Source organism: Centroberyx gerrardi, chromosome 24, assembly GCF_048128805.1.
Source record: "Centroberyx gerrardi isolate f3 chromosome 24, fCenGer3.hap1.cur.20231027, whole genome shotgun sequence".
NCBI lineage: Eukaryota > Metazoa > Chordata > Actinopteri > Beryciformes > Berycidae > Centroberyx > Centroberyx gerrardi.
In genome coordinates, this window is record NC_136020.1 from 23,446,088 (window position 1) to 23,514,168 (window position 68,081).

At 40.8% G+C, this 68,081-nt stretch overlaps 3 protein-coding genes across 5 annotated transcripts; 1 reads left to right on the plus strand and 2 right to left on the minus strand.

Moving 5' to 3' along the window:
• Positions 1–13,384: 13,384 nt before the first annotated feature.
• Positions 13,385–19,841, minus strand: atp23 (ATP23 metallopeptidase and ATP synthase assembly factor homolog). The gene is made up of 6 exons (XM_071926947.2): positions 19,615–19,841; positions 18,513–18,558; positions 18,019–18,100; positions 17,322–17,459; positions 14,192–14,275; positions 13,385–14,090 (listed from the first exon to the last, which is right to left on the minus strand). Exons 1-6 carry the CDS (start codon positions 19,760–19,762, stop codon positions 13,887–13,889), a joined length of 702 nt encoding a protein of 233 aa, XP_071783048.2. The 5' UTR covers positions 19,763–19,841; the 3' UTR covers positions 13,385–13,886.
• Positions 19,842–20,627: 786 nt separating this feature from the next.
• rpap3 (RNA polymerase II associated protein 3) lies at positions 20,628–34,667 on the plus strand. Of its 3 annotated transcripts, none has more exons than XM_078282154.1 (17): positions 20,628–20,728; positions 20,937–21,110; positions 21,206–21,346; positions 21,506–21,616; positions 22,151–22,278; positions 23,062–23,183; positions 23,860–23,930; positions 24,022–24,186; positions 24,281–24,408; positions 25,257–25,378; positions 26,193–26,263; positions 28,059–28,154; positions 29,378–29,553; positions 30,312–30,540; positions 31,532–31,629; positions 33,336–33,436; positions 33,540–34,667. In XM_078282154.1, the coding sequence occupies exons 2-17, from the start codon at positions 20,943–20,945 to the stop codon at positions 33,623–33,625; spliced, it is 2,013 nt and encodes a 670-aa protein (XP_078138280.1). In that variant the 5' UTR covers positions 20,628–20,728; positions 20,937–20,942; the 3' UTR covers positions 33,626–34,667. The 3 variants fall into 3 exon arrangements, with proteins under 3 accessions (XP_078138280.1, XP_078138281.1, XP_078138279.1); XM_078282155.1 differs by having other exon boundaries at positions 20,708–21,110; positions 30,312–30,372; positions 30,409–30,540; XM_078282153.1 differs by having other exon boundaries at positions 20,708–21,110.
• Positions 34,668–56,886: 22,219 nt separating this feature from the next.
• Positions 56,887–65,638, minus strand: mapk12b (mitogen-activated protein kinase 12b). Its single transcript, XM_071926896.2, has 12 exons — positions 65,399–65,638; positions 63,726–63,855; positions 62,398–62,456; positions 61,899–62,010; positions 61,036–61,065; positions 60,046–60,093; positions 59,837–59,951; positions 59,082–59,153; positions 58,877–58,956; positions 58,456–58,534; positions 58,191–58,364; positions 56,887–57,074 (listed from the first exon to the last, which is right to left on the minus strand). The coding sequence occupies exons 1-12, from the start codon at positions 65,515–65,517 to the stop codon at positions 57,010–57,012; spliced, it is 1,083 nt and encodes a 360-aa protein (XP_071782997.1). The 5' UTR covers positions 65,518–65,638; the 3' UTR covers positions 56,887–57,009.
• Positions 65,639–68,081: the final 2,443 nt, after the last annotated feature.

Below are 68,081 nucleotides of genomic sequence, written 5' to 3' on the forward strand. Positions count from 1 at the left end.
ATGAACGGTTTAAACTTTAAGGCCTAGTCCACACTAAGCTTTATTTCTCCGTTTTGTCCTTCCATCCACACTAAGTTGGCGTTTTCAACCACCGAAAACTGAGCTTTCCGAAAACGCTCTGCCAAGTGGATAAATTTGAACACGACGGGGTAAACGCTGACGTGTGATGGGTCATGTGATCTCAGACGTGTCGCTGTCATGTGATCCATCAGGCTGAATCAGCTGGTTGTGGGTGGAGAGACGCCCCAAACTTAGAGAAGAATGACTCTACTGTGACACTTTTTCACTTTTTGATTTAGGCATTTTTTCAGAAACTTAACTTGCTAACAGACTTCGTTCTTCACGATCGCTCTGCAAACAACAACCTTTTAAAAATGGCGCTAGTGTGGACGGAAAACTTTTGACATGAAAACGCGGTTTTCAGATTTACCCGGATTAGTGTGGACTAGGTCTTAGTCCCGCCCACAAGGAGTCTGGAACAGACTGCAGAGGCTCGACGGCGAGCGAGGAAACAGCCCGTACAAACCTTTATCAGCAAGGAAAGCCTGACATCATGCTGCTATAGTGGATATTCAGCCTGATGATCATCATGTGATCTGTGAGGAAAAACTGATCAGTGCGTTTATCTAACTGGTGGATTGTGATATCGGTCACTTAAACTCACATTAAAAGAATACATTTTTCTTTATGAAAGGTTGTATCATGTTTAAGTTTGTCTCAAAACAGGTTGATTAAGAAAGAGAAAAGAAAGAGGGATTTCAAGGTGTAACTTTTGTTTTCCGTGAATAAAAAACCCTCAAAAACAACACTAAATAACACTTTGCACACCCAGTAAGAAAAACTATTTTGGTGGCGTTTGACTTTAAAAAAAAAAAAAAAAAAAAAAAAAAAATGCACTAAAAAAAATAACAATGTTCAGACTCATTTTATTTCCACGTAAATGAATAAACACATAAACAAACAAATACATAAATAAATAACTAAATAAATAGCCTTTTAATCCCTGTATTGATAACAAATATATTTATTTATCTATTTATTTATTCCTTTTTTTAATCCATGCAGGGATAAAAAAAACAAAAAAGCATGCACCATAATAATAACCATAATAACCACAAGCACTGTAATAAACTATTCACCCATCAGGTTGAACTGGACTCAGGTTGCTGTTCCTCCACATTTCCCCTCCAGTCTGTCTGTGCATTCATTTTAATAAATAATGCATGTAGGAGCGTGTTAAGCCACAGTTCAGTTTGTATTTACATTGTGTTGTGAGTTCCAGAGGTGAACACACACGTTAACACACTGGATTAAAGCCGGTGTGAAGGGAAGTGGAGTGTGAGGTGGCAGAGAGGCAGCAGAGCGCCCTCTAGTGGTCAAACACAACATCCAGGTCCACTGACTCTCAACTGTTTTCATATCAAGGAGCCTTAATTTAGTCCACATTTGATGAGATTTTGTCTCTCGGACCCAAATCTGAGAATATTTTTATTGTCAGATATGATTTTGTCCAGAATCACATCACTATCTGTATTGTAGGTAGAGAGATAACAGAGAAACTATGATCAGAACAGTCATTCTTCTACATTCTCTCATTGTGTTAACTTCTTGTAAATGAAATAATGATGAAGTTCAATTCATCAGTTTGCTGGGGACCCCCTGGAACCCCCTCAAGGACCCCCGGTGGTCCCCGGACCCCACGTTGAGAACCACTGTGTTAAAGGAACTAGATGTTGCCTCCACAGACAGGCTGGATTCAACAGTAATAGGAGAAAATCTTCATTTACCACATGAGAAAATTTAAATTATTTTCAACGATAGAGTCCAGATTCAATCAATAACCGATTCTATATTTGTAAATATATGATTTACACATATGATTCCATATTATATTGTATTGTAATATTACAAACAGCTTCCTGATTTGCAGCCTTTTGCACAATCCTCATCTCAACTGTTTCAAATCTCCCAGATAATTTGTTTCCCTAAATAAAAAATTATTGTTTCAGCTCATTATCACAAGCTGGTTGTGTTTCAGATCATGTGACAGATAAACTGCCAGTTTTCATTTTACATCATGTCATTGTTTTTTGATTTGACTTTTAGTGTCTTGTTCAGTGAAAAAAAAAAAGCAACACATCAGATAAAATCACATCTCAGTTGATTTAATTCCACAGCTGTGATTAAATGAATAATTGATTTGATGCCTAGAGGTTTAAGAAGCAGCTTTGTGACGGGAAGATTTTCCATTTGAAAATCCAAAATCCCAGAAATCCTCTTCCCTTCCTCAGCAGCTGAGTTTCCCTTGAGCAAGGCAGTGAATCCCAGCTGCTCCGGCTGAGTCGGGTTCGACTGATACTGGTTTTTGAAGGCCGATACTTTTAGACTGAAGTCACCGATAGCTTGATATGTTGTCCCGATAAACAATATCTTTACATTTTTCCATTTTCACGCCAAAAACTTACAAGTACTCAGTGTTTGCTCCAGAGTTTTCTTCTCATCAGGGTGGAAACATTTAGACCATCACGGGACACTAAAACTCTCCACTGAAACCAGACTTTCCACCACTGGTTTTAAGTTTTAGCTTGAAAACAGAAACCCAGCTTGCCTCTCTAATTTGACTCATTATGTTTTCCACTGGAGTGCCTGCGCAGTTTATTCACAGCTAATTATTTGCTTGTTTCACTTTGATTCTCCTCTCTATTGGAGCCACCAAAGGTCTTTGTCTTGTTTACCGAGCGATCTCGCACAAAGATCAGTGTTAATCTCTTCTTCTGCAGTATATGAAATAACCAGGGTGCGTTCAGGTCACGTTAAGTGTGTGTGCGTTCTCTCTGCGCTTAGTTTTTAATTGCTCTCTGGCTCGGGCTGCGAAAACGTTCGGTACAACAGCTGATCAATAGTCTTGAAGCTGGTTGGTGTCCTTTCTCGCGCGGCGGGGACTAATGAGAGCGAGGAGCAGAGAAGAAGAAGAGGGGGAGGTCAGATTCGTCCTCACCCTCCCGGATAATGAACCCCACGCTGAGTGGGGGCCAGCGCAGGTTAACTCGTATGCAAATGGTAATTAGACGAGAGCGTTTGAATGGAGCGGCTGGCTGGAGGCTGGAAGATGTGCGCTGATATGGATCAGAAGTCGGTGCTTTGATGATCAATCGCGGCGCCGTGGGGTTAGATCAGCGGTGTAACTGCAATGAAAGTTTCTACTCTCCTCAGCACCTGAACACTTAGTTGGTCCAGTGCGGTAAAAATACACATTGATATTCACAAAACGTCTTCGCATGACCCAAAACATCAAACACACATGACTTAGGTTTAGCTGACGCTCTTCTAACCAGCAGTTTACCATGTGCGTTTCACAACCAGCGCGTTCTGATCGGTTTCTCTGAACTCTGCAGTGTTTCCTCCTTCAGTTGGTTAGTTTGTCCAGGTGAGAACGATGACCTTTGACCTCTGGTGGCACCAAATAACGGCAGCGAGAGTCTCAGTCCTCTAACAAGAGAACTGCAGTGCGGTTCGTTAATCCAACCGACTACAGGAAACCACCCCGAAATGCAAGGGATTATGGGTAGAAGGAGACAGATGCGGAAAGCCTAGCAGCAGAACAAAATGAATTCTGGACTGATGCTCATATTCAGCTGTTTCTTCATGTGTTCTGAACTGGTATGAACACCACAGAAGAAGAGACAGACAAGTCCGTCATGTTCGATATAGTTACAGGACAACAGGTCCAAACTCTGTCCAATAAACAAGCTGCTTGTGAGTCACGTGACCTTTGTTTACAAGCCCTGGCTGCCTTGTGATTGGTCAGTTTGAATCGAAACGAATCAAATATAAGAATGCAACAAAGTGAACTTTTCCACTCTGGTTCAGCCCAAAGAAAACAAACTGTAGGTGTGACCTCAGCCTCGGTGTCTTGCTGAAAGACACTTCAACAGACACTAGAGGGTCAAACCCTTGACCTTCCAGTTACGGGACAGTCTCTCTAACTGCCCTCCCGAATCTCATCCGCTGGGTGAGAAGCAGGTAAAAGTCAGCAGAAATCATCTCGGCGAAGTCACGGTAATCCCTGCGGTTGCGGATGTTCAGGTCCAGTTGCTTCGCGGCCGCCGGAGCTCGACCACACAGCCGTGACAAAGCCGCAGATTGGAGGACGGTTATCTGGAGGAGGTCGGGCTAAACTGGCTCAGCGGAGAGAAGTCCGCCCTGCAGGCAATCTGCCGCTCCTCCCGCCCGTGAACCGCGGCTCCCATGGCTGCTGCGCGGCGCGGAGAAGGCCGGCCGGCGTCTCGCAAATGGGACAAACCGGAGAACGAGGTGATCCTCCGACGTCCTTGGAGTTTTGAATGACAAAGAACTCAAAGGCAGCGGAGATTAAACTGCATTACGGCGAGAGTCTTCACTTGGCTCACAGGCTTGTAGAGTCCAGTCTTGGTCCCAAAGTCCGGTCCCCAAACCACTTTTCTGACGTATTGGATGTCAAATATTTTAGTTTGATATTTCTGCTACTTTTTGGGTCTTTATTTTGATATTTCTGATGGTTGTTGGGTCTTTAGTTTTATATTTCTGTTGGTTTTAGCTGGTTTTAGGCTCTTTCATTTGATATTTCTACTAGTTTTTGGGTCTTTAGTTTGATGTTTCTGTTGGTTTTAGGGTCTTTCATATTTCTGTTGGTTTTTTTGGGGTCTTTAGTTTTACTTTCCTGCTGGTTTTAGGGTCTTGTTGGTTTTAGGGTCTTGCTGGTTTTAGGGCTCCTATTTTGACTTGGACTTGTCTTGTTCTTGGCCACTTTTGGATGTTGACTTTTTCCTGCCTATCTAAAAATATAAAAAATGGGTAATTTTATTGATTCTTCATTGTTTGGTTCATTTTCTCGCCACCATTGCAAGCAATGTAAGAGATGTGCCCTGTAGAACCCTGTGTATGTATTGGTCCTCAAACGTCTATGCATTGATTAGTCAAAATCCAATGCATTGATTAGTTGTGTGTTGAAGGGCAAAGTACAGTGTGGATTTGCAGATAGATCTTCATCTCTGTTCATCCTTAAGAAACTCCTTAATCATTATTTATACTTTTGGAAAGTAATGTTCACTGTCTATTGCTTATTTCGGCCTTGAATAGACCTCGATTTGCTTGACTTGGTGTCGACCCCCTTTGGACCCGGTCTGGACTCGAACTCGACTGGAACTCGACCGGAACTCGACCGTTTCTTGGACTCGACTGAGGTGGTCTTGACTGCAGTCTTGCGGATTCAAGTGACGAAGGCCACAGTTTTCTGTTCAACCTGTTCCTCAATCCTTTTCTCAGGCTCATTCCAACTCTTTGAACATTTCACTAAACATCGGACACCAGGGGAAGGTTTTCTTCTGTTCTGTTTTCTTCTGAGTGTGTAATGTGTGTGTGTGTGTGTGTGTGTGTGTGTGTGTGTGTGTGTGTGTGTGTGTGTGTGCAGTTGCTCTGAAAACAGTTTTGAGCCCATTGCCTCCTGCATGAGGGGAAGTTCTCTCTCCTGAAGCTGAGGACGGCAGTTTGTTCATCAGTCGAACCTCCGGAGAGTTCTGCTGCGGGCGGCTGGGAGGAAAATGAACACTCATAACACAGTGTAGGAGGTTATTGAATTAATAAAGTCCAAACCCCTCCTATTCTATTCTATTCTGTTCTATTCTGACCTCTGAACAGAACAGGAAAGACCAGAACGGAAGAGAAGAGATTCTCTTCTCTTCCGTTCTGGTCTATTCTGTTCTCTTCTGTTTGGTTCCATTCTGTTCTGTTCTCTTCTGTTTGGTTCCATTCTGTTCCATTTTCTTTTGTTTGGTTCCATTCTGTTCCATTTTCTTTTGTTTGGTTCCTTTCTGTTCTCTTCTCTTCTGTTTGGTTCCTTTCTGTTCTCTTCTCTTCTGTTTGGTTCCATTCTGTTCTGTTCACTTCTGTTTGGTTCCTTTCTGTTCTCTTCTCTTCTGTTTGGTTCCTTTCAGTTGTGTTCTCTTCTGTTTGGTTCCATTCTGTTCTGTTCTGTTTGGTTCCATTCTGTTCTGTTCTCTTCTGTTTGGTTCCATTCTGTTCTGTTCTGTTCTGTTTGGTTCCATTCTGTTCTGTTCTCTTCTGTTTGGTTCCATTCTGTTCTGTTCTGTTCTGTTCTGTTTGGTTCCATTCTGTTCTGTTCTCTTCTGTTTGGTTCCATTCTGTTCTGTTCTGTTCTCTTCTATTTGGTTCCATTCTGTTCTGTTCTCTTCTGTTTGGTTCCATTCTGTTCTGTTCTGTTCTGTTTGGTTCCATTCTGTTCTCTTCTCTTCTGTTTGGTTCCATTCTGTTCTGTTCTCTTCTGTTTGGTTCCATTCTGTTCTGTTCTATTCTGTTTGGTTCCATTCTGTTCTGTTCACTTCTGTTTGGTTCCTTTCTGTTCTCTTCTCTTCTGTTTGGTTCCTTTCTGTTCTCTTCTCTTCTGTTTGGTTCCATTCTGTTCTGTTCACTTCTGTTTGGTTCCTTTCTGTTCTCTTCTCTTCTGTTTGGTTCCTTTCAGTTGTGTTCTCTTCTGTTTGGTTCCATTCTGTTCTGTTCTGTTCTGTTCTCTTCTATTTGGTTCCATTCTGTTCTGTTCTGTTTGGTTCCATTCTGTTCTGTTCTATTCTGTTTGGTTCCTTTCTGTTCTCTTCTCTTCTGTTTGGTTCCTTTCAGTTGTGTTCTCTTCTGTTTGGTTCTGTTTGTTTTGTTCTCAGCTGTTCTCTTCTGTTCTGTTATATTCTCTTTCTGCTCTCTTTTGTTCTACTCTGTTCTGTTCTTTCTTCTTCTATAAGCTTCTTTCTTTTTTCTCTTCTGTGCTTTTTTGTTCCGTTCTCTTCTGTTTGGTTCCATTCTGTTCTTATTTACTTATTCCTGTTTTCAATGTAGACTTTTTGAATTTTACTCAATCAGTTTCAGTAAATACATGATTCAAGATACTTTCTGAGGATCTTATGGCAATACCAACAGTATTTTAAAGATCAGACTAGTTTGAAACTATATATATGTATTTTTTGAGTAGCCAACATAGAGTAATATTGTTTTTAATCTTTTTTAATCTTTCACCAGACTCAGTATTTGCTAAGAAGGAACGGAGATACTTCGATATAACAGCGATGACTCTCTGTGGAGGAGTGTGTGTGTGTGTGTGTGTGTGTGTGTGTGTGTGTGTGTGTGTCAAGGTTAGCAGAGTTCGCTGTAAGGATTTATTAATGAGCGCATGGCTTGAGGGAGAGTTTAAAAAAAACAACAGAAGAAACAGCCCTGCTCTTACCCCAGGATATTGTCCGGTGGTTGTTATGTTAATCGCTTAATTAATACCACGCATATCATTAGCAAAATGAAGATTCAAATGCCAGCAAACGTTAATTACTGTTCAAGAACTCATCTGCATTTCGGCGGTGAATGTTAACAGTCTGCCAGCGCTAATTTGCTCCGGCTCTTCTCATCTGAGCCAGAAACTGAGAGAAGGACGTTGTGAGTTTAACTTTAGAAACAACAGGGAGAAAACATTAGAAGGATAATATTATTTACTGAATAATCTCTGGATTAGTAACAGTATCAGTATCATCTTTTAAGTCACTCCTTAAAACTTACTTACTTACTTATGTAAAGTCATTTTCTTACTGTGGCTGTTTTCCTTCTCTTCTATTATTTTATATCATGATTTTATTGTACTTTCTCTTTTTTCCTTGTTTTATTCTCTTGCTTTATTATTTTTGTTTACTATCTTTTATTCCTACGTTTAACTCTTATGTTTTATGATGATTTTTGAACTCTGTTGTTGATTTGATCTTGTTTTGTAAAGCACTTTGTAACCTTGTTTTGAAGAAAAGAGCTATATAAATAAAGTTTATTATATTATTATTATAAATGTGTTAACTGCTGTAACAGATAATATGTGAAGCAATATGTGTTTAAGTGGTTTTGTTTACATGTGTGAATGTTGTTCAACTGTCCTGCCAGAACCTGCACTTACTGTTTTACAGGATGTTTAGCAGTATCAAGATGTTCTGTGTGTGTGTGTGTGTGTGTGTGTGTGTGTGTGTGTGTTAGGGGGATTTCCCCATATAATCTCCAGTCTTTTTTCTCTTATTAAAACCTCACTCAGTACGCAGCTAATCCCAGACTTACTGGTCTTATTGAGACGACGTGGGAAAAGGAAAAAGCCACTAAACTAACTTCCCACCTCCTTCCTCTGCTGTTTGACTTGAAGTGAAAACATGAAAACATGAAAACATGACGGCCACACATGACGAGTATCTGGAGGGCTTCATTCCAAATGGACATATAATATCCAATTAAATTCACCTGTGAATATTTCAAAACTCAAGAAAAGGTGATGACACATGGGCAAAATATGTTATATATAAATCTAGCCAAGCTCGATCAGAGAGGAAGCTTTGCTGGAAAGGTTTCAACATCAACCAATCAGAGACAAGAAAATCGGTCAGGTGACCTCTCCTCAGCCTAAAGTATTTTCAAAATGGTCCAACAACTAGGAAATAATGGCTGTGATTGCTTTTATATAACATTACATAACATTATATAACATTTTATATAACATTACAGCTAGCTAGCATAACCGCTAGTTAGCTGTTTGTTTGCTAGCCTACATGTTATGAAATTGCAGTGGATAACTTTGATAAAATGATTAAATTATTACATTTTCAGTAGAAAGGAGGAGGCCAAGATGACAGTGATGGAGTTTGTTTATGCAGTTTGTTATTTCATCCATTTTCACTTATCATTGCCCAGTTGCTTATATTCATTGCCCATTACCGGAAAATGTTGCCCCAAATTTGCCCTAAAAATTTGCCTACAGGTGTATCATCATCTTAAGAGCCATGTTCGAGTCTGTGTATCTTCTGATTATTATGTTGACATTCTCCATCCATGGTGGCTATCGCTGCTCATGCTAACTACCCAGTTCTTCTTCTTCTGTTGATTCCAAACAAACCGGAAACGTAACCTTCACTTCCTGTGCGGCAGAGGATTTTTAGAACAGACAGAGGAAAAGCTTTCATCAACTGGATATACTGCAGGTTGAATCACTGTTGAGTTAGAGAGAGAGAGAGAGAGGAGCAGAACAGACATTTATTTATATGAAGATGTTGCCGATTACTTTAAAAGAAATGTAGTTTGTTCATTTGTCAGTTCCTTACGCACTTGCTAACTTACTTTATTTATTTAGTTTGTTTTTCTCGAGGCCGTGTCTCTGTCTGTCCATGGTTTTGTTTAATGAGACATTCACTGACATTATCACATTTTCATATAATTGTAAATTTAAAGGTAAACTCAGCTCATGTCAGAGTAGTGAGTGGATTGCTATGAATAACGATAATATTTCTATATTAAAAACATTATGTTCAAGTGATGGATGATGCTAATTTGAGACTAGTATAAGAGTTGGGTTCAAATTACATAAAAATAAGCGATACAGAGGTGATTCAATCTCTGCCAACCTTAAACACCTCGTTAATTAATCCCCCACCCGCACTCACACTCACATAATTAATTGATTTCCAGCCGGTCTCAAACAGAGCCTCCCTGCTGGGACACTTAATTGTCAGGTTAGATGGTCGGCCTCCAGAGGATTTGTGATGTGAATTATAATGATTTCAACTTTTTCCGCCTCCATCAGACTCTTCTGTTAACAGGCTAATGAGCTCCAGCCGTCCACAGTAGATATGGTGATGTTGACTGGTGGATCCTCACTGTGTCACCTGAGGATTTACATCAAGTAGAAACAGAAACCTTTCATTTTTTGTTATAGGGAAATCTGTGAAGTCATTTCAGATTTCAGCAATTCAGCAAAGCAAGAGTTTAATACATTTACTAATTTGTTATTTTAAGTTAATTTTAGGTTAAAATAAGTTATACTGATAGTAATACTACTAATTATAATACTAAATACTACTGCTACTACAACTACTGCTGCTACTACTACTAGTATTACTACTACTGCTAATACTACTACCACCACTGCTACTACTACCTCTGCTAATACTACTGCTACTACTAATTCTACTCGTATTACTACTGCTGCTACTTCTATTAGTAGTTCTATTACTACTACTACTACTACTACTATACGACTATTACTATTGCTACTTCTGCTCCTACTGTTATTATTTAGTTGTATTTTGCTGGTGTCTGTATGTTTGTATCAGATATCAGCTCTCCTGTCAGCTGATAAAACAGGTTCAGGTCGGCCATCTTTAGATCTGCTCTCCTGTCCTCCATCAGCTGAATGTGATTGTTCTCCTCAGGCTAAAGAACAGGCAGCTGGACTCAATATATTTTCTTTGTTCAGGCGTTTCCCCGGAGAGCTGCAGACGGGACGGAGAGGAGCTGCAGACGGGACAGAGGAGCGGGACAGAGGAGCGACGCTGCTCCTCTCTGCTTCCTCTGTTCCTTCATTAGAAACTCGTCCGAGACCTTGAGAAGGAACCGTGTGCGTCAAAGATCTTTTTCCCCCCCCAAAGTTCATCACACATTTTTGTGAAAAGATATGTTTAAGTGTGCGAAAGCATACTTCCTCGTCTTCATATCAGCCCATTAATACCAATATCTTATTCCTTTTCAAACCCACAGCTAAATAATTCAGCGGGCGGCGGCGGCGGCTCCGCCCTCCGCAGCGCAGGAACCTTAAAACTTCACAAAGACGAGCGGGTGTCCTCGCTACAACTAAATCTGGCATTATTCTAATTAATGAGACGAGTTCATTAGTGCTCTCAGGGTTAATGTGTTGTCCTACAGCAGATTAGTGGAGGGATTTCGGTGTTGCCGGAGCATCCTAATTAGATCACAGCGGGCGCCGCCTGCTTAAATAGATGGAATAATGAAAGTCGGCGCTCCGCTCAGCGGCGACTCGATTACGGCGCCGTATCTCAGCCCATAAAACACCCGACATTCACCTGGAACACGACGCAGGGAAATGAGTTCAATTACATGTATCAATAAAAGTGTGACAGCACTTTGTTGTGAAGTCTGGTTGGGACTCCAGACCCCAGTCTAGTGGGACAAAACTGCCATCTAAAGGCCTGAGGTGGTACTGCAGCCACACTGTGATTTAAAGGTGAAAGAAGAAAGATTTTTACTGTCCCATAGAACAAAATGACCATAATATATCTGCAGGGGGTTGAGAGAGTCGATCAATACCAGTGACTCAGTGATTAGTTTGCCTGCTGCTGAGATTTCTGGTTTTAAAACTGACTTCCTGCCCGTACATGTGTTGAGGAACAGAAACTGAAGACTGATTTCTGCTCTGAAGCCTCAACAGCCTCGCTCTCAAGCTCAAACAGAAAATACCAAAGCAGTTTTATTTTTATTTATATTAATTAAACTTATCTTTTCAGCTCAGCCATCATTTTAACTGTTTATTATCATTCTGTTCTTTTAATGCAATTCACTATTTTCTATTCTATTTTCTTTTGTTTGTATATCTTTCTGTTTTTACTTTATTTCATTATTTTAATGCAAAGCTCTTTTATAGCTTTTTTTTGAGCTGCATGCTGTGTATGAAAGGTGTTGCACAAATAAACTAAAACTCTTGATAGATACAGTTTCTACTACAGCTACATTATCCAAGGTTGAGCTCATGTTTAATATTTTTGTTAATTTTTAGTTTGGCGTTAATTAAGCAGGAAAACACACTGATTTGTTAATGAATCTCTAAAATCAGAACAGTATACTGTACCAAGCTTATGAAAAAGCAGAATACTTATACTAGTAAAATAAAAGCGTATACTTGCTAATTTTTTGTTGTTGAAAATAAAGTATACTAAGAATGCACTGAAGTAAACTTATTCTTTCTATGGACAACAGAAGTAAAATGAAAGTATTCTTGCTCATTTTTTAGGTTAAAATAAGTATACTGAAAGTGCACTGAAGTAAACTTTCTTTCTCCCATAAATATCTCATAAATTTAATTCAGTATATGAGAGCATGCAACAGAAATCTTTATTAAAGTACCGTACTAAACCATCTACACTGTTTTCTTTTTCTGTCTTAATACTCATGTTATTTATTTTTATTATGGTCATTTACTTATCATCATTACTTTTGTACCATTTGCTTTATATATATTTTTTAATATTTTATTCTCTTTATCCCTTCGCTGTAAAGTGTCTTTGAGTACCATGTAAAACGCTCTAGAAATAAAATGTAATATTATTTACCGCAGCTTTAAGAATAATTCACAATTCACAAACTTGTTTTTTGTGTGTACAATTTTGTCACTTGATTCGTACACAATAACACAAGTAATTCTATTGTTTCACATGATTTCTTATTTACTTGGGTGTGTGACATTGCACAAATCCAAACATCTTTTGTTTTCTTGTGTGTTTAATTCTCATTAATCCCAGATCCACCGCCTAGAAGCGTTTTTTTTTTTTCTTCCAGCCAATTTTTCTATAAGCTTCTCAAATTAACTTAATCTTCTTAGCTCGTCTTATTCCGCCCACTCGCCTTGTTGTCTGATCCCACATGAGTCTGCCTTTCTGTAGTGTTTCCTAGACTTGGGGTGTAAAGAGATAAGTGGCATATTACACTCCAACACACACACACACACACACACACACACTTCATGATTACGATGCAGAGGGCGGCGTCTGCAGGCTGTGTGATAGCCAGAAGAAGAAGAAGAAGAAGGAGAAGTGTTGGAGGATTATGAGGCTAATTCCCCACATAACTTTTCCCTTATTAATCTCTGGGGACGGAGACGAGATTCTCTAAATGCTAAATGTCCAATAAAGATGTCAGCAATGACATTTCACCGCAGAGGGAGTGCAGATCTGAGTCTGTTGACCGTGTTGTTGTGGAGGAACTTTCCTCAGTTCGCTCGTCTCACATGTTAATTTGACTTTAAATTCCTTTAAAGTCGATATAGTGTAATCCGCGTTGTGTACTTACTTGCTTTTCTTTGGCTTGGTACTCAAGTGTGTATTTAAGTATTTTGTGTCAATGTTGAACATGCGAGACATCCTTCTCGTCTTGAACAACTTTGTCGAAAGTAGATTCTTATTTTATTTTTTATTTAGCCTTTAATTCACCGGGAAGTCCCACTGAGATTCAAAACCTCTTTTCAAAAGGGAGAACTACTAGATATTAGAAGTTAAAAACAAATCAAGAACGTGAGAAATTTTGAGATTAAAAATACACCAAAAAATCACAGGTTTTTTTATAAGAATCAACTTTCAATTCAAACACAAGTTGATTCCATTTGTCTTCAACAACTTTGTCGAAAGTAGATTTTTATTTAGCCTTTATTTTACCAAGAAGTCCCATTGAGATTCAAAATCTCTCTTCCAACGGAGACCTGGTACTAGATACCAGGAGTTCAAAACAAAAGCAAGGAGGAGAGAAATATTGGGATTAAAAAACACACCAAAAAATCACAGCTCTCTTCATACGAATCAACCTTTAATTCATACACAAGTTGATTCTATTTAAGTTAAGCACAATCCGCTCTATTTACAAGAACTTTTTGTTTTCACTGGCGGTCCATGGAGCATCACTCAGCAGAGACATTTATGGTCAAACAAGAAACACTGTGTGGTGTATTTCCTTAAAAGCACCCACTGATCACTTAAAAAAAAAAAACAAGACAAAGACAAACCCACTGGGGCTTAATTTAATAATTTTCAGAGCGAAATCACTCTCTACAATCCCTTTATACAGAATTACTGTCCAAAAGGTAGAAAATAAAACGCAGCTTCCGTCGGCTCCTTCCTTCACCGGACGAAGCGTTCGGTGAAACTTCCCATCTGAAGGCGTTTCACCGTCGTTTCGGACACACAGTCATTCTGCGAAGACGCCGAACTCTTCGCCAAAAGCACCTTGAGGGGGGGGGGGGGAATTGAATCGATCGGAGCGCGCCGACACTAAAGGTTGGCGTAATACCGATCTCTGTTCTCGTAATCTCTGTAGGCGAACTTGGCGTCCTTCTTGCCGTGCGGGATCCGTCCGAACGGCGCGTGGTCGTTGAAGCACGAGTCGAAGACCTCGTCCACGATCTTCTCCGCCTCTTCGCGGCTGATCTTCCTCACGGCCAGGATGGAGCGCAGCGCCCGGCCGCGGACGCACGCCTGTCCCGCCGGGAGAGAGCGGGTTAGCGGTGCGGTTTGAACCGCGGAGAAAGAGAGAGAAACTGCTACAACAACGTTTTTGTCCTGGATAAAACATTTACCTGATGATGCTCCTTCAGGCCGAAGTTGAATCTGGCGACTTCGTTGCTGAAGGCGCAGTCTCCGCTGAGGTTAGCTGCTCGAATCTGAAAATATGAAGGTAAACAATAAACACTGTGGATAATCAGTGATAAAAGTTTCGTAGAACTGTTAGCGTTGCATGATCAAGACATTCAACGTTTTTTGTGATTCCGATATGAAAGTGTAGGCACGACTTTTTCTGCATTATTTAGCTACAAAACGTTCCAAAAATGCAATTTAGTGAGAAAATGAGGAGTTAACATCCTTGATAAAATGAAACAATGTTAAGGAAACAAATATCCATAGTATTAGGATTAGGGCTGCAGCTATCGATTATTTTAGTAATCAAGTATTCTACCGATTATTCCATCGATTAATCGAGTAATCGGATAAGAAATACTTTGCTTTATTAAAGAGCAATAGTAAATATACAAAAGAGAAAAGCTGTCCGCACGAAGCTGTCCATACGACACTGTGATTTACTGAAAACGAGGTGAAATAATTATTATTGATATTTATTACTAGGCCTAAATATCATACAAGTTCATAAGACTGGCTAATGTACATTTATTTGCTATGTTGAAGGGTTGCCCTACACCTGCTGACCCTACTCACTGCAATCAAACTAAACTGAATATACCTGCTGTATTGGACTGGTGCATTTTAGGCTCCAATTGCTACTTACACCACCTGATATTTTGCTTTCTGGGGTATTTTATGCATCACTGTGAGGGGAGTAGGTGTGTGTGTGTGTGTGTGTGTGTGTGTGACTATCATAATAATAACATGAATGAAGCTCAGGCTTTCACAAATTGACTGCAGCATTTTATTTTCTGTGGTTATTTTCTTGAGCAAAACTTAGCTAACTTAGGGACATCATAACTAGCCACCATATTGATTTACGTTCTTAACTATCCATTACATATAGCCATAATTAACGTGCATTCTTTACTAGCCTTCATCTCATCCCGTTTTAATATTAAGTGCTGACTCCGCCCACCCGGGCCAGTTTCGGCGTACGCCGGTAGCAATTACAAGTGGACCCTATCCTACAGTCCCTGCTCTCAGCGGAGGGAGGGAGCTACGCTGTGTGTGGGAAGCGCTGTGACCGTCAGACCTCTCTGGATTAGACAAGCAAGTAGAGAAAACCGGCATCAGCCGAACCAATTTATTGCCAAATGCTTTGGGATTCAACACATTAACATTGCTTCCCATGGTCAGAAAAAGTCGGCAGATTTGTCGCTTTTGAGAAATAAAGTCGCCAGGGGGGTCTGAAAAGTCGCTAAGTCTAGCGACAAAGTCGCCAAGTTGGCAACACTGGATCCGAAACTTTGGACACTTTCTGTCGTTTTCTCTGGCCTGTCTCTTCTCTTCGCCCCTCGCTATTTTCTCTCTCTTTCTCCAGCGCGTTGTGCAACAGTAATAATCATCCGTGCGAAACACTGAGTGTGTATATAGTTATATGGATTAAACGAAGCTTCGATGCAAAGGATTTGCATCGATGATTTTTAGTAATCGAGTTACTCGAGTTTCTCGAGGAATCGTTTCAGCCCTAATTAGGATAAATTGTAAATCCTAGAGGGGAGGTTTTTACTATAAGCCCTTTGGGGTTTCTTACCTCTCCTGCACAATCCCTGCTATGTTTGTTTTTATATACTTTTGTTTAATCACTTCCATTGTGCTAATAAATAAACTAAAACTAAACTAAAATGTTGTACCAAGCAACTCAATTCGTAGGCCGGGGATTGTAACACAACCAGGGAAGAGCTTGTTCAGGAAGGATTCTCAAAACGCTTTTCGGTGTGGAGGAAAAAACTGCAGTCTTTTGTGAAAAGTAGGATACTGAACTGTCCATCTGTAATTGGCTGATCTTTGGTGCCAGGTGATGTCACCTTCTATAGGAGGCATCACAAACTGGCGGCCGGATCCGGACCCAGTGACGGTTCTGTGTGGACCGCGACCAATTTCTGATCAATTAATGAGAATTAATAAGATTGACGGAGCGTTTTTTTCCACGGAGCGCAGCTACAGACCTTAGGCGCGGCTATTTCAGCTCATACGGTAATCGCTCAGTGGAGCTAGGAGGTCACAGACCAATCACATGCGTCTACTTCACTGAACTCAGCCAATCAAAGCGATTGTTTACAGTGCATGGAGAGATCGCCATGGAAACGCACAGAGAGCGAGAGAGACGAAAGCTACAGAGAGAGAGAGATGACATCATGTCTTGCTCCAAAATAAGCGCCTGATTTAAAAAAAAAAAAAAAAAGTGTCAATCTGAAGCGCCACTATGAAACAAAATGTACATTGTTTATTTTATTTGATAGAAAGTCTTACAACAACTGCATATAGGCCTCCGAATTATGATACTTCGGACCTTTGATGGGAAGACATTTTAGTGACCGGACCTCCTTGAATTTTAGTTGAATACCCCTGTTCTATAGGGTACAACGGGTGGTGACATCACCCGGCACCAAGGATCAGCCAATAGCAGATGGACAGTTCAGTTCCCTACTTTTCACCGTTAGCGGTCAGGCTTCACCACAGATTTGGGTTTGGGGTTTAGTTCCTCTTTAAACCTCTGACAGAATGAGGTGTGGGAGGAATATTATTTGAAGATGTCAGTTTTGTCTGACATCACACCTAACATTACCATTCAGTTCAATGGGATGAACGTTGATGTGATTTTGCATATGTGACCCATGCTGTGATATATACATTATATATATATCGATATAAAAAAATGTGAAATTGTGATATTGGCTTGGGCGATATCCAAAATTGTATATCACAATGATGTCTCGCCAAAATATCGTGATATATGATATTATCGTGAGGGGGTGGGGTGGGGGGTTTGGACGTTTCTTTTTTTTTCTTAGGTTTTAAATAATTAAAATAACAATAGCCAGAAATTTGATCTTACTATTCAAGCAAAAACAACGGCCATTTAGTGTAATTCCCAGGAAAACGGGCCGATTGTGGAAAAGGAAACCCATTTGAAATAAAATTAGCAATTTTTCACTACAACTGATTATTTTTGTTTTTTACTGTCCTACCACTAGTACAATATTATTATCATTAGCAGTAGAAGCCTGTCATGCCCGGCCTCACCTCGGAGCAGGCCAGGTGCCTGAAGTTGTTGAACCAGTCGACGTGCGCGCGGCAGTGGTCGAAGGCGTGGATGAGCTCGTGCGTCACGACTCGGTTCATGTGGGCCTGCTGGTGGATGTTGTTCTGACACAGAACGATCTGGAACCGACACACACACATCATCAGCGTCTCATTATACACCAATAACCAGGGTTCAGGGGTCAAATTACAAACTCATCAATTCCAATTCAACCGAGGAATTGGAATTTCAAAAAAATCGACAGGAAACAGAATTGGAATTGAATTTCAGGAAGTTTAATTCAATGAAATTCTGTGAAATTCAATGTTTTTTTGTTTTTTCTTCCCACATACCTGAGATTCCACATAGCTTTATATATTATCAATACTGAATATCATAAAGTGTTAAAGGAGCCTTTCAGCTGGTGTTTGATGCAGAACATGTGATGGTAATCCACATTATGACTGAATGTGTTTGATTTGTTGAACTGTCTTTTATCTGATTCATAATGTTTTGATTCATAATGTTTAGAGTTGAGACAAACTCTCTTAGAAGTGGAATTTAATGGAATTAAATGGAATTCAGTTCTGATTATGTCGTTCCAGTTCACTTCACATTGTGTTTCCTTACAGCTGGGAGACTTTCACACTCACACTGCAGGAGCTGAGCTGCAGTTTAACAGTACAATCTCTTCCTCACCTGAGACGAAGTGGCGTCGAAGCCTCCGCTCACCGTCCCGTCACAGTCTTCACAGGAGAAATGTCGGTCTTTGAACACTGCGCTGTGTGAAGAGGAGAACACACGGCCGGTCGTAAACACGGTGCCATCCAATCTGTGTTTAACTTTGCTTTAACAATAGTTTAAAATAGTTTTGAGCATCCAACACATCCGCATGCTGCCTCTCTTTCTCTTTTCTTTTTCCCTCTCTGCCTCAGCCCGCCCAAGGTTTCTTCCGAGTTTTTCGTACTAAGGTTTTTCTTGGGAGTTTTTCCTTGTGTGCATTTAGGGTCTAAGACTGGGGGTGCCGGGGAGGTTAGGCTACGTAGAACAGGTAGAGTGTTTGTCTTGCTAAAATCTGCTCGTCTGTCTTGTGCTTTTCACTATACTTGTCCTATATCATTTTGTTCACCACTGTAACAATAACATCAAGGTTGTAATCCTCCCCTCCTTCAAAAAAATCCCTCATTACCTACCATCCTGAACTCTTCATGGCTCCCAGCAGCAGTTTTGCATACGGACCTGAGAGAAGACAGTCATATGATATACAGATCAGCTGGTGACACAGTGTACAGCAGAGGAGGGACCAAGTCCACTTCGCTCGAGTCCCAAGTCAGTCTCAAGTCTTGAGGCACAAGTCAGTCCAAGTCAAGTCCAAGTCATTAATGTCAAGTCTCAAGTCTAAATGTAGAACAGCAAGTCAAGTCAGAACAAATCAAGAGTCCAGTACCAATTTAATATCTTAAAGAAAACTAAATATCTAGGACTTTTCAATGCAATATGGTTTTAATAGGATAAAAACTTGGTAAGAGCATCATGAGTTTGATTTCTATAATCAGTTTCAACTTCAATAAATTCAATCATTCCATACAAATTCAGAAAACAGAATTTAAATTCAGTCGTCCGCTGGAACAAATCTCATCACTTTCAATCTAAGTCATTTACACAAACACAAGATCTCAAGTCAAGACTTTAGAAACCTTTTCAAGTCATCAAAGTACAAGTCAGAGTCAAGTCCCAAGTCACCAGAACCCAAGTCAAGTCAAGTCTCAAGTCTTCTCTTCATGCATCAAGTCAAGTCTCAAGCTATTAAAACTGTGACTCGAGTCCTAATGTCTGGGGTACAGTAACAGTTACATTTACTTGTTTTTGTTTTGTTTATTGTTGTTTCCATTGTATACATCAGATAATTTTATTTTCTCGCTGAGGTAACGTTTTTATATATTTTTTATAATCCAACTTGGGTTTCAAACCTCTCCAGTACATGCCTATTTTGTATTGTCTTTATTGTTCTTTTTAATGATGCGAATAAATAAAACCCAAAAGCTACAGTAACAGTCACAGCTGATGCTAGTTAGCCTTCCCTCTCACAGCTAGCTAAACTAGCTGATTCTACATCAAAGTCAGAGTTAAAACGTTAACGTCAACTGGACAGTTCATGACTGTGGTTGACATCAGGAAGCGGACTGACATCATGCAGAGAAACCTGTTTATCAGACGAGATATCTTCTGTTTTCTGGGAGAATGACATTTCAATATGAAGGCAGTTCACCAGCTAGCTTAGCTTAGCTTACTCACTAGTTTCCATTGCGAACTGTAGCATGACCCGACACTTGTTGTTGAAAGTGAACAGACTTTCTGCGATGGATCCTTTCTTATACTTCCCCTTGTTCCTCTCCGGGAATAAGTCGTATCCATAATCCTCCTCTTGTTTAGTCTGATCCATGTTGTCAAATGTTTTCTGTATGCTGGCGATGTTTGCATGAGTTCTCCTGCGTTAGCTAACGTTAGCTACACAGAGAGGTCATCATCACTGTTTTGCAAATCACGTGGTAAGTCAGAGGTCAAAGGTCAAGTGTTTATTTATTTTTATTTTTTTGTATTATTCTGCACCGCTGTCATACATTAGAATAAAAGTCAAGAAATTTAGCTATTTTTCAATAAAAATAAATAAATAAAAAAACTAAATGTAAAAATGCTTTTTCCCCCATTACAACGTATTTAACAGACGGACACTCTTGCAGCTTCCGTCAAAGATCGTCTATTGAGAATGTGCACCAAGAATCATGGAAAGATTCCCCTCGTCTTCTCCTGCCTTCAACTCATGTAGGAAATATCAGATTACAGCAGAGCGACATGAACGAGCAACAGAGTGGGAAATATGACTCAGAAAGTCAGAATCTAATGCTGTAGCTCTGTCTTTATTAAAAACCTTAAAGACAGATTTAGTGACTGGTAATGTGGCTTCAGTCAACAATATTTATCGGCCCAATAAAGTAAGCCTAATAATTATTTTAGGGGGTAACGCAAAAGTATTGTAAATAATTACTTTTACCAGAAAGTAATAATGAAAGTTGTAATAAGAGGAACCAGTAAAGTGTGATTCATTACTTTTTTCCAGTAACTACCTCAACATTGCTTATGACTACACTTCTGCTGGTTCACAATGCGGCTACACTACAAGGTGAGCGCATGCGTGGGAGGGGGTTGAAAGGTGTTTTTTTTTTATTGAGTGAGTCATCTTCTGAGACATAGACGATCTTTGATTACGTCCAACGCAGCAGCAGCGCGCCGCTCCTCTGCTGTCATGGCGCCGAACATAAACAGAAAGTCAGGAATGGCGACACGTTACAACAATATTTAACTAACAGCTGAACTGTGATTACCAACCGAGAGAGGAATCAACTGTCAGGTACTTCACTGTGTTTCTGTATTACATTATATATATATTTCTATTCACTTCATCGGCTTCTTGTGTGTGATGCTACTGCTGCTAGCTAGCTGCTAGCCGCAAGCATGACAGCATGATTCTCCATTCTCCGGTGCTTTCCTCCCGGCTCTAACACCGAGCGACCGAACAACTTTCCAGAATATTCCTAAAGCAGACGTGTGTTTCTTAGGACGGTATGTCCGTGGGGAACAAGGCGGTGGAGCTGCAGCTGCAGATGCGGCAGAACGCGGAGGATCTGCAGAGCTTCATGAAGGAGCTGGACGGCTGGGAGAGAGACATGAAGCGGAGAGACGAGCAGCTGAGAGCCGGAGGAGGCCCGCAGGACGGACCGCAGGACGGACAGGTGGGTCCCGAAGCCTCCAGCACCTTCTGCCCCATCCAGTCAGGTGTCAGGAACTCTCTCTCTCTCTCTCTCTCTCCTCTCTCTCTCTGTTGTAGAAAACGCTCCCACCCGTGCGCAACAGAGACTACAAAATGAAGAAGAGAGAGAAGAAGAAGCCCGCAAAGACAGAAGAAGAAGCCAAGCAGACATCGAGGATAAAAGCATACGACTATCGATCATGGGACAAGTTTGATGTGGTAAGTCAGCTGTTCTGGATGCTGCCAGACTGTACCGACAGCATCTATTAAATTCAAGGGAAGGTTCAGTGATTTCTATCCGGTATGAGACAGTTCTGTTAACCCTAACCTGTGTGTGTGTGTGTGTGTGTGTGTGTGTGTGTGTGTGTGTGGTGGCAGGACAAGGCTCTGTCAGTGATGGATAAGGAGGAAAGTCCAGCGGAGTCGAACGAGTCGGACTCAGAAGAAGCTGCAGTGGATCAGGAGAGAGCGCAGGCTGAGAAGGAGCAGGTCAGTGAGAGACGAGTCGCAAAAAAAACTATAACTGACGAGGAGAAATGAAAAGTTTCTTGTCCCACGAACTAGTGATGAGACGATCTGCTTCTCTCCTGATCCGATACGTGATCTGAGGTTCAGGATTCAATACAACCAGGATACGATGTGATCAATAAAAGTTCAGTGACAACAAAGTCTGACTGAGCAGAATTCTGTTTATTTCTGAGACTCAAATCTTTCCAGCGATGCCATTGGCTGCTAGAATGTAAACAACAATTTAAAAATGTCATTACAAAGTGACAATAATATAATTTGGATGGAGAGCTTGTGAAACTGTGATGGTCAAGAGTCTCATTAGTGATTACTACAGCAGAATAACATGGAGCTGATATCACCATTCATGTTCCTGACAGCAGAATAACATGGAGCTGATATCACCATTCATGTTCCTGACAGCAGAATAACATGGAGCTGATATCACCATTCATGTTCCTGACACACCAGACGTTTTGTATTGAATTTCGATGTATTGTCCCATGTTTTTTTCAGGGTAACAAGCTTTTCAAAGAAGGGAAATATGACGACGCCATTGAGTGTTACACCAGAGCGATGAGCGCCGACCCGTACAATCCTGTTCTCCCTACAAACAGAGCCGCCTGCTTCTTCAGACTCAAAAAGTAAGAAGACTTCATATCAGAGTCGATCCAGTCACAGTTTTAATAGCTTGAGACTTGACTTGCTGCATGAAGAGAAGACTTGAGACTTGACTTGACTTGGGTTCTGGTGACTTGGGACTTGACTCTGACTTTGATGACTTGAAAAGGTTTCTAAAGTCTTGACTTGAGATCTTGTGTTTGTGTAAATGACTTAGATTGAAAGTGATGAGATTTGTTCCAGCGGACGACTGAATTTAAATTCTGTTTTCTGAATTTGTATGGAATGATTGAATTTATTGAAGTTGAAACTGATTCTAGAAATCAAACTCATGATGCTCTTACCAAGTTTTTATCCTATTAAAACCATATTGCATTGAAAAGTCCTAGATATTTAGTTTTCTTTAAGATATTAAATTGATACTGGACTCTTGATTTGTTCTGACTTGACATCTGATTTCTGAAAAAACAAAAAAAACATGGAATTTCACAGAATTTCATTGAATTAAATTCAACTTCCTGAAATTCGAATTCAATTCCAGTTCAGTGTCCTGTTTTTCAAATTCCAATTCCTCAGTTGAATTGACAGCAGAATTTTTTTTATCACGATATCAAAACCTCTTCATATCGTCATCATATGATTCCACTGAAAGACGATAAACGATAATATTGAATTATCGCCCGTCTCTAATGGAAAGTTTGAAAATGCAGAAAGATCAGGCGCTCCGGTTTGTTTCTCCTCTGTTAATGTGTGTGTGTCTGTGTGTGTGTGTGTGTGTGTGTGTGTGTGTGTGCGCGCCCCTGCAGGTTTGCGGTGGCGGAGTCGGACTGCAGCCTGGCCCTGGCTCTGGACCGGAGCTACCTGAAGGCGTTCGCCCGGAGAGGAGCGTCCCGCCTCGCGCTGCAGAGGCAGCAGGCGGCGCTGGAAGGTGACGAGCGTTTCCTCTGAGAGAACCGCTGCTGTGGACAGATGATGATGTGAATTACAGCTGAAACGATCAGTCGATCAACAGAATTAATCCATTATAGTTTTCATAATCGATTCATTGTTTCAGTCATTTATCAGTAAAAACACCAAACATTTTCTGGTCCAGCTTCACAGATTTGCTGCTTTTCTCTGTTTCATCTCTTTATTAAATGAATCCTTTGTGTTTCTGTCTGCTGGTCAGACTGAGGAAGAAATCTGAAGAATCACTTTGGACTCTGAGAACTGTGATGGACAATTGTTATTATTTGGAACATTTTATAGACAAAATTAGATAAAGATTAGATTTAAATAAAATAAGATAGATAAACTTCATTATCCTACATGGAGAAATTGAATGCGATGCGACAATAGAGAAACATAGAAAGACAAAATGAGATAAGACAAGATGGTCAAAATAGTCATAAGAACAATAATAATATAATAGTAATATAGTAATAATCAAATAGTAATAATAATATAATAGTAATAAGAACAATCACCATTGTCCAGTCCCTGATAATCAACTAACTGAGCATTAAACAAAGAAATAGCAGTAACAGTAAATGATTAATCGATTAATCTAAAAAATAATCTAGAGAGTAATCGATAATGAAAATGATTTTGTTGTTTCTCTCCAGACTACGAGGCGGTTCTGCAGCTGGACCCGGAGAACCAGGAGGCTCGGAGCGAGGTGCAGAAAATAAAAGAGGTGAAACATTGTTCCTGCTCAGTTTCATCTGTCCAGTCTGTTGTCTTCTTCTGTCTTGTCTCACATCCCTCGTCTTCCTCTGTGGTTTCAGGCGTTGGAGCGTCAGGGCGGAGCCGGCGTCCGGCCGGTGGAGGAGGAAGCGGCGGCGGCGGCGGCGGCGGCGGAGGCGGAGGAGGCGGCGGCGGTGGACCCTCAGCAGCAGAGACTGATGGAGGAACAGCAGAGGAGACAGGAGGCGGTCGTCCAGAAAGACAGAGTGAGCCAGGCAGAGATTCACCAGCTATGGAAGCCCTTTGAGGACATACAGTATATTCATACGTTTCATGCTTCTGTGTGTTTCTGGGTTTCAGGGGAACGCGTACTTCAAAGAGGGGCGGTACGAGGCGGCGGCCGAGTGTTACAGCCGAGGGATGGAGGCAGACGGGCTGAACGTCCTGCTGCCCGCCAACAGAGCCATGGCCTTCCTCAAGCTGGAGAGGTGAGCGCCGCGACGCCAACATGGCCGACCGTTACATCACTCTAATTCTAGACACAAACGTGGCTGTTACAGTTGGAGCTTGATTTTGAAGGCAGATATGATATTTTTGTGTCATTTTGTTTTGCAATATTTTGTGTTTTTCCATTTTCATGCCAAAAAAAATTCCAAGTATTCAGAGTTTCCCCTCTTTCTTCTCATCAGGGTGAAAAGCCTCTGAAACACTCAGAGCATCATGGGACACTAAAACTCTCCACTGAAACCAGACTGATGAGATTATTGTAGTGCAGTCAGCACTTTTAGTTTTAACATGATCGGATGCAGCTGGACGAGTTTCTAGCATTTGGACTTTTACTTCCCATTAATTTGAATAAAAACTGACATTTAACACATTGAACGAGGAGTTTATATTCTGGTTTTCACGGAGGTCAAGTGCCAAATAACCACCATGTTAAAACTAAGTGGAATATTGCTTTAAGGCAGAGTGACACCACACCTATTGATTGGTAGAGACATTACTGCCTTTACATGGAGAATTCATTTACAAAAACGTTGAAAATGTCCAAAGAAAATAAAATGTTTTCCAGACTGTTTTTCTGTATCTGTGGCCAATATCTGATATTTAATGAAAGGTCGATATCAGCCTGATATATCGGTCTAACCTTAGTTACAATAATGAACCGAGAAGAAAATGATTCTGTTGCTCGGTTGCAGTGGTCTGAATCTGGTTCTGCAGTGGTCTGAATCTGGTTCTGCAGTGGTCTGAATCTGGTTCTGCAGTCGTCTGAATCTGGTTCTGCAGTGGATGAATCTGGTTCTGCAGTGCATGAAACTGGTTTTGCTTGCTGCAGGTTTAAAGAGGCGGAGGCGGACTGCAGTGAAGCCATTTCTCTGGACAGAAGCTACACCAAGGCGTTCGCCCGCCGCGCCACGGCCAGAGTGGCTTTAGGGAAGCTGACCGAGGCAAAACAAGGTGTGTGTGTTGGGTCGTGTCTCTTCCTCCAGGATAAAACCCCCAAATCAGTGATTCTGTGATCTGTTGCTCCGGTAGAGCAGACTGGAGAATTGTGTTTTTTTCTCTCTCCATTCACTGCCGTTGAGGAGGAACAGTCTGAAAATCACTTCTAGCACATAAAGGAACGCCGACAAAGCAGATTCTGACAATATAATAAAAACTAGTCCTGCTGCTGAAATATGTTGAAGTGAATCTCTTTCTTTATGTTTATTAAACCTTTCAGTCTGAACAAACAGTTTGAAACTTATGCAGATGGAACCAAGAAAATAAAACGTTTACCAATAATTGTAAATAGGTGAAAAAAGTGGGAGACAAGAGTTTGACAAAGCAGATTCTGACAATATATAAATAACCAGTCTCTCCCTTTTTTCTATTACTATTATCATTATTATTATTATTTATATGTATTATTATATAATGATGATGTTGAGCAGTTGTACAGATGTTGGACAGTTGCTGCTTACAGACGAGGCTCAATTTGTGTCTCTAAGGTCTGATTTAGTTTTGATTTAACTAAGAGAACATGAAAGCGTCGGCTGTGAGACAATTTCATTATCACAAAAAAACCAATTTCTTCCATCTCTGCTTTCCCAAATCTGCACATTATGGTCGATCATTTGATTTTGAGTCAGATTATCTGTTCCCAACCCACCTGAAGTAGTTAATGTTGTATTGAATTATCAGCTGTTTAGATGTGTAAGAATATTAAATTGAAGTGTGTGTGTGTGTGTGTGTGTGTGTGTGTGTGTGTCTGTGTGTGTGTGTGTGTCAGATTTTCAGGAGGTGCTGAAGCTGGAGCCGGGGAACAAGCAGGCGCTGAACGAGCTCCAGAAACTCCAGATGGTTTGTTTTTAATATCGATTTATATCCAGTTATCAGCTCAAACCTGTTCAGTTCAGTTCAGTTACAGTTTAGACTGAAAGCAAAACATGTTGAAAATTGAAAGCGCATGGTAAGTAAGTAAGTAAGTAAGTAAAGTTTATTTATACAGAACCTTTCACAGAGCAAAGTCGCAAAGTGCTTCACAGGAGTAAAATAGTTAAAATAATACCATCATAGCTGATCTAAATCCTGCTTAGTTTTTGTTTTTCCATCTTCATTTGAGGATGACACGAGTATTTTGTTCACCTGCTGCTAGATAGATAGATAGAGATAGATAGATAGATAGATAGATAGATAGATAGATGGATAGATAGATGGATAGATAGATAGAATTGTATTTATGTGTCACTCCTCAACATACAGATCAAACAGAGCAACAAACACATTACCCCAGTAAAAAAGAGGTTGAGGACCGCTCACTTAGATTAATGAGACACAGACTAAAAATAAATACACATAAAATAAAATACTACAGAGTAAACATGTATGCTGTCGTCTGGATAAGAATGAAAATCTAAAATATGACAACGTCCTGACATGATTATTCATATCTCAGTAGAGCTTTCTCCTCTCAGACTCAGGAGCTGTAAGTCAGAAATGTAAAAATACTCAGTTACAAATCAAAAGTATTTTGATGTAAATATTCTTAAAAATGGTAAAATGCACGTCCATATTCCAGACGTACAGTCGCTCTGCATTCATCAACACACAGGATATGATGTCACTTTCCCTTGTGCCGACGTAGAAGCCTAGACTCTACTAGTGGTAGGGTAGTAAAAAAATAAAAAAAATAATCAGTTGTAGTGAAAAATTTGTCATTTTATTTTAAGTGAGTTCCCTTTTCCATAATCAGCCCGTTGTCCTGGAAACAGCAGGAATGAGAAAATTACACCAAAATGGCCGTTGTACGATCACATTTCTATTTGATGTAATTTAGAAGAAATAATAATAAAATACAAAAAAGAAAATAACGGCGGTAAACCAGGAAACTGGCGATAATATCGTATATCGCGATATTTTTGTCGGGTCAGCATCGCAATATTACGTTTTTTGGAATATTGCCCCAAGTGCAGTTGTATTTACAGTCTATGTACAATTCCAGTTCTTCTATGCTTGTTGCTTGTTTCTAATTGTTTTCTCTTATTGTTTTGGTACCACTGGTTATTGGTTTTGTGTATTTGCATTATGTTGTTTTAATGTTTTAACTTCATTTTATCTGTATTTTATTTTATTTTTACTTGTACAAGCACCTTGTAACCTTGTTAAGAAAGGTGCTATACAAATAAAGATTATTATAATTATTATTATAAGACGATTATCAGACCAGCTGAACCTTGTTTTAAGCTGCTGACTTTACAGATTTGATCCTCTGAAGACTCTCTCCTCTGTTCCCCTGCAGAACCCGGGTCCCGCTGATCCTCTGAAGACTCTCTCCTCTGTTCCCCTGCAGAACCCGGGTCCCGCTGATCCTCTGAAGACTCTCTCCTCTGTTCTCCTGCAGAACCCGGGTCCCGCTGATCCTCTAAAGACTCTCTCCTCTGTTCCCCTGCAGAACCCGGGTCCCGCTGATCCTCTGAAGACTCTCTCCTCTGTTCCCCTGCAGAACCCGGGTCCCGCTGCTCCTCTGAAGACTCTCTCCTCTGTTCCCCTGCAGAACCCGGGTCCCGCTGCTCCTCTGAAGACTCTCTCCTCTGTTCCCCTGCAGAACCCGGGTCCCGCTGATCCTCTGAAGACTCTCTCCTCTGTTCCCCTGCAGAACCCGGGTCCCGCTGCCGCTCTGGAGACGGAACCGGACGACGCTCCGAGGAGAACCGTCCGGCCGGTCGACAAACCGCCGCACCTGCAGTCCGCCGTGAGTCCAGACGAGGGTTTCTGTTCTGCTCAGTAACGGGATAGGAATCTCAAAATTGATTTCTTTTTTTTCAAGACTAGTAACTGAGATTCTGATCATTCAGGTTGGGATTTGGATTCCAACACCATGATGGAAAAATACTTCATTAAAAGTAAAAGTCCTGCATTCAAAAGTTTACTTCAGTAAAAGTATAGAAGTATCAGCAGTAAAATGAACTGAAGTATGAAAAGTAAAAGTCGTCATTCTGTCAGAGAGTTAAATTATTGAAGCATGAACCTGTCAGAAGTATTTTAATGTTGTCGGTCTAACTGCTGCAGATACTGTTGGAGTTTAAACTCTAACAATGCAACATGTTTTATGAGCTTATCGTATGTTTTACGTGTAAAACCTTATTCTGCAAAGTAACTAGTAACTCCAGCCGGCAGATAAATGTAGAGGAGGAAAAAGAACAAGATTTCCCTCTGAGATGTAGAGGAGGAAAAGTAGAAAGTCGAGTGACAGAACCTCAGTACTTCTGTACTGAAGTACAGAACTGGAGGATTTGGTAATAAGTTTCTTTTTCAAAAGTCAAAAGCAGAGGAGATTAGGAGTTTTGATTCCAAAAGTCATCTTGATCCCACTGGAATCAAGGAGGAAATGGAGACATTAATGTTTTTATATAAAAGCGTGAAAGTGTGATGCTGATGTGTGAGGATGAAGGGAAAATACAGTTTATAGATCCCGATTAGAGATTTAAAATAGTATTTCATGTTTACATTTTCTTAAATGAAGAAACCCTTTAAAACAAAGTCTCATCTGCTGGACCTTGATTTTTTAACAGCGTCCTTGAATTAATTAATGAAAACAGTTTGCAGAGAAATTGTTTTGAATTATTTCAGTCCAATGAGACTTTGAATTTTGTCTTTTTTTTATGCATCATATACATACAAGTGAATATACTGCAGATAAGTAAATAAAAAATAAAATAAAACTGCAAAACTTACACTTTTCTTCTAGTTCCTTCATGTCTTTTTGGCCCGACAACATGCTGTAACATTATTGGTCAGCAGGTGGCAGGATAGAGTCTGAAGCTTGATGATCTGGATTCTGTGATCTTGATCTTGAATCAGAATGATCCAATCTGACAATTTAGTCACCAAGATCAGTCTGAATCTGGACTGCAGAGTAGAGGGATCAGGAAATCTCAGATAAAAACTCGACTCTGAACCTCTTGTTCTCGTCAGAAACCACTGAGGAGAATTGAGATTGAGGAGGTCGGTGGAAAGCTGCTGGTGGAGGAGGAGGAGGAAGAGGAGGAGGAAGAGGAAGTGAGGAAGGCGGAGGACGAGGCGTCTCCGCTGTCGACTTCCCCCCGCGCCAAGATGATCCGGATCGAGGAGATGCCGCACTCAGCTGAGCGGTAAGTTCAGTAAAGTTTTTAAACTGTTTTTACTCATTTAAAACGTTACTTCTCCTCTTCTTCTGTCCCTTTATGATGTTTTACTTTATTTTATTTATTGTTTATCTATACAGGTAGGTCCCACTGAGATTAAAAATCTCTTTCACAAGAGAGATGTTGGTTATTTTGTTTCTTTTTCATGACCCTGTTTGTAAAGCACTATTGGTTATATTGTTGTATGAAATGAGCCGTAATAAAAAAACAAGTAAAAGAAAAAAAATTTGATTGGTTTGACACAAGCCTCGTCTCTCCAAGTGTCTGATTATGCATATTTATTTTTTTTAACCTTTAATTATCCAGGGAAAGTTAACTGAGCATGCATGTGCTTTTAAATAATAATAATAATAATAATAATAAACTTTATTTATAGAGCACTTGCCTTAACACAAGTTACAAAGTGCTTTACAGGAATAAAATGAAAGACAATAAAAATGGATTGAGAATAAAAGAAGGAAAGGCTATAAAATCTTAAAGGTTATTATGAACAAGTATGTTATGAAGACAGATTTAAAAGAAAATGCAACACAGGTAAAATAATCCAAGCAATAAAACAATAAAAATGGAATGAGAATAAAAGACTCACTTCTGTCTTCTGCAGTTGGGGGTTCGCTGCCTTGCTCAGCGGATCTGAGGCAGGAGAGTTCCTCGTCCACTTTCCCCTCGCAGTAATCTGATTACTTCTCAAGCTTCTTCAGTCTAACAGCCGTTCTGTTCTCCAGGTCTGCTGCTGCCGGACGGACAGGAAAACCGGCTCAGGAGGAAACCGGTCCTCCTCCCGAGCCGCCGGCCGCTCCGTCCTCCTCGCAGACGGACGTCCCGCCGGCCGCTCCCCCCTCCTCGCAGACGGACGTCCCGCCTCCTCCTCCGCCGCCGGCCAGCAGCTTCCAGCTGGAGGCCGACCTCCGCAAGATCGGAGCCCGGCCCGAAGCGGTCTACAGATATCTGAGGGTGAGCTGGGAGACGAGCCGGGTCCCGGCAGCAGAATCTGACCGTCCGCGCTGTAGTTCACAAGGTCGGACTTGGGTGTTTAGGCGGTTGCTGTAGTAACGATGCAGTCACCAATCCAACGATGTCCAACGATTCTGAGTCCTGAAATAAGCGAGTACCATGGAAGTTCAGCCGCCGCTTATTCTGACTGCTTTTATTATTTTACAGATCAGAATCAGAAGTTTCCCCACAAAGTGCAGTAGAGGAGATGTCAACATTTTCTGCTTTTTCTATTCTAAATATTAATGTATTTGATGTTGTTAATCTCCCAAAACCTTTTCCCTGCTGTCAAACCACTGTATGATCTTTATAATTTAATTATCTGGAAATCGCAGAATGCTAACAAGCTAACAACCTTCTGTACAAGAGAGGAGTCATGTTCACATTTTGAGCCTTCAAGAAAAACACATTTACACCAATTATTTACACCAAATACATTTCACATCAATTATTACAACACAGACAAAAGAAACCACAGAAAATGTCGATTCATTGTTTTGATCATAGAAACTGAATAGAGTTTCACACTTGAAATCTGGACTGAAATATTATTTTTAGAGATGTAATTTGAATTGCACCTTAAACCAAGGTGGTTTAAACCTGAAATTTTAAATATCAGATTCTATTTTTTTTTTTTTTGCTTTTCAACGAATGCCCGACTTGTATTGGATGTGGGAAAAAATCAGATTTGAGCTGCCTGTCTGAACCTTAAATGAAGCTTAACTGACGTGTACTAGTCTCGGGCCGATATGCGATAATATTGAATATCGCGATATTTTGTGACTATCGTGATATCCCCCAGCGAGCAATAATATCGTATATATCGACATGTTTTGGCGGGACAGCATCGCGATATTAACTTTTGGATATGGCCCAAGCCTAATGTGTAGCCTGCTGTATTTTGGTTCTGACTGAACTTCTCAGCCTTGTGTGTCCGACTCTCGTCTTCCAGCAAGTCGAGCCGGAGGATTTCGCAAAGATCTTCCAGAACTCCCTGGAGCCAGACCTGCTGACTCAGATCCTGAGGACGCTGCACGGCTTCTACACCAAGTGAGTCCTGTAAAAATATAAAAAAATCTATAAATATCTGACTTGGATATTGAGCTCTACCTCTTATAACTTATAGGAGCAATATTTGCTATGTGCTGCACCCACAGTCTACACACCAGTGATTTGGGCTTTTCGTCAACTAGTATCTTACATTATACAGGTTTCTTTCTTGTCTGGAAAGTCCTGGAAAGTATGGAAAATGAGCTTGACCTTAAATCCATCAAAACACCAGCGTGGTAAATGGTTAAACATAGAAATCTGATCTGTAAAGTTGCACAAAAGTTTGGAAAATTATCATTGTTCAGTCCTGATACACACATGACATGGGATGATTCAGGATCAGGATTCAATCCAACCAGGATACGATGTGATCAATAAAAGTTCAGTGACAACAAAGTCTGACTGTGCAGAATTCTGTTTATTTCTGAGACTCAAATCTTTCTAGCGATGCCATTGGCTGCTAGAATGTAAACGAGGACGTAACATGGAGCTGATATCACCATTCATGTTCCTGATACAACATACGGACACATTTTTGTATCGCGATATATTGAATTTCGATATATCGTCCCGTCCCTATACATGACTAAAAATTGTACATAATTACAGACCCCGCCGTCATTTCACATGTTGTAAGGAGTAATCTTCAGTAATAGAGCGACTTGGCCTAGTCGACTGTCTTTTTACTCAAAACCCCATCAGCAGAAATCACATGAATACAACCAGAGTCTTAAAACGGAGCCAAGAAATGCAGGTCTGGCAAGGCAAGTTTATTTATGTAGCCAAGTCAAAGTGCTTTACATAAATGAAAGAAAAATGAAGACATATGTCATAAAAGTGCATTAAAATCACATAAAACAAAAAGATAAAAAACATAAAGATATAAAACATAACAAAAATTATAAACGTTCCGGTGCAGATGAGTGTTGCCCTAAATTTCTTAAAAAGCCCTGGGAACAGAAACGTTTTAAACCCTGATTTAAAAGACTCTAAAGTGGAGGCAGACCTCAGATGTTCTGGAAGATAAACCAGTCCCTCCAGGAACTTGCGATTTTGCGATCGCAATAATTAACGCAAATTCAAGAAATCTCCGCAATATTTGCGAGAGCTTGCAGTTTTGCAAAATTGCCGCAACTTTTCCGCATGAAACGGCCAAATCAACAGACCGCTGGTGATTTGGACCAATTGTCGTATTCGGTGTCGTGGTAACTTACATCATCGCAGCGCGCATTCAGGTGGAAGATGAACAAAACTCACCTGCCAACAAAAATGACTGCCATAGACCGTGCAAAACAAAACAAAAGCAGCAAGAATCGAGGTGAGTGCAAAATTCAAGCTCTTGGAAGAGTTAATAGCTTAAACGGAGAGTGGGAGAGAATTTTTCCCAATTCCCGCAATTTTACCGCAAAAAGAGCACATAAAACCTCGCAAATTGTATCGCAATTTTTGAGAAAAGCTGCAGCAAAATCAAGCATTTTTGGCCGCAATAATCACAAAAAAACTCTGCGAAATCCTGGTGGGACTGATAAAAACTAAAAGCTGCTTCTCCTTGCTCTGTTCTGACCCTGGGAACAGCAAGCAGACCAGCACCTGAAGACCTGAGAATGTGTAGTATTTGTGTGTGTGTGTGTGTGTGTGTGTGTGTGTGTGTGTGTGTGTGTGTGTGTGTGTGTGTGTGTGTGTTTAACCTCAGCTCTCTTGTGCAGGAAGGAAGCCCCGGCCGTCACGCTGCAGGTCCTCAGCAGTCTGGCGAGCGTGAGGCGCTTCGACATGGCCGTCATGTTCCTGTCCGCTCCCGAGAGGACAGGTGCAGTTTGTTTTATCAGTGACATCACACTCCCATCACAACCTCTCCTCCCAGCAGCTTCTTATTATCAATCATTCTCACACTTCTATTTTTTATTTTTCAGTACTTCAAGAACTGTTTGCCTTTCTTCTCCAAGCGGACCTGGATGGATCCTCGGTCTCGGCCTTGCAGAAGAAGTACGGCGTGTGACGTCGGAGTTCATCGCAAATCTGCAACTTCAAAAGACTTTTGAATGTCAACCGCCGAGCGTTACATTGGATTTAAAGCCAACTAAACAATTTAGTTTTATTCCAATACTGAATTACCTCTTGTTCATCGAAACATCAGTTATATTATGAAGCATCCATTAAATCGGACTGCCGTGTTAGTGGGCCTGTTCCTGTGGAATTACGATGGCACTGTCTTATTTCTGTGTTTAGTAAATGCTGCATTTGTTCAGTCGGAAGGCAGAAATTCCCAGTTCCGGCTTAAAGAATATAGGGGAGAAACATGGATCGTTATTTTACTCAATTTACAATCCTGTTCCCCATGCAGCAGCTAATGTTAAGTCAATGATATTTGCTAATATTTACCACAAAGGAGTTTTGATGGATTTAAGGTCATACAGTGCTCAAAATCAAACGTAATTGTAATTTGAGGATTGTACATGAAAGAAGAAGTGTGGACGTCCGACCCAGTCTGGGCTCAAAACTGAATGAAGGCAAAACTCATGGAAAATAGAAAAATATTTGCACACTGAGCTCCAAGACTGGCAAGATCTTTTTTAGGTGATTTTTTTTGTGGGAGCTTGAATTCAGTGTGTAGATTTTCTCCCCCCCCTATTTTCCATGAATTTTGAGGATTACTAACATTCAGAGTGATGCTGTGCAGCGTTTTCAGTGCGACGTCACATAACTGCATGTCAGAAACCACATAATCTTGCCCGAATTTCCGACTTGGAATCGCAACATTCCTCTGCATTTTTGCCAGTAGGAAGTGGGGAATTTCCGACTTCCCGACGCTTGTTGAACGCAGCATAAGGGATTGATTTCTGCAAGTACAAAGCCTGGTTTGAATGTTCCTCTCATCATACAAGTTGAGTTTCAGCGTAGTTTGACTGACTGAACTGTGCGAACGATGGATGCGATTCACTTTGAAGTCTTTGGTAAATACGGACTTTGATCCACGTTAATGACTCTTTTTCAGAAAACCTGGACTGAACTACAAATAAAGGCGTATTTTGTGATTTGTTCAGGCTGTTGTCGAGTCAGTTACTGGTGAAAATCCTCTTGAACTGAATGCAATCTCATTTCATGTCACACAGATGATGAATGAACACTGGATAAGCATCAAAAGTGGTTCATTCTTTATTGAAGGTATCAATGCACACTGTATGGGAAGATAAATGGGGCTATGCGTTATCAAAGCAAACAAGATTAAGTTTGTGTGAGGAGGACCAAATAACATATAACTCAAAAGTGCACAATGCTTTTATGTAGCTATAAACGTGTCATGAATAAAACGACCAGAAGTACATCTTAGTGCTTCATCTAGATTGCACTGAGCCCAGTCCTTCCAGTGTCTCAGCATCCACACCAGTGAGGTTCTGCAGTGAAGTTATAATGGGAGTGTGAAGACCGCGTAGAGAAGAATTACGTGACGTTTCAAATAGGCCACGCCCACCGAGTGCGGTACAAGTGAAGTGCCTCTTCAATTTCTATGGTAAAAAAAAAAACCAAAAACGATATTTTCTGTGGTTTCATTCCAATTCTGGAAAAGACTGTTTCCTACATGAAACCTTCCACTTGTCTCTTAGACACTCTCCCTACTAATTTTTGAAAAATAGTCTTTGACATTGTTAGCCCCTCCATTCTGTCTATCATTAACAGCTCTCTGACCACTTTCTTCTTTCCATCCAGTTTTAAACATGCAATAGTCCAACCCCTCCTGAAGAAACCCAACCTAGATCCTACAATCCCTAACGACTACAGGCCTATTTCAAAACTGCCCTTTCTTTCAAAAATTGTAGAGAAGGTTGTTTTGACTCAGCTGCCACTTTGAACCACTTCCCAGCACAGAGACTGCACTGCTCAAGGTAACTAATGACCTCTTGCTAGCTGCCGATGCAGGTGACTGTACTATCCTGATCCTCTTAGACCTAACCGGCGCCTTTGATACAGTAGATCATGCGACCTTGATCGACCGCCGAAGGCACTGGGTCGGTATCGCTGACGCAGCACTTCTCTGGTTCAGCTCCTATCTCACCAATAGAAAGTTCTCTGTCACCGTAGGTAATCATTCGTCATCCTTATCCCATTCCTCCTGCGGGGTTCCGCAAGGTTCAATTTTAGGCCCCATCTTATTTTCCTACAACGTCTCTTTCCACTGTTATGCTGATGATTCCCAGATATACCTCCCCCTCAAACCTAATGACCCCGACCGCTTCGACATCCTTCACAACTGTCTCACTGACATAAAGTCCTGGATGTCTCAAAATTTCTTACACCTCAATGACAACAAAGCAGAAATCTTGGTTTTCGGTCCACCTACCGCTACTACTTTAATCTCAAATAAACTTGGTGGCCTTTCTACAAACGCGAAGCCAGTGGCCAGAAATTTACTTTGATTTCAACCTGACCTTTTGATGAGCAGGTGAGGAGGGTAATGCAGTCCTGTGTCATTCATCTGAGAAACATATCCAAAATCAAACCATTCTTATCTCCTACTGATCTAGAAAAGGTCATTCATCCTTTCATCTTCTCCCGTGTTGACTACTGCAACTCCCTCTACTCCTGCCTCAGTCAAAATTCCCTCTCACGTCTCCAGCTCATCCAGAATGCAGCTGCCAGAGTTTTAACAGGTGCCAAACATAGGGATCACATCATTCCCATCCTTGTGTCCCTCCACTGGTTAGCTTGTCTAGGCCTAGCGCCTACCTACATTTCAGACATGCTAACCCCTTATGAGCTGGCTGTTCCTCAGTCAATCAGGCATTTGCCATTAGAGCCCCTACACTGTGGAACAGCCTGCCAGAGGAAATTAGGCTAGCAAATTCTGTGTCTTCTTTCAAATCACTTCTCAAGGCACACTTCTACAGACTGGCCTTCAATTGCTTTATCCTGTTTGAAATCTTGTGTTTTTACCCTGTGCTATCCATTATTGTCTGTCTTCTGTACTACTGTCTGGGTTTTTTTTTTTTTTTTTTTCTCGTTTTCTGTAAAGCACTTAGGCTGAACTCTGTTTTTAGAAAGGTGCTATACAAATAAAGTTATTATTATTATTATTATTATTATTATTATTATTATCAAATTAGAAAGTAAGGAGTCAAAAAAGCAAAAGTCCATCCCTAAGGGAGTTATTAATGGGGTCTCCTCTATTAATAACTCCCTTAACTCTTTTTAAGGGGATTTTGCATGAATTAAGGAGTGAATTAATATAAATGTGAGGTTATTTTAAGGGATTACTGGTTCATAGAGTGATGTGAAATGTATCTGGTGTTGTTAATCACCCAAAATCTTTTCACGTCTGTCAAACAACTGCATGATCAATTTAATTATCCGGAAGTCACAGAACGCTAACAAGCTTGCAAACTTACGAGAGAGAGGAGTCGCCACAGAACTTAAATGGATAGAGCGGTCTTTCCCATTCAAATGAACTTCCAGGATGGTTGGAGCAGCGGCCATTTTTATGTGAACCGTTGGGCTAGCTTCTGTATAAACCAACTTTAAACCAACTCTATGGCAAGTAGAGTAGATGTAGGGGTTTATGGATTGCTAACATGCTAATGTTGACTAGAAGAGCTATGGAGAAAAGTACAGTCTTTGATAAAGCTACGTTAGCCTCGTCGCTAACGTTAGCTTTCAGTTGAGTTTTGACTGTTTGCTAGCAGACTCATCTACTCAGTTCTCAAGTATGCCACACTTTCTGGCGTTAATGGCCAGATTTGCGTTGTCACCATAGCAACTAACACTTAAAATTCCATAGTAATTTTATGCGGTACTAGCCAAATTACCATGACAAACAGTGGAAGGGCCGTTCTATCCATCCAAGTTCAGAAAAGAAAAAAACATTTTAACGATCATGCTGTTTGAGAACTGAAAAGGTAATGAGAATCTTTTTACACCATATATATTTTACATAAATTATTAGAACAGAAAAAAAAATTTTGCTCATAGAAACTGAATAGGTTTCACACTTGTACCACACTTTGTAGGCGCTGCATTTTTGCCGCGTCGTCGCCATTCTTGTCTATCATCTACGGACTCAAACTGGAAACTACATCCCGCCTGAGACGCCGAGACTCTTGTTGACTGTTGCCGCCTTTCCAGAGACTGTGTTTTGCGCCCGGCAGCTGATGGACTTTATGGAAACGTCGTGACTGAGGGTGATGTCGATCCCGCTGCCGGTCCTGTTCCCCCCGTTCACACTCCAGCTGAAGCTGCAGGAAGGGACGCACTCGGCCTCGCAGCTGAAGCTGGCACCGACCCCGACCTTCAGAGAATCCGGTCCTGAAATGGCCGCCTTCTCCGGTCCGTCTGCAAGAGAACAGAAGCTTTAAGAAAGAAACATTACCTAGGGATGGACTTTTGCTTTAACTCGATATTTCTACTTTTAGACTCCGTAAAGCAACAAATCTAAAGCAAACACCTTTTATACAGTAAATGAATAGGCTACTGTTTGTCATTTTGTTGACATTTTGACCTAGCATGTCTTGAAGACAACTCCATAAGCAATGGATAAGTCCAGCAATGCAGCATTTACGGTAACAGACAACAACTAAGCAATTAACTAAGCCATTGCTTATGGAGTTGTCTTCAAGACATGCTAGATCAAAATGTCTGCAAGACAAACAGTATCAACTTAGTGAATAAGAGGTGTTTGCTATAGATTTGTCTGTAGGACGCTCAGATTGGAGGAGGTGAAACATTGGTCCCGCCCATGGAGACGGGGGACAATTTTACACACGAGCTCACAGACCGACCGGGTTGATAAACAGTTTACTGACCTCACTTTACAGGATTTCTGGGTAGTGAAGTTCAAATTTTTCAAACCGTAACCTTCTGCTGTCATTTGGAGCCGCCAACGTGCAATGTTGTCCAGTGAAGCTTTAAGTGTTTAATACTCTTGTGTGATGTTCACACTGCCTTTTGCTGATGTTCATCAAAGCAAACAGTTACCTTGCATCAGTAGATTTGCCAGGGGTGTGAAGAGCGCTAAGATATCCTACTCAAATTTTTTACGTTAATTTTACTTAAGTCGAAGTACAAATATTGGTGTAACAATCTACTCGAAAGTAAAAAGTTGTTTAAAATATACTCAGAATAAAAGCAAAAGATACGTTTTTACAAAAGAGCATTGCTCTTATGATCTTTCTCATGCAATGGTAAGAGGACAGAGTTCAAACTAGGTTATTTTAATGAAAAAAGCTTTACAAAATAAAGTAGACTAAAGGTAGATTACTCTTCTCTGATGGCTCCGCAGTTGGCCAATTTACCATTGATCAGTTTCTGTTGAGAGCCCTAACCCTATAACATTTGTACTTGCAATGGTCAAAACTTACATAAGTTAAAGTATAATCACTAGCTTCAAAGACTACTCAAGAAAGTAAAGTACACATAAAAGCTCCTCAGTTACAGTAACAAGAGTAATCTGTTACTTTCTCCTTTGACATTTGCTTACCAGGTACGACCACCGTTGTCTCAAAAGTGTTGATTTTCATGGTCACTGTGTTTAACGCCACACACATGAGGACTGCCTGGCTCGGAGGCGTCACAGGTGTGAAGAGGATGGAGGCGTTGGTGTTCAGCAGCCGGTCGCGGTACAGCCAGGTGAAGGAGCAGGCGGGCTGGCAGTCCGCCGAGCAGCGGAGCGCCGTTCTGGATCCAGGCAGGACGAACAGCTGCTGACCCACCGCGCCTCTGTCAGCTCGGACTATCTCCACATTATTGGGCCCAACTGGGAAATATAACACCAAATGTTATAGAGCGGTCCAGTGATGAACCACGAACAAGTCTTCCTTATTATTACCAGTTAGTAAAGGCTTGAACCCCACTTTTGATTTCCCAGCCAGTCGAGGATTCAAACTGGCGATCTCCCAGTCCCAAAGCCCACTTCTCTAACATTTAGACCACTGTTGCTCCCAGTACAAACAGAAGTGAGCAGGATGACCCCGGTATACTCACAGTTCACCTTCATCTGGTAGTCAGCAGACTTGATGGAGGATCCCCCCTCCGACACCACACACTGGTACAGCCCTCCGTCCGACCGCAGCAGAGGGCTGAAGGTCAGCATGGCGTTGTGGGCGGAGAGAGAGACTCTTTTGGACGCGGGTAGCGGGAGGCCATTTTTGAGCCACGCGATGGAGGCCGGGTTCTGTGAGCCGACACACTGCAGAGAGAAAGGCTGAGCTGCCAGCGGCGGAGCCTGGGAGGCCGGACGCACAGAGATGGGATCTGAGGAGAGAGAAGGAAAACGATCAACTGAAGAGAGAAGATGTGATTAGCTGCTTGTTCCTCTCACCCATTTATTTATAAAGCTGCACTAGACAAGATTTTAATGTAAAAATCCACCCGTCTCATCAGCCTAAATCACAAAGCGAAGCTGCAACAGAGAAGAGCGTCCCATCCCATGAGACGTTGTAGATTCATCCTATTTGTCCAAATTAAATTCTGGTGTTGGTATGGTCACTGGTGGGAAATATTCTCTCGTCTCTTTGGTTTCCGTTGGTATAAAGCAGCACAGACCAGCCAGGTTGGTGAACAGTTTACTGACCTCACCTTACAGGATTTCTGGGTAGTGAAGTTCAAATTTTTCAGGTACCTCTTGGTGCCGTTTGGAACCGCCAATGCACAAAGTTCCCCAGTACAACTTTAAGTATTTTATACTCTCTTTATACTCAATTACAGTAACAAGAGTAATTCGTTACTTTCTCCTTTGACATTTGCTTACCAGGTACGACCACTATAGTCTCAATAATGTTGATTTTCATGGTCACTGTGTTTAACGCCACACACATGAGGACTGCCTGGTTCGGAGGCGTCACAGGTGTGAAGAAGATGGAGGCGTTGGTGTTCAGCAGCCGGTCGCGGTACAGCCAGGTGAAGGAGCAGGCGGGCTGGCAGTCTGCCGAGCAGCGGAGCGCCGTTCTGGATCCAGGCAGGACGAACAGCTGCTTACCCACCGCGCCTCTGTCAGCTCGGATTATCTGCACATTATTGGGCCCAACTGGGAAATATAACATCAAATGTTATTCATAGTATTCCCATGATTTGTTTGTTTGTCTTCTGGGTTTGATTTTCACACAAATTATCACATGTAAGCAACGCTGTTTAGCAGCTGACTTGGAAGTCCCGGATGTCAGACTTTCCCAGCAGCACATGAACGCACCAACATTCCTCTACTGTCAGCCACTAAGCGTCTCTACTGGAGCAGTTGGAGGTTCAGTGCCTTGCTTAACGGCACCTCGATAGCTGCTGATGAGGGAAGGGAGAATATTCCTCGTTCACTTTTCCTACTCAGATTTTCCCTGCCAGTCGAGGGATTCAGGCACAAAGCCCAATTCTTTAAAGGCCAAGTTACACCTGCATCGAATTGCCGGCGTCGCCACGAAGGTATCTACGGCTCAGGTATCTACAGCGGTGCGAGCGTTTATAGTTCTGCATTGGTGATTCTGTGCCCACCGAAACACTAGATGGCAGTGTGGTGCTTCAGCATGGAAGTAATAACAGAAGAAGCAGTAGTGTTTACATTCTTTGAAACTGGTGTTCTAGAATATTTTTCACCACAAATTCAATGACATTTGGTAGTCTTTATAATTCGGAGATGAGGTGTCCTACAGTTGAACATATTTACAAATCTCGTCAGCTCGTCTCTCTCTCTCGTCTCTTTATTTTTATTTCGTTTTGACTTTTTGTTTTCAATTTCAGTTTAGTTTTAAGTAGTTTTTAAAGCGGGTTTGCTAGTTTAGTTTAGTTTTTATTTTTTGAAAATGCTTAGTTTTAGTTTAGTTTTTATTAGTTTCAGTGTTAGTTTTAGTTTTTTTTTGTAATATGGGGTATTTGTCAGGGGCGAGATTCAAAAAGGTCAAAAGAAATTGGGGAAAAAAAGAATTGGAAGATAGATTTCATATCCACCCAAAATAGTAGGCTTATGTATGAAATAAATTGACAAAGACGAAAACTAAACACATTTTCTCTATAATTTTAGTTTATTTTAGTTAGTTTTGTAAACACACAATACAGTTTCAGTTAGTTATCATTTTTATTTTTATTTCAGTTAACGAAAATGTTTTTTCACACCTAGTTTTCGTTATTTCGTTAGTTTTCGTTAACGATAATAACCTTGGCGCGCAGTTACATTTTTGGAGAGGTGCGGCGGTAGCTTCCGCGGGCTATGCCGTAGTTATGGTGTAGGTTCAACGCAGAAGCATAAATTAAGCCACTGTCGCCCCCAGTACAAACAGAAGTGAGCAGGATGACCCCGGTATACTCACAGTTCACCTTCATCTGGTAGTCAGCAGACTTGATGGAGGATCCCCCCTCCGACACCACACACTGGTACAGCCCTCCGTCCGACCGCAGCAGAGGGCTGAAGGTCAGCATGGTGTTGTGGGCGGAGAGAGAGACTCTTTTGGACGCGGGTAGTGGGAGGCCATTTTTGAGCCACGCGATGGAGGCCGGGTTCTGTGAGCCGACACACTGCAGAGAGAAAGGCTGAGCTGCCAGCGGAGGAGCCTGGGAGGCCGGACGCACAGAGATGGGATCTGAGGAGAGAGAAGGAAAACGATCAACTGAAGAGAGAAGATGTGATTAGCTGCTTGTTCCTCTCACCCATTTATTTTTAAAGCTGCACTAGACAAGATTTTAATGTAAAAATCCACCCGTCTCATCAGCCTAAATCTTGAAGTGGGGCTGCAACAGAGAAGAGCGTCCCATCCCCACTGATTGAGACGTCGTAGATTCATCCTATCCTCCCTAATTAAATTCTAGTGTTGGTACGATCACTGGTGGGTAATATTCTCCACACAGGAAGTGATTGAGAAAGCTTAAATGAACAATCAGTAATATTTTACTGGCTCGTTGCACAAAATAACCATAATATATCAGCAGGAGTTCGCAAGTGTTGTTGATCAATGCCAGTCGCTCCACTGGTGCCTCGATGGTTGCTGAGATTTCAAGCTTTCCAAACCAGCAGTCCGGTCCATACTCTCTGTTTTGGTGGAAATGCTCCGCTCGCATTCGGATCTTCTTTCAGTTTCACTTGTGCAGCCGTGGAAGAACGTACAGTGACCAAATGATTGGCTTTGCAAAACTCTGCAACAAAGCCTAAAAAGCCTCGTTCTAAAGCCCCAAAAAAAAGCCCAAAGCTCCAAAACCCAAGTGAACACTGCTGCAGCGTTTCAGAGGTGGAGTTAGCTTAGGACTCTGAAAAACTTCAAGACCGACGCAGACTTGGCCTTGCATTTGTTGGACAGGTAAGCAACCTGTGATGTAGCTAACGTTAGCCACACAAGCTAACTAGCAGTTTCTTGTTGATGCAACCTTTACTTTAGCTAAAATAAAAATTAAACATCAATAAAACATCACAAATTTTTGAGCAATCCAATAAAACTGCTTTTCTCTCCCTAACTGATCTCCCATTGGTCACGCTCCAACACCCTGTTTCACAAGGAAGTACATCACATGCAAAATGCAGTTTCATTGTTGCTGTGGGTTATTGAGGCCACAAGGCCCGTTTCACCATGACAAACAAACAATACAGAATCCCCAATTATACAGAAAACAATACAAAATCTGTCCAGCCGGACATCAGACTCACCAATGACAGTGAGGATCTTGGTGGAGTTGATAGTGGCTCCAGATGCGGTGTTCCTGGCCTTGCAGGTTAAAGGTTCACTGCCGGAGCCGTCCCCGATACTGATGACCAGCTGGCTGGCAACCTTCGGCTTTTCCCCCTTGTGGAAAACTGGCAACTGGATTTGGTCGCCTTGGAAAGTCTTGCCGTTGAAGGTCCAGGTGTAGTCGCAGGACGGGGTGCAGGTGACATAGCAGGTGAACGTGTACTTTCCTCCCATTGTCACTGTGCTGGGGCCAGTGATGGAAATGCCAGATAACCCTGAAGCAGAGTTTAGTAAAGTCAGTCCGATGCATTGTGTAAAGTGGACACGGTTGCAGCAGAACATTAATAATAATATAATAATAATAAACTTTATTTATAGAGAACTTTTCAAAACCAAAGTTACAAAGTTCTTCACAACAAGGAGGAAGTGCAAGAAATAAAACATGTAGTGCAAAATAAAAACGGAAGTATTTTAAATATTAAAATATTAAATATTATTGCAGATGGGTGAAAACCTTGTAACTCAAATTTTGGGGGATTTTCATGTTTTAACTTCAACTGAATAATCAAGTGGTTTTCTATAGGATGATAAATTCTTACCTTTCGGCTGATGAAACTCTTTCAAACTCACTGGATTAATGGTGATCAAGCTAAAATAAGGCAATTTTTATAAGTTCCTGAAAAATTGAAAGGTTTTGGAGTTTTCACCCAACAGCAGCAATATAATCATTAACACATTTCATTGACTTCCAAATGATGTGTATCTCAGACGATTGCTTTTTTCAGCAAGCACACTCACATTCTCTTCAGAAAACCAACCCAGTCTAGTTGATTTTCATATTTATTATTATTTATTGAACATGTTAATTGCAGGTCATTTCTTCCACTTACTTGCCACCCATAACTGCAGAGATTTGGTGATGAAGAGATGCGACACGCTGTCCTGAGCCTCGCAGATCACGGTTTCAAAGTTGGCGGTTTTCGGCGGCGTGAGCGACGTGGTGTTTCCTCGAGTCGTGGCCAGCGCCTCCCCCTCCCACAGCACGCTCCAGGTGAAGCTGCAGGAGGGGAAGCAGTCCGCCGAGCAGACGAACGTCGATTCAACTCCGATGGTCAGCATGGGCGGACCGCTGATCTTTATATTCGACGGTCCAGCTGAAAGAGACGGGAGCGCTCGTAAAAAAAACTCAGGAATTTGAACTCACTTTGGCCTTGTTCACACTTGCAGGACTTTTACGCTCAGTTCTGAATTCCTGCTTGTATCTGATTTTTTCGGTTGGCTGTTTATATCTTTTCTAGGATGAAACCCAAATCTGATGCCAACATGAACTGACAGCCATGTGGAAAAGACACACACACATGCTCAGTGTTGCATTGACAAAAGACATCACATCTGTTTTTTTAACTACTTCTCTGGCTTTCCAACACATTCAGTTACAGTCTGTGCTTTTGAGTTTTGACTGAATACCCAAATGCTTATCAATCGTCTATTTGTGTTTTTTTTTCCATTGTTGTATCTTTTTGTCTTCCATGCTAACGCTGCTCAGCCAAGCTGCTGTGGGCTTCAAATTATGACAACTTTAAGGAAAATGATGTAAAATTTGCTTATTTTCAGGCAACGCTGACAAATTCTGCTTTCAGCGTTCAAAAAAACACAAGATTTCATGTAGGTTGCATGCTTCTGGATTCAGTTTTGTACCACATATCCATGCAGTCCACATCAAAAATGAAAAAATGCGACTCCCTGCAGCTTTTTGCTGTTCACACTGATTAGAAAACATCAGATCTGAGTCACATGTGATGGGAAAATCAGATTTCGGAGGGTTTCAGCCGCAGTGTGAACGGAGCCGGACGGCTGTGTTACCTGTCACTTGCAGCGTCTTCTGGACAGAGACAGATTTCCGTGTGGTGGGGTTCTCCACGCTGCAGGTCAGGACCTGCGGCGGCTCTCGCTCCTTCAGCAGCAGGCTGAGCTTCGGCCCGCGGGAGGTGAGGCCGCCCCGGGTCCAGGTGAACCGGCAGGCGGGCGAGCAGCTGGCCCGGCACTGGAACTCGTACGGGACGCCCACCGTCACCGTGTCGACCCCGCTGATCACCGCTGAGGACGGCCCGTCTGCACAGGAGCCAAGCAGGACTCTTTAAAACAGACTGAAGCACTTTGTGAATAACCTGACACTTCTGTGCTTTGCATTTCATTTTTGTTCTGGTTATTTTTTACCTGCTTTTAATTATTTCTTTTTTTTAATCATTTTTTCCCCTGGCACTTTGAGATTGCCTTTAATTAAAAGTGTGTTATAAATAATATATATTATTATCTAATAATGTATTACACATAATATACAAATAGATAGAATTTAATATACAAATAGACAAATATAAACAAATAGATAACAATAATAATAATACTAATCATAATTCAGTCAATTAATTTGTAGATTTTCTTCAAACAAGTGGAAATCTTTTGCCATTAAAAACGTTTTTTGTATCCAGTTCATAAGGAAGTTGTTGAGAATGAAGACTCTATCACTTTTATCTGAATTGCATTTTCAATTTACATTTTGAATCAAGTGAACTAAAACAAATGGACCTCAGGTTTTAGTTGCAGCATGGACTTTTTTGAAGTACAGTGCAAAAATATAACATGCATTACATATTGTACATGAATCAGAGAAGTGCAAAGCAAGGTTGTCCTTAGGCAGTGTTCAAAATTATTGATTACTAAGCGTGCTGATGACTGACAAAAATGTTTTAATAAAGGAAATATATTCTTATGAGTAAGAAAAGCAACTAAAAGGCTCTTACATGGCGTTTTCAGCACGGCTGCTCCCTGCTGGCCCTCACTGGCAAAAATTCCTGTGGTTTGAAAAAAGAAACAAAGGGAGAATAAATGAACATCATTCATTTTCTGGCAGTTCATCTCACGTGACAAACATGAACACGAAACCAAGTCATTCATTTAATCAAATCAAATAGTTGAAATTAATAAAATAACTTGAGTGTTTATTTGATTTTTCTTTTTCTCTTATTTTGTATGCCTCCTTGAAGCAACTTGCTTTTAATCATTGTATTATTGTCTTTTTTTTGTTTGCTTTTTTCTTACTTTTAACGCTATTATGGTAATGCACAATCTGTATTTAGCAGCATGTTGTGTCTATTTGTTATTTTTTTTGTGCAAAATAAACTAAACTAAACTAATTATCAGTATGACAAAAAATAGCTAAAATAGTCAGCATCTAATACTAAAATGCTAAATAAGAAGCTACTGCTAATTTCCAACCTGAGTCCCTGGTCGGGCTTTTAAATAGACTTACTACAACTATCTAAAATGTCTAGGCTAATAAAAAGTACAGAAATCACATTAAATAGTTGAGATTAATCAATTACATAATACAAATGTATTAATTAAAGTTAATTAAAAGTTAAGACATTTGTATCAGTATGACAAAAAATAGGCTAAAGCAATCAGTATCTATCTTGTAATACTTCTAAAATGCTAAATAATCACAACATCTGATGGAGCAGGGGTGAAAGCGTCTTACCTGCCAGGCAGGTGAGCAGCAGGCAGACGGAGTGATGAACCATGGTGCCGCAGAGAGACGGATGATCCCTGAAGACCGATCCTCACTCTTATAACTCAGAGGAGAACGGCCTCGCTCAATGTTATCAACCGCTCATAAGAACACAGACAACGAGATTACCCAACATTCCTGGTATCGGAGCGCGAGCGTCGGGCCTTGGCGTCGGTTATCAGCCGGGTCCTTTGTGCTCGGCGGAGGGCGTTCTGCTGCGGTTTGTGGTTCCTTCTTTTGTTCCCACCGAGTTGATTCAGGCGTTTCACAGATCTGACAATAGTACGCTTCTTTCTTCTTCATATCTGCCTGTAAGACTCTGTGCTCAGCTTTATCGCTGTCCTGATATAATACAACTTGAGCTGTATGCCAGATCTGATATGCCTTTTTGGGTTTTGTTTGCTGATGTGTTGACCTTTCAAGAAGTGGCACACGCTTTTATGTTGGCACTGTGACAAGTTAAAGCTGCACTAGGCGAGGTTTTTGTGTAAAAATGCAGGTGTCTGATCAGCCTAAACCACAAAGTGATGCTGCAGCAGAGCAGAGCGTCTCATCCCCACTAACTGAGACGCTGCAGATTCTCCCTGTTTGTCCAAATTAAATTCTGCTGTCAGTTTGCTCTCTGGTGGGAAATCTTCTTCACACAGGAAGAGACCGATCCAAATTGAAGAGGGAAATCCAAAAGTGTCTCCTGAGCTCACAAATTACTTTGTATTTAATCGTCAAATTCAAAAAGTGAGTACCCATATTAATGTTTGATATCATGATAATAATGAAAAATGCCATGAAACGTGCCATTTTAACTATAAATGCTGCATGTATTACACTGCAGAATACATACAGAACAGAGACTAAAGTGGACATCAAACATTAATATGGGTGCTGACTTATTGAATTGGACGATTAAATACAAAGTAATTGGTTTAAAACAGTATTTCTACCTGTTTAAAATCTTGCGCTTTTATTTTGAAGGCTAAATGGCCAAGTGGTAATTCGAGCTAGTTTTACCTATCGAGGCCGGGTTGCGCGCAAAAGTGACGTATTTTGAATGCGATAGAAACGATTTCAGCTAAATAACGGTGTAAATGTCGATCTCTTCAAGTCACTCTGAGATCTTTTGGCTTCAAGAGACTTGGATTATGCTGGAAGAGCTGCATGGAGCCACTTTATGGTTATTTTCCGTTATTTATTATATTAAGACACAGCTGGGAAGCTCCGGGACTGTATGGACTAACAAACTTTACCCGAGTCAGAGTTTGTGCTCATTTATATATATATAATATAATGAATGTGCACACGTCCAAAAATTTGAGCGCGTCATTTATTGCGGTTTGTAATTTTTTTCAATTACACGTGAAACTTATACCAGTGACTCCCAAACTGCGGTCCGGGGACTCTCTTTGTGAAGGCTTGAGTTTTTCCCCAGATAAAAAATAGGGATCGTAATATTTAATTCACTAGCACAATGAGAAAATGTATAAGACTTATAGTTTATAGTTTTCACCTACAGTACAGACAGTTATGCAGGTCTAAATTAAATCACATTTTACAACAAGAATATCTGGTATGGGGTATCTGAGGCTTTTGAAGTTTCATCAAATGTTTCATATCAGACTGACGTTGACATGAAAAAGATTTGGGAACCCGTGACTTATACACCAGTGGCAACATGATGAATGATTTACAGTTTATGTTTTTATCAACAACAAAAAAATGCAACAAAGAAATTGTCTTGACACCCAGGTCTTCTGAGGAATATACCATTTAAGAAACAAGCAGAGTTAGAACAGGCATAGCAGTGATGATGGACAGAAACTTTGATTGAGTGCTTTTCAAGAAGTGTTTATCAATTTAATTGCGTCACTGATATGAAACCTGGGTGGGTCCTTAACTGTAAAGGCTACGTGTCAATACAAGAGTACAGCAAACATGCACCTGATCACCTTCAAACACACAATAAATGTGTGGAAAATTGATTTGACCTATGTCTTAAAATGTAAATACGTGAAAATTGAAATATAGGACAATAACAATTTTACAGATTATTGCAAGTTTGTGAGATTTTTTAAACATATTTCCAAGGGAAATGTGAATATCGTCTGCAAACGATATGTGTCACACTTACAGTTACAACATTTACTGAGAAGAAATTAAATGTTTAGGTTTTGTGATGTATGGAACATCACTAGACAGACATGTTGTGTTTGATTTAATTAAAATGTTGTAATTGCAAGTATGAGATGGTGCATGAGAGTTTTTTTTCCATGTTTGGTAACCAGGAGAAAAACATATTACTCTGAGTCCGATGTGACAAAATTCATCAGTGCATTTTATTAAAGTATAGACATTATCAAATTTTACATCGGCAGAAAGCTGTTGGATCACAAATTCACTAACTGTTCTCAGTTCTCCATAAATCTAGTTACAGCTTCCATTTCCTCTTAACCTGAAAAAAGTAAATGATTACAAATAGCCTGACTTGATTAAAAAAAAAAAAAAAACTTGTGTAAATATCTTAATCACTTGACAAATCATGACCGTACATGTGCACACTCACTCCTGCACACTTTGATGTTAAAATACCTTATCATCAAGAGCAAATAGGTTTACTGCCAGTACATGAGACACATGGAAAAGAGCCATATGCAACGCTGACTAATATGAGTCCTTTATAAATCTCCTTCATCACTGCAAATTCAGTTACAGCATAACTAGAAAAACTTGTTCTGCTCTGTGAGTTGGAATAACCCATTCAATAACAGACAGACAGACAGACAGACAGAGAAATTGTTGTTATTATGATAGTAAACATATTTTAAGTATAGTAAAATAATTAAAAAACAATTCAAGGTATAACAAACAACCAATTTATGATAAAAAAAGTATGAATTCTAACTTACTAGTAGGAAAACATTAATAAGGAGTATAATAAATAATGCTAATAAAAATCCAAATAAAAAAATAAATTATAAAAAAAATAATAATAATAATAAATAAAAAATAATTAACAAACAAATAAATACAAAGAAAGAAAGAAACAAAGAAAGAGAAAGAAACAACAGACAAACATTAGAACTTACTAGTATAACAAAAATAATACAAAAACAATTAAAGGGATAAGGAGTGAATGAATGAATGAATGAATGAATGATGCTAAATGAAGACTGGCTCACCTCCTTATCCAACGCTCTCTCCATCTGGATCACAGTGTAATCGCAGTGCAGACGATGAAGGCGAACAGCAGCAGACCTGAGGTCAGCTCAGGCCGAGCGGACGGGTTGCCATCTGCCGTCAAACGGGAACACAGGAAACGTCACACCAAGACACACGGGCCGCACAACAACATGACACGTTAAATTAATATCATGACCAGCACTTTATAGTTCGTTATGGAGCTGTGATTTTGCGTTTTACTTATCTACCTCCCATCCATACAGTTTTTAAGACTGCGGCTGACTTCTTTGAGACTGTGTTTTGCGCCTCGCACTTGATAGTGACAGACTTCACCCGACGCTCCACTGTCATCTCAATCACATTGCCCTTCACAGTCTGACTGTCCACAGACCAGAGGTAGCGACACGAAGGCGTACACTCAGAGGTACAAACGAACTTAGACTTTCTCGCAACTTCTATATTGTCCGGGCCATTGATATGAACCTCAGAAGGACCAGCTGAAAGAAGATATAGATCGTTAATGAGAAAATGTATTTAACTCATGATTTATCCATGGACAGTAAATTATTATACAAATGCAAATGTGATGGACAACTTGATACACTTCTTTATTTTAGTTAAGTAAAATAAAGAAGTTGATGAATTTTACAATAGAGGGCTTTGACGTAATGTTCCCTCTGGCAGCCATGTTGGAAGTCCACAGCTGTTGGGCAACAGAACAGCTGACAGCGTTTCTAAACGCACAACTTGTCTGTCTCAAAACTGAATAGACATAGTTTGTGCTGTTTTTGACTAGGGACTGATCATTTCAACACTAGCTAAGAGCTTGTTTGTTAGCTAGCTACTAGCTAACGTATCTAGAAGCAGCTAGCGTTAGCATGTTCACATTAACATCAGTGTGTTTGCTGGCTAGTTAGCTAGCTAACAGTTTGTTCAGGTTAACTGAGCTGACTCTTCTCAAGCTACAACTCAGAGTGTTTTGGAGTAGAGACTAGGGCTAAAGACAAGACAGTTTACTGTGTCACAGTAACCAAATCCACCTTATCACACTATTCACTTTTACTGAGAACGTTACTGAATGGATCTACAGCCACACCACAACAAGCTGCATTGTTTCTAGCCTGGTTTTATATGTTTAGCCCTTATTGGTGCACAGCTAAGTCTCCAGTGGACCTCCTCGATAGAGCCAGACATGGCTGCCATATTTGCAACTGCAAAGCCTCTATAAGTTATAGTCCAGGGGCAGAGTATAAGAGGGACCGCTCTGATCAGAAGTTTCACTTTCCCCACCGGTATTTCATAAATTCAGAGCTAAATCATATCTAACACTAAAAGTCTCTTCAGATGGGGTTCTTGGGACAAAATCCTACCAAACAGGAGTCTGTAGCAGCACTTAAGGGTCCTTGACATGAAAATGTATGGAAACAGTTGACTTACATGTCACTGTTATGCTTCGGGCCGCCGCGACAAAGAGCCCGGACACAGTGTTGGTGGCTTTGCAGATGAGGGTTTTGGAGGTGTCCATCTCCTGAGGAGTAACAGAAATAACGTTCCCCTGTCCCCCGATCCACGGGCTGTTATCAATCTTCCAGGTGTAGTTGCAAGATGGCCGACAGTAGGCGTGGCAACTGTAGCTGTGGCTCATCAAAGGATTCATCAAATCAGAACCTGTGATGGAGACGTTGGCAGGTCCAGCTAATGTAAAAAAAAAGAATATGCAAGTCGTTAGTGGCGAGAGGTGTTCAATTGTGAAGTTATGAAGTCGTAAGGCATCTTTATGGCAATATTATGGCAATAATGGTCTCCTTCCTGCAGAAATGAATTTCAGCTGGTTCATATGAACAGAAGCACAAATTTGCAGAAAAACAAATCGCCACATGGCTTCAGACTGTAGCTGAATTAGTTAAATTCTTCAACACCAACGTCCAACACCACATTATTGGTTGTGTATCCTTGTGGAAAAGCATCTCCATTTCCTTCTCCAGTTCATTTGTTTCCATCTCCATGCTAACATCTCATGGTTAACTTTTCAAAATGAACGTCTGGAGGCTCGGCTTGCTAAACTTGTTAAGTGTGCACCTTTATGTCCGATCAAACGGCTTCAAATTCCTCAGATTCCCACAAACACCTTTGTCGCTCTCTCACCGCAGTTGTTGTTGTTGTCATTGTTGAGTTTTTGTCACCGCTATTTCTCTTGGTTATGGTTACGGTTACCTCTTTAATTTCCATGCGCCCCTGCTGACATGGAATGTAAATAAACAAACACTACGAAGCCATAGTGAGTGCACACGAATGTTTGACTGCGTTTGTACTTTGGGCAAGTTCGACTTTGTCTTAAGTATACCGCTACCTTCAGATACTTTCTGAAATGACAAAGCAAAAGTAAAAAAGTGAAAAAAAACTATACAAATCCTCAAATACAAATTGTCTCCTAAAACTTCCTCAGTACATCTCATCTCTCCTTGCTTGTAAAACCATTAACTCCTACCAGATCTCAGGACTGGCTAACCTCAGCTTCTGTCTGCATATACTGAGTTAGGAAAGACTACTTTCCAGTACTATGCAAAGGACTTTGAAACTAGAACATCTTATCCCATCGGATGATGCTGACTTATTCAGTGAACATACATGGATCTGTCAATGCTGTAACGTGTGATTGGATTGTGCTTGTATGTTATTTTTTTTTATATATTCGTATTTTTGTATTTGTTTTTCTTGGTTCTGAGGTCTCTCTTGAAAACGACATCTTGATCTCAGTGGGACTACCTGAATAAACAAAGGTTAAAAAGAAAAGTCAACAACGCAGGTACCTAACACTTGCAGTTTCTTTGTTATCGTGTCGGTCGACCCCGTGTCGTCATCGCTGACTGAGCAGGTCAGAGTCAGCGCCTCCACCCAGTGAGGAACAGTGAAGATCAGCACGTTGTCCTGAGCTTTGGCCCACTGCCTGTCCAGAGACATGGAGTAGGTACAGGAGGACTGGCAGCTGGCTTCACACTGGAAGCTGCTCGGCACGCCCACCGTCACGTAGTCCGGACCCAGAATGACGACCTCCAGTCCATCTGAAAACCACTGGCAGCTGTCAGAACATGTAGTCGTCGTGTTTGATGCTTCAAAGATGCTGCGTCTATCGTTTTACCAGAGGTGTGACCAAGTCCCGAGTCCCAAGTCAGTCTCAAGTCTTGAGGCAAGTGTCAAGTCAAATCCCAAGTCTAAATGTAGATTACAAGTCAAGTCCAAGTCGTTAATGTCAAGTCTCAAGTCTAAATGTAGAACAGCAAGTCAAGTCAGAACAAATCAAGAGTCCAGTATCAATTTAATATCTTAAAGAAAACTAAATATCTAGGACTTTTCAATGCAATATGGTTTTAATAGGATAAAAACTTGGTAAGAGCATCATGAGTTTGATTTCTATAATCAGTTTCAACTTCAATAAATTCAATCATTCCATACAAATTCAGAAAACAGAATTTAAATTCAGTCGTCCGCTGGAACAAATCTCATCACTTTCAATCTAAGTCATTTACACAAACACAAGATCTCAAGTCAAGACTTTAGAAACCTTTTCAAGTCATCAAAGTACAAGTCAGAGTCAAGTCCCAAGTCACCAGAACAAGTCAAGTCAAGTCTCAAGTCTTCTCTTCATGCAGCAAGTTAAGTATTAAGGCCCTGACACACCAAACCGACTTCAAAGAACCAGCGGCGACGAAGGCTGACTGTTGCGTCGCCTCACGTCGCCTGCGTCTGGTCTAAAAAGTTGCACTTGAACACACCGCAAAGACTACAGCCGACGGCCAACTAGCACGTACGTTCTGCGCCTGCGTGAGGGGAAATAACTCTCCGTACCTTATGTCTGATAAGAAGTTGCAAATGGCACTGGCGTTGTCAGCCCTTGGTCTTTTGGTTGTGGAAGAAGAAAGGAAGAGGCGGAGGCGAAAAATAAGGAGAAACCGCACTAAATGGGTGAAATCATGAATAACATTACTCCAGCGACAGGCTCAAGGGGCTTTCCCCAACCTGTCGAGAGCTGGAGATAAATGAAACCTCCTATTTTAAAAATTTCGCTCGGCTCTTTCCTGTTCAGTTCCACATGTTGAAGGAATTTATCGGTCCAATCATCCAGAGGCAAAACACGAACTACCAATCAGAGTGATCTCTCTCACCGACGGGCTCCGACGCCGATTCGACACGCTCAATCGGCCGAAAAGACGCCGACAGGGTCCGACTAGTGCCGACGGTGCGGGACACACCGCAAAAACTAGGGACACCGACGCTTACCAACGACCCGACATTGCCCGACGGCCGACTGTCGGCCTGGTGTGTCAGGGCCTTTAAGCAATTCAAATTGTGATTCGTCTAAGTCACGTGACTCAAGTCCCCACCTCTGCATTTTACCATCAATAAATCATGCTCATGGGAAATGTAGTCTTAATGTGGAGAAACACGAGCACTAACAATACCACTGGTGTGAGATAGAGGCGACCAATCGTCTCCAACGTGCTCTCATTGGTTCACGGTAATTATACCAAGGTATCACAAGTAATTTGACAGTTATATATTGATGCTTAAAATGACACATATAGCACCTTTAAGATATTATTGTATGTTTATATAGATGAATATGAATATAAAGTAATTCACCGTTGTCATCTGGTTGTGGGGAAGTCTCATTCTCATCATCAGTAGACAGCACTGGTGCTGACTGGAGGCCTACATCATCAGTAAAAAAACATTTCACGTTGGTGTAACATGGGTATGATGCTGGTATAATGTTTTTTTGAAATAATAAAACCAACTTAATGGGTTTTTGGCATATAAATCTTCATATGAGTTCAGTTAATATTGTCTGTCCCTGGCACCCATAGTCACTGACTTTTCCATTTGTCTGGGAATCATTTCTTGGCACTTACACAGTCTGAACCAGCACTATATTTAATCGTTTTTTCTTTGCTCTTTTTTTCCCCTTTTAAATGACGAATTCTGCCTGTTTGAATTGAAAGGCTTCTTTCAAAATCACTGCTACACAGTGCATGTTTTAGAAGATCAACATTAGAAAAAGAGACGGCTCAGAAACAGAACTTTTTTTTGTAAGCAAACGTCTTAAGATGACTAGTCAGAGATAGTAATGCCAGCATTCATTTTATAAGAGTATATTTGTCAACTTTTTCAAATGGTGAATGTCTCTTTTGGAATGAAACTCTTTGATGTAATCAGTCAAGAGAGGCAGAAAACAGCCTGTTGATGTCAGTGGTTGCTGTTTGTGGTGGAAAATGCTTCACCAAACTGAAACACCGCTTCCAGCCTCATCTTTCTATCACATTTATAGCAGATAAAACCACTTTCAATATGAGACCGTTCCCAGTGACCAATAAAAATGAGAAGCACCACAGCTGTACTGTACATCACACCGTGCCACAGATCCAGATCATCAAGGTCAAAATGTGACTCCATATAGTATTTTCTCAACTGTTTTTTTCGAGCGGCTTGTGTTACCTGCCAGGCACAGGAGCAATAGAAGCCGCTTGGGATTTGAGTATCCTCCGCTGTGTTTAGAGGTGCAGGTAGCGTCCATTTTCCTGTCAGGGTCTGAGCTGAACCAGGAAATAGACGGCTGGCACGGCAGATTCGGTCAACATCGGCAGGCAAACAGCTCTTATCAGAGAGCAGAAACATATCTGCCCTCTTAGTCACTCTGCTGAAAATCTATTGCTCTTAATGACAGTGAATAAGGTAATTACTTATACAGCTACGTAGGTGTAGGAGAGGGCATAAAAGTTTATTTAAAGTAAAAAGTTTTCACCCTCACTGGCATTTTCCTGAGCTACAAAACTGGTGAAACTACATTTCTTACATTTTACATTTTCATCAATTTCTTACATTTCTTCAGTGTGTCTTCTCATCAGCTTTTCTTCTGTAGCTCAGTTTAGAGAGTAGAGGATTATAAAGGTACAATGCTAAAATCTTTAGGTTTTGCTGGTTCAAAGCCGGCTCAAATTAAAGTTTATAGATTGCAGGATGGTCTAATGGTGAGGAAACTGTCCCTGAACTGAAATGTCACAGGTTTGATCCCTGCAACAGCCAGTATGTCCTCTCCAAATGCTTATTTCTTATTGGAAAACAGACATATAAACACAGTGATACGTTACAAACATCATTTTGTAACATTAAGTCACAAAGAACGACAGAACAAGAGTACAAGGAAATGTGACATGTTGCGTTAAAAACTCACAAATTAATAACAACACACAGGGACGATACTTGCTGAGTTTTTATATTTCTGATCATAAAGTGAATGAAAAACGAATTCTGGTATTGAAAATCATCGTAGCATCTGATGAGAGGAGGTTGAACAAGACTTTGAACCTCTACCTACTATACATCACTCTGGATAAAGGCGTCAGCTAGATGCATAGAATTTAATGTAAATAAAGCACAGGAACATAGATTAAAAGTCCTTTTTACAGTCTGTGAGTATCGTTAAGTGTGTGAAATAAAAACCGTTGGAAAGTGTTTTTATGTATCTGACCGCAGCTGTTTGATAATCCTATAAAGTTTTTGTTCGACGACATTATTCACTGCTGACCTGCCTGTTCGCTGCACAATAGGCGACCTCGCCCTCGGCTCCAGGAATCAGACTCTTATCAGAATAAATGAGCGAAAGGCAAATAGAAGTAAAAAAAAAACTCCTTCGTAATGGACTGACTTTCAAAAGGCAGCGGTATTTATAGTTAGCATGAATTTGTATGAGTGTCAGTAGACTAAAATTACTTTTTTATTACTGACGTTTTCGCAAAATGTTCTTGTACACACACACACAATAAAACAGTAGAGCTTCATTACAACTGAGCAGTTACATTACATTTATTGAAAGCTAGAAATTTAACAAACAATGTACATTTTTTTTTTGCACAACAGGAATGTGAATATAAAGTGTGTATCCGCATGTGTGTATGTATGTGCGTCCTTGCATGCGTGTGTGTGTGTGTGCACATTTGTGTGTGTGTGTGTGTGCTGTTAAAGTGACGTCTCTCTGGAGTCCCTGGACGGCCTGAAGGTCAGGATCTCTGTAAAAGTGTGACCTGCAGGAACACAAAGAGAGGATTACAGTCTGCATCATCCATCCTCACATGTTTCTTTCCTGCTTTCAGTTCCAAGTTCAATGCGTCAAACCAACTGATCCTCTCTCCCCTCCTGACAGGGTGTGTTGCCTATGTGTTGTATGTAGTGGTGATAAATGTGTTTTAATTGTATTTTCAAAGGGACATTAAGTAATCTTTTACCTTTATCGACCTCTATTGGCGCCCAGTAGGAATTACAACAACTCTGATAAAACGACATCATTTTGCTCTGCATAAAACAACAGAGGTTTGGAGAAATTCTTGTAAAAAAAAAAAAAAAGGCAGCTCTGATTGGCTCTGAGTTTGAAACAGGATTCTCCCATAAGCCCCAGGAAAAGGCACTTCTGGTTGTTGTTTTTTTGGTAGTAGTAGAACAAGTTTCCATCGTTAGCTTAGCTGCAATGCTAGCTACTTTGCAGAATAAATTCCAATTAATATACAAATTCTTTGCGTAACTTAAACGAGCAAGATAAAAATGGATGAACATTTTGAATCAAGACTTAATTCTGTTTTTCCAGCAGTAAGCTCATTGTACCAGATAGTCATGAACCTTTACAGCTTCTCAGCTTGAAGGTTCTTCTTGTTTTTGTGTCTGCAGCACGCGCTCTGCTGCAAACACAACGAACATCCAAGTGTTTTCATGGTGTTTTTACCGTTAATTGAGCCATTGTCGTCTCTAAAATCGCTCATTGTTGTTGTTGTTGTTGTTGCTAACTGTAGCAACTTCCTTTTTGTTCCTACGACAGTAAACAAGTGAGCAGCAGTGCCAGGCTCCGCCCATAGCTCCTCCCATAGCTCCTCCCATAGCTCCGCCCATAGCTCCGCCCAGCCAAATGTGCTTTGAATGACAGCCCACAGAACACAGACCAGAAAGAAGTGAGTTTGGAAAAAGATCGCTGAGTCGTTCGTTTGATCAACAACCCTATCAACCCCCGCAGATATATTATAGTAATTCTATGCAGTAAAAGCCTTACTCATTGCCCCTTTAAATTGTTTTTATTTTGTTGTAATCCCTGCCTGCAAACCAAATTTCCCTCAAGGCACGATAAAGTTTTGCGTCTGAAACCGGCTTCTTACGTTTCCACTGGTCGAGCGGCAGGTCTGTGTTGTCCATGGAGTGGTCGTACGGCAGCGCCTCCGTCTCCTCCTCGGCGTCTCTGAAGTCGCTGAAGAACGGCAGCGCCAAGGCGTCCGAGGCGCTCACCCGGCGCTCCGGGTCCAGGAGCAGCATGTTCTCCAACACACACACCGCTGCAACGCAGAGCGACGCAGGCGCAGTCAGACAACAGACAGTTTAGACAGCGGACGGCAGGGGGAACGGAGAACAGAGACCTTCACGTACCGTTTGAGCTAGCTTTGGAGAAAATGGAGTGCAAATCCTTCTTTGGCACTTTTGGTAGACTTCTGATGTAGTTTTTGGCCTGTCAGAAAAACGAGGGAGGGGGTGGAGAGTGGAGCATGATAGCCGATTTTCAGCCAGTATTCAACATCTTTAAATTTGACCAATTTTATACCAAAAAACCTAAAGTATTTACTAGTTAACCCCAGAACTGAATTCTTGTCAGGGTGGAAAAGCCTCTGAAACTCTCCACTGATCCCAGACTCATCAAATTCTGGGAAACTCTGAGATTCATTAGGCTTTTAAATGAACAATTCATTTACAAATACATAACTGAGCAATTCAATTAATAAATAAAGAATTAATTGCAGGTTTTACAGGCCAGTATCGGCTCAATATATCGCTCTGACTCTAAGTTTCTTACATCTTGGCTCTGGAGCTTCACAACAAAGTCAGCAGTTGGAGTTCCTGTAATCTTCATGATTTCTTTCAGCTGGTCAAGATCTGGCATCAGCTGGGGGTCAAGGGTCACACTTGATTGAACATGACATTGGATTTTACCATTCAAACCATTTGACAAACTCTGTACAGGACAAAACCAAACTGGGGTTGAGAAGAGTTGAGGATACGATCGTTTCCCTTGAACAGCGGCTTTCCCAGCAGCATCTCTGCCATGATGCAACCCACCGACCAGATATCCACTGCAACAGAGACACGTCTTTATCAGGAACAGTCACAGCGTTAATAGCTTGAGACTTGACTTGAAGCATGAAGAGAAGACTTGAGACTTGACTTGACTTGGGTTCTGGTGACTTGGGACTTGACTCTGACTTGTACTTTGATGACTTGAAAAGGTTTCTAAAGTCTTGACTTGAGATCTTGTGTTTGTGTAAATGACTTAGATTGAAAGTGATGAGATTTGTTCCAGCGGACGACTGAATTTAAATTCTGTTTTCTGAATTTGTATGGAATGATTGAATTTATTGAAGTTGAAACTGATTATAGAAATCAAACTCATGATGCTCTTACCAAGTTTTTATCCTATTAAAACCATATTGCATTGAAAAGTCCTAGATATTTAGTTTTCTTTAAGATATTAAATTGATACTGGACTCTTGATTTGTTCTGACTTGACTTGCTGTTCTACATTTAGACTTGAGACTTGACATTAATAACATGGACTTGACTTGGTAATCTACATTTAGACTTGAGACTTGACTTGATACTTGAGCCTCAAGACTTGAGACTGACTTGGGACTCGAGCAAAGCTGACTTGGTCACACCTCTGGTAAAAATAGATCTTCTTGGCGCTCACTGCCCTCCTGTGGACACAAAATATTTTGACTCCACAGAATGTGATGACAGGGAGAGGTGTGCAGGTTACCGGTCTGTGTGTAGTGCATCCAGTTGAGGATAACCTCCGGCGCTCGGTACCACCGGGTCACAACGTAACCCGTCATTTCTGCGTCCGCTTGCCTTGCCAGGCCAAAGTCGAGGATCTAAATAAGAAAAACAGAAGTGTAACCGTATCATCAAAATGTGGAGATGAGTAGGGAGTTCACCTCTAGGTGGCGTTATGTAGCGGAGGAATACCTTCAGCTCACAGTCCGGGTTAATGGCTAAATTTCCAGGTTTAAGGTCCTGTGGGATAAAGAGATGGGAGATGGAGGAAATCATTAAAATGGGCAGGAAAATGGATTTGGGCCAACAATATGGAGAGAGATTAGTGCCAGCAGAGATTTTATTTGAATTACATACATTTGAATTTGTCATATTGAACCCTTCAATTGACAAAAAAAAAAGTTTTAAGGCACAATTTGACATTGAATGCAATAGCTTGAAATTGAAGTTGATAATTGTTGAATTTAAGTTTTAGCTATAATTTCAAATTCGGTTCAGATTCAGCTTCCTGAGACAGACATCCAGACACAAGGGCTTTTGTTTCCTGAGTGTCGACTGGCAGGCTCCGCCCCCTCTGAGGCTGCAAAGCCTGACAAATTACAATGTATGCAATTAAAATACAAGTTCTGCTGGCAATAATGTCTTTCCATACACAAGCCGTTAATTGAAAGTTGTTAAATTTAACTATTATTTTTTTTTAATTATTATTATTATCTATTTTCTTGCATGATTTTGAAAATCTTAAACACCAGTTTGTACAGAAAGTGAGTCGAGAGAAAGTCATGTTGATAGCTGAGATATTTCAATTCTAATATATATTGATGATGTGATTATTAGAGAAATTTGGAAGGACAAAATAACTTTTTACTTAGAATTTACTGTATGTTTTTGTTTTTGTTGCTGTTTCTTTTTTTTGTGCTTATTTTATGGATTTCCTTGTTTATTTTTGTTGTTGTTACATGTTCAAAATAAATAAAGATAAATATAAACAAAACAGCATACTGGCCTTTCTAGAGTTAAGAAAGACATGATTACACACACACACACACACACACGCACACACACACACACACACACTGAAGTGCTCCTGGTGTGGGAGTCAGGATGAATGGGAGTGGGTGTGAAAAAGAGCGAGCACCCCGCCCCCAACGCTCATAGTCTGAAAGGTCAAAGGTCACGCACCCTGTGGATGATCCCTGCAGAGTGGATGTACTGCGGAGAGAGGAGAGAGGAAACATCAGCGACTTCAACTTCACTGAAACAGCTAATTGATTTAAAGCAACACCCCACTCAGTGCTAACATGGGGGTTATTCAGCACTCGACCGCCATGAAAACCGGAATATACTACTTTTATATTTAAATACTAATTTTAGAGTAAACCAAGAATAGAAATGCAAAATGAGGACGGACCCGGGATGCTTTGTTGTCTTAAAGCAGGATCTGTAGCTGAATCTGTTCACCAATGTGTTCAATGTCAGTTTTAGTAAAAAATCTGAGCGCTACAAACTGGTCCAGCTGCATCTGATCTTGGTCAGTAGTTTATATTCTGGTTTTCATGGCGGTCATGTGACAAATAACCCCCATGTTAAAACTCCGGCTTTGTCCACACTAATCCGGATATATTTGAAAATGTCGAAAGTTTTCCGTCCACACTAGCGTTTTTGAAAAGTCCGCTGTCCACACTGAACCGCCAGAGACGCATCACGTCCTCCCGGGTCCTGCTCAAAGACACTTGGGCCGGAAGATTTACTCGAATTTCCACCAAGCAGCAGCTTTCTGCCACCGCCATTTTTAAAAGGTTGTTGTTTGCAGAGCGATCGTGAAGAACGAAGTCCGTTAGCAAGTTAAGTTTCTGAAAAAAATGCCTAAATCAAAAAGTGAAAAAGTGTCACAGTAGAGTCGTTCTTCTCTAAGTTTGGGGTCGAAAACGCCGGCTTAGTGTGGACGGAAGGACAAAACGGAGAAATAAAGATGCGTTTTCGAATTTATCCGGATTAGTGTGGACTGTAACTAATAGTTCTAAATGTGTTGAGGAAGATTCAACCTTGAGTCCTTTCAGCATCTGATAGACGAGGAACTGCACTCTGTCCTCGGATAATCTCTCCATCTTCATCAGTTTGCCGAGGTCAGTGCCCATAAACGGCATTACCAGGTAACTGAGGAGGAGAAGGAGGAGAGGAGGAGGAGAGGAGAGGAGGAGAAGGAGGAGAGGAGGGGAGGGAGGAGAGGAGAGGATAGGAGAGGGGGAGAGGAGGAGAGGAAAGGAGAGGAGGAGAGGAAGAGAGGAAAGGAGAGGAGGAGAGGAGGAGAGAAGGGGAGGACAGAGGAGAGGAGGAGAGGAGGGGAGGGGGGAGGAGAGGAGAGGAGGAGAGGAGAGAAGGAGAGGAGAGGAGAAAAGGAGGAGAGAGGAGGAGAGGAGAGAGGAGAGGAGTAGAGGAGAGGAGGGGAGAGATGAGGAGAGCAGAAGAGGAGAGGAAGGAGATGATCTACAGGCACAAACGGTTAAATCGTATAACGAGTGTTGAGGAACTCCAGGAACTTACAAGTCACGCAGTCTGTCCAGAGAGATTTCAGAGGTGAAAACGTCCAGCAGGCCGATCACCTGAAAACCAACAGGAGACAGCAGGACCGAAACATTTACTCACAAACACAAGCAGCACTGTGGGTCTTCTAGGTTTCATTTCAGCTTTCTGTTTGACATACTGTAGGCATCCAAGAGGCTGAAACGCAACTCCATTTTCCCTCACTTCATCGACAAGATTGAAACAAAATATATAATTATGTAATTTACATGAGTAAAGTATGAAGTAATCAACATATATTCATCAAAATATGAAACATGGCGGTCTAATTTGTCGTTTAAATGCCTTTAAAACCGTTAGAAGAAGAGCTCCATTTTTGCTTTTAAAGGAGAAGAGCTGTTTGTGTTCATGACCAAAGCAAACGACAAAATGCATTTAAGCAAAACTCAACTAAAAACCCAGAGTAAAAATACAGTATATGTGTCAGAGGCAGAAATAACTGAGGGAGACAATTCATCCTTCTCCTAATTGATTGATTGATTGGTAGTTAACCCCTCGCACCCTGAGTTTCCCCCTTAAATTTCCTCTTAAGTAGCTTCAAAGTTAGAAAAACCCAAGGCTCCATTTTTTTATGGCTGCAACATTATAGCAAATGGAAAAAAATATCTAGATATTTGTGCTTCATTTTCTCCACATTTCCCTGTAATTCAGCCAGACATGTTTGGTATCTGTGTAAACCTTGAGATCTGGACTAGAATTTAAAATAAAGTTCTGTGGGTTTGAACAAAGCTTGGTCATTAAAGTCGAGATGAAATGAAAAAAAATGCCTTTTTAACCCTTTTAGATCACATCCCCGGTCATATTGTGCACCTATTTAACAATATATGCCAAAAAAAAATACAAAAAATCAATTTCTTTGCATTCTTATATCAAAATTCAATCATGTTTTCTTCCTGTAAAACAAAATATGCTGTGTGCTTATAAGCATGCCGATAACCAATTTCAACCAATAATATCATGACATCCACCCATCAATCAATCTTCAACTTTTAGCGCACAGAGCTAAGAGGCTAAGATTCATTAGTTAGCTAGCTAGCAGCAGCACGGTACTTCGGTGTGTCTTCGGGTGTTATGACACGCCCACTTTTCAACGTTCAAATCAAATTCCTCCCAACGTTACGTCCCGCCTGTCTTTCCTGTTTCACTCGGAAATACGTCACGATACGGAAGTTAGATACTCTCGAAATGCCGTTTTCATCTGGACTTTAACGTGTGTTTGCAGTGATGGACCCACATGCAGGACTGGCAGGTGAACGCTCCCTCTCTGTTTTTGTGCAAAGGTTTCTCACATTTTCGTGCTTCATGTGTTTGAGCAGCCGCAGCTCTCTGTACGCTCTTTTGGCGAAGAGTTTGGACTGGAACGGTCGGTGAAGTTTCTTGATCGCCACTTTCGCTCCGGAACGGCGGTCCAACGCTGAACTGTGAACAGACAAACAAGAACAACATGAACAAACAAGTAGATAGATAGATAGATAGATAGATAGATTGATAGATCATAGATAGATAGATAGATAGATCATAGATAGATAGATAGATAGATTGATAGATCATAGATTGATAGATCATAGATAGATAGATAGATCATAGATAGATAGATAGATAGATAGATAGATACATAGATAGATAGTTTCTATCAACAAATCAGTGTTAAATCAGTTAATTCAACTTAATGTAAAAATCAACACCCCAGGTTTAATTTCAATCCAAACCCATCAGAGGTAACTTAACACCCTAATCAACAACTGTCACTGAAAATTCATCACTTACAAATAACCAACAAAACATTTGGTGTGGATCAAAATTTCTGCTGTTATGTGTGTGAATATAACGAATTGTTGTATTAAATCATTTAAGGTAAGTTAAAATTAAACTTCATTGATTCCTGTGGGAAAATTAGATCGATGCAGCAGCAAAAATAACAGGATTCAGCAGGGAAAAAGACAAACTAAGCAATAAAAAAACAGAAGAAATAATACAAATATAAAATAGAATAGAACCAATTGTGGCTTTATGCTGCAGACACTTTGAACACTGAGAGGGAAGTCTGAGAAAGAGTAAGGATCAGTTTGGACTTCCAGTTACAATTTGTCACAAAAACAAACTGCTTTAGGCCCAGCTGAGGGAAAACTAGTCTAAGTGTTATTACTGTGTTTAAAACAGAAAGTATCGGTGCGGCCTGTTGTGCCTGTTTGAATTCAGGCTCTTTGACTTCTCCCAACAAAATCCCAACAATGAAGCCCTGGGGTTTCTTTGTTGACCCTCGTCCACAAAACACAATGCAGACCGAGCCAGCTGTGCTTTAGAGGGGGGGAGACACCGAGCAACAGTGGGATATTACTCCAGTAGCAGTATTACTGCTGTAAAAATCTACTTGAGTAAAAGCAAAAAAGTAGCATGAGTGAAATCAGGGTAAAAGTTAATCATCTTGTTTTTATTTCACAAAAGAAAACATTTCATTTGATTTTTCCCAGGCAGTGCTGAAAGGTCAGCGGTCAGAGAGTGTTTTTAATTAAAAAAGGCTTTGTAAAAAGTAAAAAATACGTAGCATAAATTATAGGCAACATAATCAAAACAGCACAACTCATTTAACCTGATTACGATCACACAGTTTGCTGCAGTGTGTATGGGAAGCCTCCAGAGATTGTAGGCTACTCTGTAGGTATTTAGAATAAATTTACTTAACATACTTAAATAAACTAAAAGTAAAATGACTGACTTCTAAAACTATTCAAAAAGAGTAGACTATATGCACACAAAGAAGCTACTTTGTTACAGTAACGAGATTAAATGTAATCCGTTACTTCCACACTTGGTGTTTTAAACTTTTTATCCCACAGCTGAGATCAGCAGCTTTTAGGTAAAAACGTGAAACAGCAGTTTGGGTGTTTATACTCGACATGACATGGACTTTTTTGGGGGGGAAACACAGTGAAATCAATATTTATCTGTATTGTATTCTCACCACACTGTCCCGTAGGCTCCCGTCCCGACCTGCTTCAGGTCCCGGTACCTCTCCGGAACCTCCCACACGGTTTTGTTTACCTCCTGCCGGTAAAACCCCGTCCTGGCCCGCACAGACATACCGAGGTCAGGATGTGGATCCGCCTGACTCTCAGCTCCGGTCCGCCGCGTCTTCTCATAGGAAGAAAATTGAGACTTTTTTATTTTCTATCGAGTTTCTTCTTCTGTTTTAAAATGCCGAAATGCGCAGTGCGTCCCGCAGCCGAGAGGAGAGCTTGGTGAGGCGCATTCCTCCACACGAACCAGCAGACCAGCTTGCAGGGTCACCAACACCCCCCCCCCCCCCCCCCCCTACACACACACACACACACACACACACACACACACACACACACATTGTTGGTAGGCTGGCTCTTGGGCAATCGATGGGTGTGACGTCCGAGACAAAGTGTGGGAAGCTTCCAAACATCTGCCTGTCCCGAGGAAAAAAATCCCTATAATATACATATAATTTCCCTATAATATTCCTAAAATATTCCTATAGGCAGTGATGTAGGTGGGTAAACTATGACGCCCAATTGGTGATCATCATAAGCCACAAAAACACAAATATAAGCAAAAATGCATCATATTTTCAGAAAAAAAAATTACTTAATGCCTTTTCATCCATTACAAGAGCCTACTGTCATACAACTTACATCAATTTGATAACACTTACTAATTTAGATCATAAAAATGTAATGTCAGTAAAAAAGGAGGGGAAAGATTTATAGTCTGTGGTGCTCAGTAGTGAATTTATAGTGATATTATTATATTTTATGATGTTTTCTTTTATCTCCTATGGTATACTTAAAGTTTTGCTGGTATTTGTATGATATTCTTCTAAAATGTATTATAGGATTACTATATATGTGGTGTTACCATGAGAACTGGACTGACACACACACACACACACACACACACACACACACACACACAAACACACAGATTCATGTTGACTGACACACACACACATTAATTAGAGATTGGTATATTGTATATGGAGCACAACATTACAAAATATGAACATCAAGGGAATGATCTGTAAAGACATCATAATTATTCAGAGTAAAAGAGAATATACAAGGAGAAAAAATAATACTGACAAACAGAAATCATGGTATTTATTCTGTGAAGCCAACACCTTCATTTACCCATAGATGATGAGTGAGTGGGTCATTTGAAAACCTAGTGGTTGACATTCAGTTCAGTCATTGGAAACTGATGGCAGACTGTTGAGTTACATGCCACCATGTAATCAAAAGACACTTCTTACTTGTAACGTACATATTTGTATACATTCGGTTTGCAGTTGCTAGTTAAATCCACCACATTTACAATATCAACATGTATACGTAACACTTCAACATTCGCAAACTGACAGCTCTAACACTTTGACTGAGACAGACGCTTTTCATCCATTTGTGCTGTAAATTTGACAGTTTGTGTTCATCGTTACTGGACAACGTGCACAACAGGCTACATGTAGCACTCCAGTGTGAACCACGACAGAAGAGGATGAGTTTGGAATGACTTTCCTTCCCAATGTTCCTCCCAACGGCTTCCCGATAGAGCTGAGCGAAGACTGGAGTTTTAAGTTCTACAAACATTTCTCAGAGGAAGGAATAATCTGATTGGTTGAGTTAAACCTCAGTGGGCGGAGCCAAAGAACCACAGTTTTTCGGAGAGAAGGCAAGTCAGCTAACTGAACGGCAAAGAAGGAACTCTGATCAAAATATAAATAAAAGGTAGAAATGGCAATTACTTTTTTAATTCCTTCATGACCATGGCATCATGATGTTGAAGGTCAGCAGCTAGCTAACTAGCTTACCTAGCTAGCTATAGGCTAGTATGGTAGTTTGAACTTGAAGGTCAGCTAGCTAACTAGCTAACCTAGATAACTTAGTATGATAGATTGTATTTTTCAGTTAGCAGCAGAGCGCTAGGCTTCATAATATTAGCTTCCTCCTCTCTTACCTCGTCTTTTTCACTGAGCTTCAGTCTAACATTACTTAGCCAGAAAAACTGTGGCTCTTTGGCTCCGCCCACTGAGGTTTAACTCAACCAATCAGATTATTTCTGCCTCTGAGAAATGTTTGTAGAACTAAAACTCCAATCTGCTGCAAAATGACACAGTTAGTGTCAGTGGGGGGTCGGCTAGGTTTGGTAATAATGATTACGGCCACTGAGCTCATGCTGTCTGTTTTAGATTATAGAAAAGTTACCTGAAAAGTTACTTTCTTTATTATTATTATGGGTACAATAATGTTGCAGCCAGGTACGAGGTGCAGCTGAGTGTCACCAGCAGCTCTGAAATACCTGTAATCACAGTAAGGAACATCCTCAAGGCATTTATACAGCCACTCACCAATGCATGTGTACTGTCTGAATAGTTTACCTTTATATTCATACGAATAATGAAAAAAAGAAAAACGGGGAACAGGAAATCACTAATTAGCTCCCTGTTTGCCACAAGAAGCCAAACTTTACCAGCATGGTTGGAACGCATGTTCGACCAATCAGATTGCTTGGATGAAGCTACCCGTTATATATATTGTTTTTCAGCACTGTTACACACTTTCTGGGAATCGTTCCTGACAATTTACAAAATGTCCGCTATGTTAATTAGTGTAAACACAAACCAA

Excerpts from the sequence above, each read along its gene's own strand:
- atp23 (XM_071926947.2), bottom strand. The coding sequence starts at position 19,762 with ATGGATCAGACTAAACAAGAGGAGGATTATGGATACGACTTATTCCCG. Across the intron at positions 18,101-18,512 it reads GCCATGAAGAGTTCAGGATG|CGCAGTGTTCAAAGACCGAC; the intron begins GTAGGTAATGAG and ends CTCTTCACACAG. Across the intron at positions 14,091-14,191 it reads GCCTGAAGGAGCATCATCAG|GCGTGCGTCCGCGGCCGGGC; the intron begins GTAAATGTTTTA and ends CCGGCGGGACAG.
- rpap3 (XM_078282154.1), top strand. The coding sequence starts at position 20,943 with ATGTCCGTGGGGAACAAGGCGGTGGAGCTGCAGCTGCAGATGCGGCAG. Across the intron at positions 24,187-24,280 it reads CGGTCGTCCAGAAAGACAGA|GGGAACGCGTACTTCAAAGA; the intron begins GTGAGCCAGGCA and ends TCTGGGTTTCAG. Across the intron at positions 29,554-30,311 it reads ATGCCGCACTCAGCTGAGCG|GTCTGCTGCTGCCGGACGGA; the intron begins GTAAGTTCAGTA and ends TCTGTTCTCCAG.
- mapk12b (XM_071926896.2), bottom strand. The coding sequence starts at position 65,517 with ATGTCTGTGCGGGCCAGGACGGGGTTTTACCGGCAGGAGGTAAACAAA. Across the intron at positions 58,365-58,455 it reads CTCCAAAGCTAGCTCAAACG|CGGTGTGTGTGTTGGAGAAC; the intron begins GTACGTGAAGGT and ends TCTGCGTTGCAG. Across the intron at positions 57,075-58,190 it reads GCCGCTCGACCAGTGGAAAC|GTCACACTTTTACAGAGATC; the intron begins GTAAGAAGCCGG and ends GTGTTCCTGCAG.